The sequence below is a fragment of the Cervus canadensis genome, chromosome 18 (assembly GCF_019320065.1).
Source record: "Cervus canadensis isolate Bull #8, Minnesota chromosome 18, ASM1932006v1, whole genome shotgun sequence".
Classification (NCBI taxonomy): domain Eukaryota; kingdom Metazoa; phylum Chordata; class Mammalia; order Artiodactyla; family Cervidae; genus Cervus; species Cervus canadensis.
The window spans coordinates 31986861-32058949 of NC_057403.1; the positions used below are offsets into that span (position 1 = coordinate 31986861).

General features: G+C 47.2%; 1 long non-coding RNA gene across 1 annotated transcript; it reads right to left on the reverse strand.

Moving 5' to 3' along the window:
- Positions 1-6822: 6822 nt before the first annotated feature.
- On the reverse strand, positions 6823-34796 carry LOC122420429. Its single transcript, XR_006263286.1, has 3 exons — positions 34615-34796; positions 24908-25017; positions 6823-7311 (listed from the first exon to the last, which is right to left on the reverse strand). It is a non-coding gene; the product is annotated as an uncharacterized LOC122420429 (long non-coding RNA).
- Positions 34797-72089: the final 37293 nt, after the last annotated feature.

Sequence of the window (72089 nt, forward strand, 5' to 3'; positions counted from 1 at the left end):
GGCTGAGAGAGGCTACATAAAGGTCAAGGCCTCCCACCGTAATCCCCTTAGCAGTGAGGGAGAGCACCAACAATTAATAAGAACTATACAAGCAAAAGCTGGTGTTTTCCCTCATCCTCAGGATGATAATATTAAGAGGTGGGGCCTCTAGAAGGTGATGAGGCGGTGAGGGTGGGGCCCTCATGATTGGGATTAGTGCTCTTATAAAAGAGGCCCCACGGAGCTCCCTGTCTCCTTCCATCACATCACATGTGGAAACCTTGAGAAGCTGGCAGTCTGCAGCCCAGAAGAGGGCTTTCACAGGAACCCTACAATGTGGGCCCCCTAATCTTGAATTTCCAACCTCCAGACTGCGAGATATAAATGTTTGTTGTTTCTCAGTAAAGCAAAACAAAACCCTGGTGTTTTCTGAGTGCTTCCTCTGTGGCATGCACTGCACAGTCCTTCCCACCGGTTACCTCATCTAACCCTCCTCTTACAAATGTGGGCACTGAGGCTGAGAGGAATGAAAAGGAAGCAGGATGGTGCCCACTGGGGCAGAGGCAGCCAAGGGAACTGGGAACCCATCACAGCCGAGCGGACACAGCCTGGAGAGCCAGCAGCTCCCCAGCGGCCTGTGTCTGGTCTCCGCTCCGGGAGGACATCTCCGAGGAAGGTGTGCTAACCACACCCCCACAGCCGCCTAAGACCAGGAGGGGCCTGCTCCACCTCAGCTCCCGACCCTTCCCTCTGCCTTTCCCCCGCGTGGTCAGGTGAGTTGACTGCTGCCCGTAGACAGATCTGGGTTCATGGGAGGCCTTGGCCGCCAGCAACCAGAAGACAGGTCTCCCCATTCCTGCCCTGGCCAACCCCAGTACTCAGAGACTGGAGAGTACCAGCACACAATAGTCTCCGACTGCTAAGGAGGACCTACTGCAAAATGCAAGCCATAGTCATGGATTTTACAAATGACCAGAGCCCCCGAGTCAGGGGAGAGCTTTTCAGGGGCTGATGTGGAGGGGTGCCTACAGAACACATGTTAGGCTCTCCACCTGGTGTCCTGCGTGCAGAGGGGGCTCAGCCAGTGTTAGCTGTTGCTTCTGTCATTTCTTCTTTTTAATTTTATTTTTAATTGGAGGATAATTACAATTTTATAATTTTTGTAAAAATTTACAATTTTACAAATTTTTACAGTTTCTGCCATACATCAACATGAATCAGCCAAAGGTATACATAGGTCTTCTCTCTCTCAAACCTCCCTTCAACCTCCCTCCCCATCTCACCCTTCTAGGTTGTCATAGAGGCTTTGGGTCCCCTGTGTGACCCAGAAAATTCCCATTGGCTATCTACTTTACATATGGTGTCATCATTCCTATGATTATTCTTTTGGAAGTCTGAAAGGCCAGTAGAATAATCAGATCTGCAATAGTTCTGGTCCTAGGGGGAGGTCCTGACTGCAGAGGCACACTCAGGCAGTGCTTTCCTCTTCCAGGCCTTTTTCTGGGGGCTCCTGACTGAGCTCAACACCACCCCCTGACCTGACATGAGGCCCTAGGTGAGCAGACTCCTCTCAACTGCCTTGGTTATTTTCCTGAGATGGAGTCAAGGGAAAAATGCAGCCCCCGACCCAGAACCTAAACAGGACAGGGCATCCTTATTCCTTCCTGCCTGCAACTTGAACAATTGTCTGCTTAAACATTTTCCAATATTATTTTCCCACTAATAATGATTGTAATAAAAGCAACACCAGCATCCTGTTCACTGCATCACTGACCAGAGTGTTGGTGTTTGCTTTGGGCATTAGGTGCCATCCGATTCTATTTCAGCTTTGGTTCTTGTTGTCCAAATATGTAAACAAACAATTTATTTCAACTTTAAAGTTAAAAAAAAAAAAGAATGCATCAACCATTGTTGTCCTTTGCTAATCCTTGCAGTGAGTACCATGCATTTCTGTGTGAGGCTTCAATTCATTAGAACATTCTACTAGCACTGCCAACAGAAAGTGCAGTCTGAGTTTTTAAATGTTGTTTCCATGAAAATCAATCACTCCTTGCAATTAAGCCAATAGTCTCACCATTTTTGCTGTTATGAGCTAAAGCATCCTAAATATATTGACAGCTGTCTTCGATAGGATGACACAAGCAAGGGGGGAGCGGGTCTAAGACTAAATGTCACCAAGGGGAGCGGGTGAGCGCCTCTCGCCGAAATGTGCCTCATTTTCATATCCCAGAAGGCATTTAGTACACTTTTTTTTTTTTGCAATGGCAACATACAGTAATCAATGTTTTGCATATTACAATCAATAACACACTTAAATGTTTAAGTTTTGCATTCTTTTGCAATAAATATTGATATATTACAAACTCTGTAAAAACTGTTCATTGGACTTTTTGTTTGCACTGTGTACTGTATCATTCAGCAAATAAGTGAGCTAAATATTGTTTGTTACAAAACAGATGTCAAATAAAATTATGCCATATGTGCTATTAAACACTTTTCTTATTTTTTTTTTCAGCAAAACCCAAGACTTAGTTTTAGAAGTGAATGTATTTGGCTTTTCAAGGATTTGAAGCATGAAAGCAACATCTTTGAAATATTTTTAAACCTGCTGGCTTTGTGTGATCCAGTTTTGTGAGCTAATTCTGAATGTTATTGTAGATTTAAAATTTAAAATTCAGATAGATAAATAAAGACATGGATATGAACACAGCAATCTAGAAGCTCAGATTGACTTAGTGTTGCCAAAGAGAGGAAAAATAAAGGAAATTCTGTGCAAGAAAAATTAATTATAAATAAATATAAATGTACATATAGAGAGGAAATTAGAAGAGTTTTTTCCTACTTGGCTAGAGAATGTGAGAAGGTAGAAAAGAAAACTTCCAAAATTGGTCCTGCAGAGTAAAAGGGTGGGGTCTGTTTGGAGATGTGGGGGTGATTCAGGAGGTATGGGGTCCAGCCCAGCCCCCCAGGTGCTCCAAGGAGCTGGAATGAAGGCTGGAAGTGGGGGAGCATGCAGGGCAGCAGCTAGCTCCCAGAGGGACTTACAAGGCCAGGAAGGAACAGGGGAAAGGGGGTGGGGGGCCAAGGACATGTCAGTGAGGAGCTGTGCTGACCAGTGTCCCTCATGCCCTCCCCTCATTCGGCCCAGCAGGGGTCTCCGCCGCCCCAGGCCTGTCAGAAGCGTTTGCACTAGATGGATGGATCTCTCAGCCTGCGGAAGTGTGAAATGTGAAACAGAATGAGCAGAATGCAAGAAACATGTTGCTAAGAGCCACCAAGTGAAACAAAATCTGGAGGCCCCGCATCCTGGCTTTGGCACCAGCGGCCCCGATGCTTCCACCCACAGACAGAGGCGGGAAGCAGCAAGGTGCAAGAGCCGGCCAGGCTGTGGGGGCAAACCTAGGAGGTCATTGTGGCCCATGGCCACAGCTCTTCCTGTCCATCTTCAAAGAAAGCCTCAGATTTCTGGCATCAGCTTCCATGTTGGAGGGGTCTGAAACTCAGAACAGCTGAGACCCCTTTCTACCCAGGAGGGCCCATGGGGACTAAAAGTGCTGTGATACCTGCATCCTCTGGTATCAGCCCTCAGAGACAGCTGGCTTCTGCTTCTTGCCATGCCCTTGCATCCTCACATCCCTGCATCCATGCATGGGACCCCACTTGTGGGCCAGGTGCCATGTAACACCCTCCCCAGCCCACATGGCAAACCTCTCACTAACTGCTGAACCTGAGCGGGACAGGCATGGACAACCTGAGTATGTGGACATCACGCTGATTGATGGGGGTCAGTGTCGACAGGTAACTGTGTCCCCATTTTGTCTCCCCAGGTGGACAGTTGAGAGTTGCATGTCAGTCGACTCTTCAGAAGGTCCCTCAGGATCAAGCATCTGTGGCATACTCCATGTGGTATCCTTGTACTGGTTCCACCAACCTCCCCACCCCCACTCACTACATTATGTTCCCAGTAAGCTATCTGGGCACTTAGACCACAGCCTTGGGCTCTGCATTCCAAAGGAAACCAGGATGAGACCCTCCCCACATCTAAGCCCTCCCGATTCTGGGCCTTGGTTTATTTTGGGCCCCTGCCCTAAGGTTAACATTTGGCAAGGGTCCATGCCCCAGGCAAGCTCTTTTGAGAGTCCATCAGTTACCAGATTTTTTCTGGGACTGATAAATGTTTTAATGAGATGGCTTGTTTACTTAACTGATGGCTGCCGTCCTCTTTAGGTGTTCTTAGTCCATCAAAAGGTGCGTCCTTCAACTCATAAGTGATACCCTGCAATAGCAGCCCTGGGAGCTTTGGTTCCTGAGTCCAGACACTCCTTGGGGACTTAGAGGTGACCCTGGGGGTTCTTGGCAACCTTGCCTCACAGCACAGAGCCTCCTGCCTGGACTCTGGGCAGTGGTAAAATGGAACATGTCTGCTTACATCACTCCTTCCTTTGTTTTTCAATCACAAGATCCGTTTCGAGCCTTGCATGTGCCCAGCCACCGTCCAACCTTGGAACTTCCATCTGGAAGGTGACACGCAAGAATCCAGATCCCCAAAGTCACAAAGGACCCAGGTGAGTGACAGAGTTTCATCCTCAAGCCTCAGACTCTAGTGCTGGAGTTGCACGGAGGACCAGAAAAAACCGAGGAAGCCCTGCTTTCTCTGGGAAGTGACAGTAGCAGAACATCCCTGCATTCAAGGTCTGGTCTTGGGGACCACATCTGTGAGCCCTCATCACAGTCAGCATCTCCCACGGGAGGGAAGCAGAACTCACATCCTGGCCTGCTCTTCTCAGGCTTCTTTTGGTCTGTTCATCACTTCTGGGGCTGGAGTCTTGCTCACCTACACCTGGGTCCTGCCTTCTCTACTGGGCTGCAGAGCCAGGGTCCAGGAGGCAGGTGGTGTCTGAGTCTCCCCAGAGCCCCCCACCGCTGACCATGACAGAGCTCTGCAGGCACAGGGGCATGACCGAGACCCTTCCGCACTTCACAGGGGATGGAGGGAGCCTCAAGACATTTGGGCATAGGGAGGGGAGGCTCCTCCAAGGAGATGAAGAACTAGGCCATGGAGGGTGAGGAGGAGCAAGAAAAAAGGACCAGCAGGATCAAAGTGCCAGCACAAGGCTTGCCTGACTTTCACTGCCTGCCTGCCTCCCCTTTGCACCCACAGAAGTTTTATCCTGAGAATCACCCCTCCCTGTTCTTGAGCTACACAGAGGCATTTATCACCCTTGCTTCCAAATGCATCTGAACTCAACCACCAAGTTTATCCAAAGGCAGTAGGGTCATTAAATATTTTAAGCTGCGGAGGGGTGGCCGTGGGGCTCATCAGATTTGCAATTTAGAAACCTCGTTCATCAGCTGTGCAGACAATGCTTTCAAAGAAGTGGAGGGGCTGAGGCAGAAAGTCCAGTCGGAAGCTGTGGCCACCATTGGGAAGGGAGGAAGGGGCTGGCAGGGGAGCTGGAATCTGCAGGACCGAGGAATCAGAGCCACAGGCCGTGGTGAGAGGCTGCGTGGGGCTGAGGGAGCGCAGGCGGTGAGGATGAGTCCCGGGGTCTGGCTGGGCAGCTGGGTGGATGCGCGGAGCCGGCGCTGGGGTGGAAAGGATTGCGGGAGCCAGAGTGGGTCAGCCGTTGGTAACGTAACCAGTGAGCTTTCTCCTCAGAGTGGGCTCAGGGAGGCTCAGACTGGTGGTGTGGTGGAGGCGGAAAGCTGTTTCTGGATGGTTCTTTGGGTTGAGTTTCATCGTTTGGTAACGGACAGGTGAAACAAGAGAAAGAGAATTTGGGAGCCTGGCTGCTGCTTTGGGAGCCTGGGGGAGGGATGAAGTAAGGACAGAACCTCAGAGGAGGTGGAGGAGGGGGGTTGGCCCCCCAGAGGCAGCAGGAGCGCTGGGGAACACAGGGCCAGGCTGCTCAGGCTGGAGGTGGGAGCACAGAGCAAAACCAGTGCCCGGCGGCAAGTGAAGGCAACCTGGGCGTCACCTTGGTTTAACATCCCCACTAGTACACTCTTCTCCCACGTGTGAGCTGTCCTGGGGTGTGGGCCTTGGAAACCTTTACCTTATATGCTTAGAATACGGAGGACATCAAATTCCAACCATTAAACTGTTGTGGGGGGGCGGGGGTGGATCCCAGGTGCCTATGGGGGTCAAGCAGATGACACAGATGCGAAATGGGGCCAGAGATAAAAAGATCATGTGACCTCCAAGACGACTGCTGCTGCCCTCAGCCTCAGGGCCCGAGAGGCTGTTGGGAGTAGTGGGGACTATGGCAAAGTGGGCAGTAAATGCTCCATTTGCTGAGGTGCTTAAACTATGAATCCAGGGTTGTTACATCTTCTATTTTTTTTTTAATCTAGAAATTGAAACTTAAAAGCAAAACATAAAAATAAAACAATTTCTAACAGGTCAGAAAGAGAACTATAGAAGGCTGGATTGAGCCTATGAGTCATGGATTCTTTCAATTAAGATCCCATACATCCCAGCTCTCCAGCTGGCCCCATGCATTCAGACCCTTGGAAGCTGGAGCCCAGTGGATTCACAGTCTGTGATGATGGAGAAAAATGGAAATATAGAGGGGCTTCTCTGGGAGCTCACAAAGAAAGATTTCTGAGGCCAGATCTCAAAATGTTAATCAGATTCAGAGACATAAAACATGACAATTTAATGGTGTTTGGTGGAAACTGAAAATTCTTTAAAGTTCTAACTATCCTACATTGAATTCTAATACTTTTTTAATTATTAGATATAAAATGCTTATAATTTTAGGGGGAAATTAGACTTGGTAATTTATATTTCTTGTTTATACAGTACAATTTACTGATGAAAAAATGTGCTAAACTTATTGATTCATGACCATAATTGTTTAATTATTTATCATTGCAGAATGGTATTAGCATTGCTAATAATGCAGATGTGCACAAAGGCTGAGGAGTCAGATGCAGCTTTTGTTTGGGGTGCACAGGACTCAGGGAAGGTTGTTTCAGGCCGGAGGGCAGCCTGCCTGAGATGTGAGGTTCCTGAGGCACACCTGTCCCCATGAGGATGACCGCAGAAGAATTCTCCAGCACAAGAACAGTAGAACTAGAGGGCCACACACGGGCCTTGCCTCTCTGGACTCAGAGCTTGGGCCTGAGAATCAGTTCGCAGTCACTGTGAGGGTCCTTCACTCTGCCCACAGTCCAGCGGGTCCACATCCACTTGTCCTTCATGATCCAGCTGACTTCCAGGGTCCAAGAGAGCTCAATGAGAGCCACGATCACACAGACTGGAAGGGGTCAACAGAAGGTTCTAGCATCCCCTCAGGCTGGCTACATATCCATGTTCCTCTCCATCACCTAAATCCGGAGGAAAAGCAAATCCTTTAAAAAGTCAAAGGTAATGTGAGACCTCAAGCCCCAGACCTACTCTTAGAACTTGCAGATCATCTGAATGAACCTGTCCGTTTTACAGACAAGGAAACTGACTTTTAAAGAGAGGGTCTAGATGCTCTGAGTAATAATCATCTCTAGCCTTCTGGAGAGTCAAGCAGAGACATCCAGAGGGTGTGGAATGTGAGCCTAAATCTCAGAACAGAAGACTAGCCTGCAGACACATGTAGGAGTTGTCAGCACCAGTGTGCTGGGGTAGATTAAATTATTGGTCCCAGTTCCTCACTGTCCCATGATAGAATCATCCATCCACTTTCTTGCCACAGCTCACTATGAGTCAGGCACGCTTCCTGGCCCCCTGACCTTGGGGTCCCCCCAAAGCCCACCAGTCAGGCAGTAACAGATACAATGGAAGCAGAAACTTGAGGCATTTGTGTGCAGGTGGTCTTGCTGGCTTGTGCTTTGGGCTTTGCCATGAGAAGATCATGCCTGTGTTGTCCAGAATGAGGCAGAACTACTCCAGCCAACCACAGAGGCTTCACTGAGAAACACATGCTCACTTCTGTCTGACGCTGCGTTACTTTTGTTTGTGATACAGCACTAGTTAATTGACAAGGTAAGTTTTCAAGCTATGGGAGTAGGGAGGATCACCCAGGGAGAAAGAGGAGTGCAGAAGAAAGACAAGGAATAAACCTGAAAAACTCAGCATTTAGAGGAGAGGACTGGAGCCACCCAAGAGCCACTAGGCAGAAAGAAACGAAAAAACATTACTGTGGGTGGCAAGGGCCAAGAAAGGCACAAATTTCAAATACCTACATGCTGCATGTTGTCAACCAGCATCAGAGCAGGGAAGCCTATTGGACTTGTGCATATCGTTTGTGCATATCAAGATCGGCACAGGGTGGAATCCCAAGATGAAGGTTGGGCTGCAGGAGCCAAATAATGGACAGATGGTGACAAGACAGTCGGTTCAGGGAGCTCAAACCTCCAACAGCAGAAGGGGGACAGAAATGTTTGGAAATTCTAAGGTGTCCATGTCTGGGGGCCCAGCATCAGCAAGCAGGGCAGACAGGATAAGCTCCTTGTTGCAGACAAGTAACTGAAGGGCGAAGGGGACAGAGCCAAGCTTAGACATGACATGGGTGAGGAGCTTGCAGCTGTTCCGAGCAACATCTGGGTCAGCCTGAGGAGGCTCCTGGCCCTGGGGTCCTGCCCCCCTGCAGGCCAAGACTGCCCCCTGGGGGTGGTGCTCTGCTTCTGCAAGTCTCTGACGCCGCCCCTACGGTCAACTTACTTCCCATGTAGCTTAGCACAGGCCCCTGGAAGGCAGGGTGTGAATTAGACCCTCGGATGGAGGCATGCTGGCCACCCTGACTGCCATTTGGGCCTGGATTTAAAATTCCTAAGTACCCAGCTGTGACCCTGGAAGCCATTGCAGTGGAGAGGGTCCCAAGCCGCCCCCATCCCCCAACTTGAATGGTTCTGTTAGAAATACTAACAGAGGTCCCCTTGTCTGAGTTGGAAGAAGGAAAGGTGACTGTTTCTCCCCTCCAGAAGCCACTGAGCAAATCTGTGCCCAAACATGCCTTCCTCTAGGCTAGGGAGGGGGTATCTCCCCATTGTGGGGCCCCAAGAGAGGCAGACAGGCCAGCAGAGAGCAGGCGGGCCCAGCACCTCGCCCCGTTCTCAGTCCCTGCGGCTTCCTTCAACCTCCCTCTGAGGCTGGTTCCCATCCACTGGAGGCTGTGACCCCCCGCCCTTCACTGAGCTTTCTCTGAGCCCCAGCGTCCCTGGTGAAAGTGAAAGTCGCTCAGTCGTGTTAGACTCTTTGCAACCCCATGGAATTCTCTAGGCCAGAATACTGGAGTGGGTAGCCTTTCCCTTCTCCAGGGGATCTTCCCAACCCAGGGATTGAACCCAGGTCTCCCGCATTGCGGGCGGATTCTTTACCAGCTGAGCTACACCTGGAAGCAGTGTTAATTCATGACCTATACATCCCCAACAGCTTTGCTGCTTGGTTTGGGCCAAAATATTTGTTCCCCTCAACAAATGTCTTTGTCTCTGAAATGATGAGCTCCCTGTTTGCACAGAGCATGCCTCCTGGTGCTCACTAAAGGCCACATGTACTGGAGTTCAAAGCCTGCATTTGGGGCTCTGACCTCAGCGTTGCCACTCACTGGCACACGTGATTCTGGCCATTCATTTGCCCTTCCTGTGCCTCCGTTTTCTCATCTGTGAAATGGGACCTGTAATTCCTGTCTCATAGAGTGTCATGAGAATTTGACAGGATAAGATATGCAGGGTGTCCAGGGCAGAGAGTGTTCCACAAACTCCTGCCAAACAGCAGACACCTCTGGCCACCCTGGGAGGACAGCAGCAAGCGTGCGGGACTGGCCTGTGATGTGACCCTGGGTAACCCCGCTTATTGCAACCTCAGTTTTCCTCAGTGAATAAAACAGCAGTCAGATATGACAGTTTCCAGAGCCCTTTCAATTTGAAATAACAATAAAGAGCTTTTATTAAGCACAGTGTGTTGCCAGGGGTATTTCTTGGCCACCAACACCCTACCACCCATACCCCTTCACACTCTGCTCCGCGGTGTCCCCGGCTTCCTCCCACCAGTGCCGATACCCCTGAGTTGAGAACTTTCAGTGGCCAAGGATTGTGCTAGCAGCTGCATGGCATGAGACACAGTGAGGGGGTGGGGAACCCCACGGGGCAGCCTCAGCCCAAAAGGGAGCAGACTGCAGGAGGATGACCGCAGAGGACCCGACCTCAGACACCCTGACTGCAGCAACCCTGTCCTGCCTCACTGCCCACTTCCTCCCGCGCTTCCTCCCAAGTCAACCACGTGCACCCAGATCCTTTCCCAGAGTTTGCTTCTGCAGGAAGGATGGTGGCAAGCTGCATGGGGCACCGGGGAGCATCTCAGCAGGCCACTGTGCTGCCCACTGGGAGGGCCTGGCCCTGCCAGATGTCCAAAGGCTGTCCCCACAACCAGCCTAGGCTGGACGGGCCTCCCTCATGCCATCCGCCCCCTTCAACCAGACCTGAGTCTGGCAGTCCAGCAGGCCAGAACTAGTCGGTGAATTGAATCTGCTCACTCACTCACCTCGCTTCCAGACCCCCACCCCTCTACTCTGGAGCATGAAGAGGCCCCTGTTGGTCAGTCTGGTGTGGCCCACAGAGCCCATCCGGCTGTGGCAATGGAATGGAGGTAGCAGTCACAGCCGTCGGCGGCCCTCGGCGGTCACAGAGGACAGGACCATGGCGGGGACCACGATGGGCTCAGCCCAGGGCCGGAGTTGAGGAGCCAGGGGGAGTGAGCAGTGTGGGCCCCTGCTGACTGGCGGACACGAGGTGAGCAGGCAGCGAGGAAGGGACTGCGGGGTGGGAGGAGGGGCTGGGGCTGGGAGAGTAGAAGGGTCAGGAGGAGGTGACATCCAGTTAGGACCATTGCACGAGAGTCAACCAAGCTGAGAGAGAGAGAACGGCAGGTGTAAAGGCCTGAACGTAATTACAGGGGCCCGAGCGGTAACGAGGGGCGGTCTGGAGGGGGGCCCTGGCCGGGGCTGGAGAGGTTGGGAGGGCTGGACACGTACAGGCTGGACACTGAGCTGAGGACAGGGTGGTGTGGAGGGGGAGGCAGGAGGCTGACACGATGCAGGAGCAGAGATCGGGGAGAGGAAGATGAGGTCCCCTGCTGTGCACCCTGGGGAGCAACGGGGCCTGGGGGAGCACACACGGGTACACAGGCAACCCCTCTGCACACAGACCAGCACTCACGCATGTGCACACACTCACCCTCAGAGTGCACGCAGCTCGCACACACAGGTGCACACACTCACCCATCAGAGTGCATGCAGCTCGCACACACAGGTGCACACACTCACCCATCAGAGTGCACGCAGCTCACACACACAGGCGCACACACTCACCCATCAGAGTGCACGCAGCTCGCACACACAGGCGCACACACTCACCCATCAGAGTGCATGCAGCTCGCACACACAGGCGCACACACTCACCCATCAGAGTGCACGCAGCTCACACACACAGGCGCACACACTCACACATCAGAGTGCACGCAGCTCGCACACACAGGCGCACACACTCACACATCAGAGTGCACACGGCTCACACACACAGGTGCACACACTCACCCTCAGAGTGCACGCAGCTCACACACACAGGCGCACACACTCACCCATCAGAGTGCACGCAGCTCGCACACACAGGTGCACACACTCACCCATCAGAGTACACGCAGCTCGCACACACAGGTGCACACACTCACCCATCAGAGTGCACGCAGCTCGCACACACAAACCCACTCACACAGGCGTATGTGACACAACCTACGCACGCAGATACACACATCCTCGCTTACATACAGACACACACGCATGAAAAGACACTCCATAAGCTTTAACACGTGCTGCCAGGGCAAAGCACCCTCGCAAGCGCCCTCCACCTCTTCACTCCTTTCACAACGAACCCCCGTCGAGGTCGGAGCCTCATTACCCGCATTTCACATAAGAGTAAACTGAGCCTGGCCGTGAGGCTCCCGCCAGCTGCCCCGGGGGACCAGGGCTTAGCCGTGCTCCACGAGGCCCTTGCTCCCACGTGGGAGCAGCTGTTGGAGATGAGAGAACAGCAGGATTACACCTCAACAGAAGGTAACCTGCCCTTCTTATTAGAAATGCCCTACTTGGTCACTGCCCTGGGGGGAAGGCCAGCCTCCGAGGAACCTGGCATGGAACCTGACAACTCATGAGGCCCAGCCCATGTGGAGCAGCCTTCGGCAGGCACTTGCCTCTAACAGGGGTGAGGCTCTGACCAATGGCCAAGCCTGCAACCAAGACCCAGACATAATGCCCACCTGTTCATCAAGGGCCCATGCTGCCTCCCTTCCCATGCAGGAGGCTTAGAGAGAGGGCACGTGTGCTTAGGGAGCACGGAAGAGAGCCCCTGAAAGGCAAGGTCTGAACAGCCCCCCTCCCCTGTCCCGAGTCTTGGGGCTCCCCGTCCCCGCTGCTGACACAGGAGAGTCCCCGGTCTGGTCTGGCACCACTCACCCAGCCCTGTGCTGCCTGTCCCACGCAGCCTGCTATGCCCCGCTTCCCAGGAGACTACCAGCTCTGTCATTCACATGCTCCTAAAATGTCTGTTGAGTAGCCACTATGTGGTGGGCACAGGGCTCATGCTGGGCAGGAGCCTTTTGCACACTCCCTGGGGAGAGTCAGGTCGGGAGAGCGATGCCCCCATTCTCCAGATAAGGCACTGAGAGGCTCAGGAAGAGTCCTTGGGTCCCGAGGGCTAGGCAGCTCTCAGCCTCCCCCCAGGCCTAGGGCCCAGGCAGAGGTAGTGCTTTCTCAATGGAATGTATCTCCCACCATGGTCCAGAGAGAACACAGGGTCAGACCTGCAGCACACAGCAGAGCCAAACCACAGGGAGCTGGGTCCAGCCAGGCCACATCCTTGCCGCCATCCATGCTGGAATTCCATGGCGAATGGTGCTCAGCCCTTCCCAGGACTCCACTGAACACCCTCCCCCCTTCCAAGGTTAACAGGATAAAGGCTGGGTAAAGAAACTACTCATTTCCCCAGCTCGCAAAGAAGCAATTATGTGACTTTCCAATGTGGTTTCAAATATATTTTGCAAACTAGGACTCAGACAAATATTAATGGCAGCAAATTACAGTACTTAGCAGAATTATCACCTAGCAAAGAGGCGCTTTTAATCTATAAAAAATATCAACAAAAGATGTAAATATGAACCCCTCAATGGGTGGTGTATCTTGAAGAAAATATACATCTAATCTCACAGTGTGTTACCTCTAATACCTGGGGAGAAGGTTAACAATTCTGAGACGTTCCCCACAGCTAGAGAATATATTTTGATGTAGATTTGTGGATATCAGAGACTTTAAATCTATTGTATAATCACAGGGCGGGAGGGAGGAGCTGGCCACCTATTTCTCCGTGATAGGAAGGCGGCCCTTGAGGGCTGTTTAAATGGCTCCACTTCCCTTCCCGAAGCTCCTGGTTCCTGGGGCTCCACCAGGCACTGAAGGCCTCCTCCTGGGGAGACAGCGCCGGCCAAGTCCTGGGCCCTGCCAGAGGCGGGGCTGAGCCCCTCTTCAAGATGGGGAGATTGATGAGGGGCTGCTGATAATGGTAGGTAATGGAGCCTGTGAAAGGCAAACTACGTCAGCCTCATGATGTTGCTGGGGGGCGTCCAGAAAATGCCTGAGCCAAGCAGTGTGACCTCAACTGCAGTAGGACGTGTGTGTGTGTGTGTGTGTGTGTGTGTGTGTGTGTGTGGTGTGGTGTATGTAACAGAAAGATTCTCTACCACACCATCACAGGATACCTGGGGCTCCTATGGTCATCCAGTGACTTACAGAGGCCACACTGAGCAGCAGGGCGCTGACAGCCCTCCTGGAAGCTCTCTCTCCCTGTGCTGGCACAGGCCTGGGCAAATATCCCAAAAACCCCAACCGGCAGCCGCAGCCACGGGAGAAGAACGGTCCTTGGAGGGTGTGAGGGAATGATGCGCTAATCATGTTAACAGGCACCAGTCCCTCATGTCATCCCTCGGACTCTGGACCTCAAGCTGGGACTCCAGCTCTGGAGCGATCCCTTCCCTTTCAGTTCTCAGGACAGAGTCCTGGGGTCCCATGGGCGCCAACCTGGGGCTCAGCTATGGTCTTCAGACACCAGTGAGGAGAGACCTGTCATTCCGATTTCACCATCTCCTAAACTTGCCACCTGATGCAAGGAGCTGACTTCACTGGGAAAGACCCTGATGCTGGGAAAGAGTGAGGGCAGAAGAAGGGGGCAACACAGGATGAGATGGTTGGTTGGCATCACCAGCTCAATGGAGATGAGTCTGAGCAAACTCCAGGAGACACTGAAGGACAGGGAAGCCAGGAGTGCTGCAGTAGAGTCCGACACGACTGAGCAACCGAACAACAAAACTGTCCCCATTGGACTTTCTCATCCTCTCTTCTGCATGTCCCCGTAAGGAAAGTTAAGCTGGACTTGAGTTTCAGGGACTGCTATTGAAGCCTAATCACCAATGTGAGACTGGGGTTCCCAGTGCTTACCTCTGCAGGGGGTTGGGACATTTGTAATTCATCCGAGGCCAGCTCATAAAACGACACTATAAGATAGCTAGTCAAATGATTATGCCTCTGCTGACTGTATTTTTAAGGAGGTTATCCTTCATAGCTAATTTGCTCTGCAACCCGTAAGATTTTACCCGGCTTGGTTACCTCTCGATCACCATGCCTTGTTATCTACAAGAACTTTTATTCAGTCACTTCACTGCCTTCAGAAAGCCTCCCTGCAGGAGGCTGGGCCAGGTGGAAAGAGGTTCAACAGCGACATGGGGGACGGGGAGGGGGAGATTACCTCTGGCTTCGGGGGATCCGGGGAGGGAGGACTGTGACTAGGGGACTTGATGGGAAATTTCTGTCACTTGTATGAAAACTGGGCCTTTTTACCTGTCGTTTGGGGCTGCACCTGCAGAGTAAATGCTTTTTGTGCGGACGCCAATCCACTGCACGCTGAACGGTATTCAGTTCCTGACACCGTGGGACCTTACGCAAGTCACTTAACCTCTTAGGGCTGCAGCTCCCCAGTCCTAAACTGCGCATGACAGGCCCAGCCCCACCTCTCTCGCCGCCTGTTTCCAGAATTAATTGGACAACGCTCACAGATTGCCCTGAGCTTCCCAGAAAGAGGGGCACTTCCAACACGGGACAATTATTCTAATTATAACTGCCTCGGACCTGTGTACACAATTTTGCCTTTTAATGTTATCACTGAACATAATGGTAGAAGAGTGAAGGCCACTTTCCCCAAAGGGGATGGTTTTATGAAGCTCCATTTTCAAAAAAGAACAGAGCTTATAAAACGGAAGCACAGTCACTCCTGCTGGCACTTGTAAAAAGTCCCTCTAGCTGGTCCCTGCGGAGAGCCTCGGAGGTCTTCAACCAGGATTGGTGGAAGCAGCCAGACAGGGAAATGTGGCTCCTTCCTCGGGGACTCAGGCCACGGGGAGGGCATCGCGATGAAGGTGGCCACTGCCCACTTCGGTCTCTGAAATGGGCGGCTGTGGAGCCCTCTAGGCACACAGCGGGGTGGGCAGCTCCTCAGAGAACCAGTTCTGTGTGCCAGCTTGGTCAAGCCAGCGTGGCCCCCTAGCCTAATCCATGGCAGGTCTGAGCAGCCATGGCGGCCCTGCTCCTTCCGAATGCAGCTGGTTCAGGGCCGGATGCAGGGCCAGTTAGAACCAAGCCCGCTAACCATGTTGGTGCACACAGACGAGGCGGAGGAGGTGCAGAGAGCGGGGAGAGCTGAAGCAGGCGGCCCCAGGGGAGGGCTAGAGAGAAGCAACAGAGCAAGATCCTGTTCCCCTGGGGCTGGTGGTACCCATGCCCCTTATTCCTCCCATCCTCCAGACCCCGTCAATAAGACCCTGTGACTGAAACTGACGGAGCAGGCTTCTAAACTCGGCAGCACAACATCCTTTCCAAAGGTGCTCCCTGGGTTGAGTCACGGCCAGATGCTGTAGAGACAGGACTGCACCATGTATGGAGCTGCTGGGAAACCAGACCTCCCCCCACATCTCAGGGCCAGCAACAACATCGAGGGCTCACCATTCACTGGTGACAGCCTCTGTCCTGGACACGGACATGCATTGGTTCATCTAAACTCATAGGGGCCAGATGAGGGGATGCTAGGCAGGAAATCAAAACCCCCAGTTGAAAAACTTGCTCACAGGGGATGCCAGGATTTGAACTCATTCTCTCTGACTCCTGACCTCAAGATGCTGTCACTCTCTCTACTGCATCCCAAATCCTGTGCCCCTCCCTCATACCTGCACCCGGAGGGCACACCGCAAGGGTGGCCTCTGAGGCAGCAGGTGGCCCAGCCCCCATCTGATGACCTCCATCCCCAGGACCAGCGAGGTCCTTGCCAAGCCCCGGCTCTTCTGTGAACCAGCTGCTAGTTCTCGGCCAAGGTATCTACCTTGTCCGGGCTTCCTCAGCTGTAAAATGAGAGTAAAACTTCTCAGCAGAACTTTTGTGAAAATTAGATAAAAGGACATAAAGCGCTTTGCCAACTCAGAACTGCAGTGTAAACATGAGCTCTTTGTCTTCATGCCTCCTGACTCCACTGTTTCCCTGTGGGAAGCCAGCAGATGGATGTCAGCAGGGTGGCCCTCAGATCCGGAATTCCCTGGATCTGAGGTGGGAATCATGGCGGGGCCTTGCCCTGCGTGGTGGCTCCCTGTCTGTGCTCATCTCATTATCATGAGATCAGGCCGTGGATCTTCAGGGAGTCTGGCCCAGGAATGGCAGGAGAGGGGTCTCAGGACAGGCATCTACAGCACGGCTGGCCTTATTGAAATGGAGACGATGGTGTGATCCATGAAACCAGGTGAGGCACCTGGGACTCCTCCTGGGAAGTCCCCAGGTCGATATGTCCCTTTGGGGAGACCAGCTCTAGCAGTCACACGCAGACGAGAGCCCCCAAGGGTACTTCTGCATGTCATGTCGCTGATTAACTGTGGCTGAGACCCATCCCATCCACAGGTCTAGAAGAATCACATTTAGTTCAAGCTAGAGAGTTAGTTTGATGAACCAAGAAAGCATCTGTCAAGCTACCTGCCAACCTTTGCTGATTGACCAAGCCATATGCCCAGTGCTGGGAGGACCAAGGTGGGAGACAGAGAGAGGGAATGTGAGGGTCCCAGCTTGGGAAGCCCTGAGTCTGCAGGGGAGGCTAAGAGAAATCTTCCTCTCAGTTGGGCCAGCAGGGGCTGAGACTGCTGGGCAGGGAGGAGTGGGCAGGAGAAGGATAAGCTGGAAGAAGGAGGACTGGTTAGAAGCAGAGAAGCCACCTCCACCTACCAGGCCAGCTCCTGCAAGCCCAGGAGCACAGGCAGCAGGCGTCAGGTGTGTGCTGTCTGGCTGGATGGACGGGCCAGTTTGGCTGTCCCAGGATCTTGGGCAAGGCATGAACTGCAATGCACCGTCTTGCTAATCAATAAAACAGCACCAGAGGACTGTCATTATATTGGTTTTTATGACTGGCAACTAATACTTAATGAATGCTAACTGCACAGAGCTGAGTGCTTTATGTGAATTATCTAAATTTACCAGCCCTCCTCCAATCTAATGAGACAGATGCCATTCCCATTTTAGAGAAGGGGAGATTGACTCGTAGCAAGATGGTGTGATGACCAAGACAAGCTGGTGCTGGGTCTGGGTTTGAACAACAAGCCTTTGTGCTTCATTGGTCTCCTAGCCCAGAGCCGGCTCATGGTTGGGAGACCGTGTAGACCAGCACCACCTGTGGAAACAGAACATAAGCCACGCAGGTGATCTTCAGTTCTCTGGGGGGGTTGGTGGTGGCTCAGTCACCAAGTTGTGTCCGACTGTTGGACTATGGCCTGCCAGGCTCCTCTGTCCACGGGATTTCTCAGGCAAGAATACAGAGGTGGGCTGCCATTTCCTTCTCCAGGATCATTCCCAACCCAGAGACTGAACCCAGGTCTCTTTACTGCAGGTGGTCTCCTCATTGTAGGCAGACTCTTTACCAACTAAGCCACCAGGGAAGCCTAATGTGCTCAGTGCTCAGTCGTGTCCAGCTCTTTGCAACCCCATGGACTGTAGCCTGCCAGGCTCCTCTGTCCATGGGATTTTTCAGGCAAGAATACTGGAGTGGGCTGCCATTTCCTCCTCCAGGGGATCTTCTAGAAGCCACATAAAAGAATCAAGTGAAATTAATTTTAATAGTGTATTTTATTTAATCCAACATATCCAAAAGAGTATTTAAAATATTGAGTGACTTCCCTGGTGGTCCAGTGGTTAAGACATTGCCTTCCAATGCAGGAGGCATGGATTCAATCTTTGGGAGCTAAGAACCCACGTGCTTCTCAGCCAAAAAACCAAAACATTAAAAAAAAAAAAACCTGAAACAATATTGTAACAAATTCAATAAAGATTTTAAAAATGGTCCACATCAAAAAAAAATCTTAAAAAAATAAAATTTAAAAACACTGAGCTATTTGACACTCTTTTTCACCTACTAAATCTTCAAGATCTGGTGTGAATTTACACCTCCAGCCACTTGTTTTTAAAAAAGTATTTATTTTTAATTGGAGGATAATTGCTTTACAATATTGTGCTGTTTTCTGCCATACATCAACATGAATCAGTCATGGGTATACATATGTCCCCTCCCTTTTGAATGTCCCTCCTGCCTCCCTCCTCATCCCTCCCCTCTAAGTTGTCACAGAGCACTGGGTTTGAGCTTCCTGTATCATATAGCAAATTCCCACTGGCTGTCTATTTTACACATGGTTATATATATGTTTCAGTGCTAGTCTCTCAATTCCTACCACCCCCTCCTTCCTTCACTGTCTGTTCTCTATGTCTATGTCTCCATTGAAAGTGAAAGTTGCTCAGCCGTGTCTGACTCTTTGTGACCCCATGGACTGTATAGTCCATGAAATTCTCCAGGCCAGAATACTGGAGTGGGTAGCCTTCCCTTCTCCAGGGGATCTTCCCGACCCAGGAATCGAACTGGGGTCTCCTGCATTGCAGGTGGATTCTTTACCAGCTAAGCTACTAGTGTCTCCATTGCTGCCTGCAAATGGGTTCATTAGTATCATCTCTCTAGATTCCCTTTATTTGTGTTAAGCACTCAAAAGCCACGTGTAACTCCTGATGGATAATGCAGGTAGAAGTTATCCTTCAAAGCACTCACTTAGAGGTGAAAGGAGTCATTAATAATTAGGAGGAGACAGGAGGCATAAACCAGGACACCCAGGCAAACCAGTCCCCAGGAATACTATGGAAAGGCAGGTCCCCACTCCCACAACCTGGGGCCTCCTGGGGCCCTCAACCCTCCTACCTGTACCATCTGTTGTCTCTTCCTCTCTTAGCCATCTTTTCAATGAGCCTGTCTATGCCTTGGTTGGCCTACTCTATCTTATAAAGTGTATGCCCTCGTCTCTACTACTTTCTTTCTTGTTTCTTTGGGTTTGCTCTTTTTCCAGTCTCTACTGTTGCATAATCTAGCTCTTCTGCTGTCAACCTTTCTCATTTCCTGATAAATACATTTAAAAGGCATTGGTTTCCCTCTATGTACTGCTTTCTCTGTCTCTTATACATGACAAGTAGCATCCTCAACATCATCCCATTCTAGGGTTTTCCTGATTTATTATTTGCTTTAAACATGTTATTTAGCTTCCAAACACATAAGAATTTTTAGCCATTCTTTTGCTTTTAATTCCTAATATTATTCCATTGTGACTGAAGCACATCACATGTACCTTACTGATCCCTTGGAATATATGGCGACTTCTTTCATAGCCTATGACATAGCTTGTTTTTGTAAGTGTTGCTGTTGGGTCATTTCCTTCTCCTAAGAAGCCATTCACCCAGGTACAGGTCTTTGAAAGCACCAGTTCATTCATGGCATCCCTTGTCTGAACCCATCCTTAGCTACCAGCCAAGCCTGACAATCCGCCAAGTCTGAGCTTGGCCTCAAGATCTCCCCATGACCCAGCCCCTCCAGCTGCAGGCAGCCCTTCCACACTCCCTGCCCTCTACCTTTCTGCTCTAAGTTCCAGCCACAGTGGTGAGTCTCCTGGCTCTGCATCAAAGAAACCCCAGGTCAAGAAGGACCCATAGGAGTCCCACTGGGCAGACAGCTGGGACAGGGAGGGTCATTTCCTGTGCCTCGGGGCGCCATTAGTGGAAGAAAACAACAACGGTAATAGTACCAGCTCCCTCCTACTGAGCACTTAATGTAAGACCAGGAGCTGAGAGCGTCCTGCGAAGGCACCACCTCATTTAATCCTAACAACCTCAACAGCGTCCATAACCAACATTACAGCTGAGAAAACAAGGGCCACAAAGGAGGGGTCACTTGCCCAAGGCTCTGTCTGGCTGCAAAGTTGGACCTCTGGGCCACCCCGCTGAGACCATGAGAACAAGAAAGGAAAATCAGGGTGGGAAGGCAAACGGGATTTTCCCAGGCCCCAAAGGTAGTCAGTGGGGATTTGGGACCAACCAGTCAGCCAGGGTCTACTCCTCACCTCCAAGAAAACAACAGGCAGAACTCAGAAAGCCCCGCAGCCAAAAGAGCCAGAGCCACCTACCCAGGAACAAGGAGCCTGCGAAGCGGCATCCCTGGGAAGCAGTCAGGTCCATGTATATGCAGTCCAGATAAAGCTTTGTCACCTCAGAACACCTTGGGGGGACGGGGGGAGGGGCACTCATGGTGAGGGGCACTTGCGCTTCGCGCCTGGATGGGTTTCCTATGTTGGGTGCCTAAGGGAGCCCAGAGCATGTGGAAAATTCACCGACGGGCGGGCAGACCCTGACTCCAGCTTCACAAATACACCCAGATAAAGCCAAACACCAGCTCCGCCATGGTCCAGACACCTCATTCTTGTTTCTTCTCCCCACCAGCGCCAGGCTCGCCAAAGGTCATGTACAAGATAGAATTTGACACAATAAGACTCCACTCCCATGTTAATGCCCCTCAGATCGGGCCTGCAAAAGTGAAATAATAAATTTAGGAAAACAAGCAGAATGACCCATCTGGTTGGTTGGTTTTTCTAGATACCATCTACATATTTTAGAAACGTACAACCTTCTAATAGAAATGAATAAACTACTCAACCATAAAGTTGCTATAGAAGATATGCTTGTTCTGATTCGAAAGGGCATCTGCTATCTGCAATATTGATAATACTTTTCAAATTTCATCTGCTTTTGTTTGCATTCTGTGTCGTCTGTTTAAACACACTGGGAATAATAATGAATCCCTGCATTATCTCTACTTTTTCAAGGCCGAACATATAACTTTATCACAAAAATAATTAAAATTCTTTGGCACTCTTGTATCTTTTCCATTAAACGTTATCAACCAGTGACAATAAACTAACATGAGCCCAAGGCTGGCCATGGGCCGCCTTTACAAAGAATGCATTTGTCCCCGGGCGAGAGACATGAATTTTCAGTTTACAGGGTCAGACGATCCTGAAGTTTTTTACAGTAGGAGACCACAAATCTATACCTCCTGTCCCCTAACAGGGGCTGGCGGCGGGCACGGGGCACCCCATAAATTCTCAGGCAAGAATACACTTTAATAGGCAAAAAACCTTGGCAGCTTAATAATTCTGAGTTGCAAATTTAAATATTTTACATATCATTAGACATTAAAAACAAAGATTTATGCGGCTCGTCTCCGCGGAGTGAGGACCCCGTTGACTTCACACACAGCCATGAATCTGCTTGAGGTTCATTAGCTGAGCGTCTTCGGCTAAGGAAGCCCTTCGAGTGGAGGCTGCCTCTAAATCATGGCTTTTATTTTCCCGCCATCAGGAGGCACTTGAGGAGACCCCTCCCCTGAGCAAGGCCCCCGCAGGCACCCTGACCTGCAACGGCAGTGCCCGCGGGCAACACCCAGCCTCCCCACCTGGCCAGGCCCAGCAGGCAGGAGGGAGCCCCTGATCTACAGCCCCGGGCCCAGGGGCTCCCTGCCAGGACTCGGGCAGGCTGGGCTGGGGGCCCACTGGGTACTTCTCAGAGGCCAGTTAACACACATCCCTGGGCCCTGGTTAACAGCCTCAGATGAGGAGGAGGGGAGGAAGAGAAGGAGAGACAGATAGAAAGGGAAGAACTTCTCCTGGCCACAGGCCTGGATCGTCGATGGCCTAGCCCACAGCATCCCACTGTGTAGCTGGGACTGACCGTCCCCGATGCCCCGGAGTGCCTGTCACACCCTCACTTGCCTCAAAATTCTATTTACCCTTCAAGCTGTTCACAGGCCTCCCCAGAAAGCCCCTCATCTCCCAGGGGATTCCAGCCCATCCCCTTGGGAGCCCTCACTCGGATTTCCTGGGCCGCCTCCTCTCCCCACCCAGCCCAGAGGTTCCTGGGCCCTGGTTTTCCTCCCCGCTCAGCCCATGAGGGCCTCCCCAATGTGCCCAGGTCAGTGCTCTCTCAGTGTCAGGGTCCCTCACTGGCCTCATGGTGCTGGTGGTTTAGTACGCCAAGTCGTGTCCAACTCTTGCGACCCCATGGACTGAGCCTGCCAGGCTCCTCTGTCCCTGGGAGTCTCCAGGCAAGAGTACTGGAGTGGGTTGCCATAGCTGTGTCTTCTACTTCCTATGCGTCCAATGCTTCGACATTGGGATCTTGCTGACCTTGGAGGGGCTGCTCCTTCCTGGACCACATCTACCATCCCTAGATGAGAAAACAACTATGCAAATAACCAACCCAGAGCCCACACCCCAACCTCCTCCTCCATCTGGCACTAACTCTCTGAGCCACCGTGCCCCTGCCCTCATCGCCCAGCGCCAGGGCCCAGGAAACTAGGGACAGCCTCTACATCCCAGAGCCCACTGAAATGATTCAACCTACTAGCCAATCCTAAGCCTGCTTACCCTGCCTCACCCATTCCTTCCCGTGGAAACCACAGTAAAGGCTCCTGCCCATACTTTTCGTCTCATGCCCTCTGCCTCCTGGCTGGCCCTGGGGCTTCTCCCTGTGGCCCTGGGGGTGTGATGTGCCCTTTTCTCTTGAGAACTGTGATCAACTATCATTTCACTGACAATCTTATCCCGATCTGTTGGCCTTATTGTACCTCAAATTTTCTATTAATATACTGTATCTTAAAACAGCATACAGCTGGTGAACGTGGGTATTTATACTAAAAGCTTTTAATATATTTGTCTTTGGATGGAGCATGAGCTGTCTGGGTGTCACAGCTCCCACCACTCCCTCTTTTATCACATGCACACTTCTTCCAGACTCACGAGACTCATGAGTTGGTATCCCAGCCAGTGAACTCACGCTCTTGGTGGCTGAAGTGTGAGGTGGAAGGAAAGACCCACCCTTTGAAGGGGTGGGAGACGTGTGCTCCCGGGGACGGGGCCCTGGTGGACTCAGGACAGGGAGGAAGAATGGTTCTCCAGGCCAGCTTCACTCTGTGGAGGCTGTGAAGGTGTCTTCAGACCTCAGCAGAACCCAGAAGTACCAACAGAGCCCGTAAGGGCCTGAGACCTCACCTCTGTCAACACCTCAGTCTGCAGTGTGAGAGAGAGAGGCCAGGAGAGGAACTTGGGAAAGATGGAGGCAACGCAGGAGCGGGAGAGATAACTACAGAGTTCTGGAATGTTTCTGCCTCGCATATCTGAAACTCTATGTCCCCCGACCAGCATCTCCCCAATTCTCCTCCTGGCCCCTCAGCCCCTGGCAACCACCATTCTGCCCTCTGCTTCTATGAGTCTGACAACTTTTGATGCCTCATATAAGTGGAGGTACAAAGGAAATAGGAACCAGAAATAGGAACCAGAAATAGGAACCAGAGGTGGAGAAAAGGACATTCACTTAAAAAGGAAAGAAGGCAGGGAGGGAGGAAGGAAGGAAGAGAGTTTTTAAAAATTAGAACTGTGAAGGCAAATTTTTAAAACACCAGTAGAGTGGCTCGAAGATAGGAAATCCCTCAGAACTGGAACAGAAAGGGAAAAGATGAAAATAGGAGAGATAAGATCAGAGGATGTGGTGGAATGGAAGCCTGACAAGAGTTCAGAAAGGTGTGATGAAGAAAACCCATGGTAGAACACTTTGAAAGAAGTGGAAGCGACTGGAGAAATATCTGGAACTGAAAGACATGCATTTCCATGCAGGCAAAGGCCATCCATGTGCGGATGGATAAAGAGAGGATCTGAAAGCTTTCAGAGAACAGAACAGGCCACAGCTGAAAGGCTCGGACTAGGGAAGGCCTCAGACTTCTCAAGAGCCATGCTGCTATTAAGACGACCATGAGGCAATGCTTTCAACATTGGGAGGGAAGATGCCTTTCACCTAGAATTCTAGATTCAGCCAAATGGCCAATCAAGCGGGAGGATGGACAGACAACATTTCAAACAGCTAAGTCTCAAAAAATACTATTTTCCAGGGACCCTTTCTCAGAAAGTTACTGGAGGGTGTGTGCCACCAACATGAAGGATTAACCCAAGAGAAAGGAAGACAACATACAAGGAACAGGAGAGGCACAGTCGATTCCCAGGCTGCTATGGAAGGGAGACCCCAGCAGAGCAGCTGAGCCCCATTCTAGAGGGCAACCCGCAGAGCCAAATGCTACAGGCAAAGGGAGTCTTCAAGGGGAAAAAAATGGAAACGTTAAACAGCCTAGTATGTTGACAGTTGCCATAGGAGTTTGCAGTTCTGGCGGGAAATTTGGACATAAATTATTAATGCTACTTAAAAAAAAAAAAGGAGAAACAGCAACAAACAAAAACACTTACAGTTAGAACATCTGAAAGAGTGGAAAGTGGCTGCCGCAGGGGAGCCTGAATGAGGGTGTGGAGGGGCAGGCCAGAGATCGCTCGTTTTCACTCTAAGTAAAAGTGTTTCTCACTATGAGCCATCTCATGTTTTAAATTATGCACGTATGTGAGCTACACACAAATTGAATGTATAAAAAGGAAGTTGGATTTAAATAGGACTGTGTGTTAAAATACCTCAAGGATAAATTCTCTTCAGCACTGGCAGGGGCAGGGTCCCACGCCGGCATCTTCTCAGAGCCTAGTATGGAGTGAACCAGGTCCAGACGGGGCTGAGAAGTAGCGTCCTGGGAGAGAAGTGAAGCGTCAGCAGGGGGCTTCACAGCGTGGACTCAGGTCCTCAAGGGATGGACACTCGGCTGGCCGAGGAGGTGAGGGCTTCCGAGACCTGGCGGGAAGCACAGCCCCAGGAGCCTGGGGCCTGCACGCTCTTTTGTACCCTCTCTGAGATAGGCTCACTGGGCCCAGGCACTGAGGTGAGGATTCAGTCCAGACCCTGCACCCCAGGGTCTCAGGGGCCATGGGAAGATAGGGTGCTGAATGCCGCCCGGGGCCCTCACATGCTGCCCTTCCCTCCTGGGGAGAGGGGCCTCTGGCTCGGCTCGAGCCAGAAATCCATACTTCTAATATGATGAGATTGTCCTCCCGCAGACATAGAATTTTTTTTTCCCCCGATAGCCCAGTCAGAAAGCAAGTCTGATTTCCTGTGTCAGCACATTTCCCTCTCCTCACGAGCCACGTGCATGCTGGCGCGGCCCCCACAGGGAGCCAGGACCCCCGGCCGGTCCTGAGGGCTTCATCCTTCCTTCTCTCTCCCCTCAAGCAGTGGACTCCACCACTCCCACCAGGCACTAGAAGGAAGGCCACTTTGAGGATGAATGTTGGGGGCCAGAGAACCCCAGGCCCCCTCTCTCCACACACTGCAGGTGCCCCTCCTGGTGCAGTGACCCCGGCTTCCTCATGTGTGGGCCTTGAGTCCCCAACTCCTCCAGGCAGCGCGGCCGGGGCCTCAGACTGGGGGGACTCAGAGGCCTAGGCCATCAGGGTGGCCTGGAGCGCCTGGACGGAGTCAGCCAAGACCGACACCAGGAGCTCCCGCCACCCTGACCCCCTACACTGGGGTCTGACCCCACGCCTCCTCACCTCCCCTCCCTGTCCTAGGCAGACCTTCAACCTTCTGGTTCCTTGGCTGGGTACTTCCCTGCTAGTATGACTGTTCCTCGTCTGGGTTCCTACCTGCTAGTATGACTGTTTTTTGTAACCATTGGGATTGAAACAAAAAAGGATTTTTCTAATGACATTGCCCTCTGGCCCCAGGCAGCGGAGGGGCTGAGGGACTGCAGTCCTGGAACAAGGTTAGGAGCAGGGACCAGGCCAGGCCAGTCAGGGCTTGCAGGCACATACATGCCCTGAGTCTGGTGCCATAGATCCCATTCAGAGGCTGGAGGAAGCCCCCTTTCCATCCCTCCCAGCCCCAGAGGCCTGTGGGCATTTCCCACATGCAAGGTACCATCCTTCTTGTGTCCAGCTGTGTGTGGGCCTCTGTCTGGCACAGCGGAGGCTGTCCAAGGAGGCCTGGCCCAGGCTCAGAGGAGCCCACATGCTGGTGGGAGGGGACAGGGAGCACGGAGGGCACAGGCCAAGGTGGGCTCAGGTGAGCAGGCTGGTCTTTCAGGGTCTCCAGATGGTGTCAGAGAATGTGAGCGCTGTATGTATATGTGGGCATATGGGTGAGTGTGACCATAATTGTGAGCATGTGTATTGTGAGTGTGCATAAGTAGCTCGAGTGGAGCATGTGTGAGTACGTCAGAATATAAATGTATGTGTGTACCCATGCCACTGATGGTGTGGTGTGGCTCAGCCCCAACACCTGCAGGCTCCCCTATACTCTTCTACATAAATGGCATCACTATTGTGGTTGAGTAGACAACCCGTGCAACAGTATGTTACAGCCCCACTTGGAGCCCCAGTATCACCACCACCCACTGCATACATAAGGGGAGGTCACGCCCAGGCAGCCCTCCTCAACAAAGCTACAATCACATACCAAGACTAGCCCTTGGTTCCCTTCTAAAGAGACCTCAGTCTTGTACTTGAGGTCCCTCCCACCCTGTTTCATCATCCCAGCAGCTGTCAGGACAGTGACTGCTTCCTCATTCTGCAGGTATGGCAGCCACAGTGGATACGAGTGGGGTATGGATTTGTGGGATACAGAAAAGAGATTTCAGATCAGGGAATAGGAACAGAGGCCAGGGGCCAGTGTAGACAGTTTGGATAGAGACTCACTGCAATGTTGCCACCTCTGAGCCTCAATTGAGGGACTGGACTCCAGCGGTCTGTCCTGAAGGTCCCCCTCCATACAGCTCTCCTGAAGGATCAGCACCCCTTAGTTTCCACTGAGCTGAATGGGAGCTGAGGATACCTGAGTTGGGAGTCCTGACCTCTTCCTGAGGCTTTTCGTCATTGAATTCACACTGTTGACTGAGTACATCGCCTCTAATAATGTTGTAAGGGCACTGGTGGGGGCGTGCATGCCCCTGGCTACACTTCTGGGTGAGAAGGGCCTCAGTGGCTTACTGGGCTGCAAGGCAGGAGCTCCACTCCGAGATCCCCTAACTCCAGAGCCTCTGTCTCATGTATGGGCCAGCCAAGACTCAAACACTCATGTTCCTCATTTCCTAGGACCCCAACCAGCCCCACAGCCTGGGTGGGGGCAAGGTATGTGGGTTGCAGAGGAGAGAGAAGCCAGAACAGGGCAACAGGGGAGCACCTGGGCCAGGAGCTGCTCGAAAGCCCGCCAGCCTCACTCTCCCCACCCTGCTCCCAGATCACAGAAAGGCCTGCTTCCCCTTCGCTTCCTATTCAACCATGTCTCTCCATTGTCAATAAAAGCCATTTTTAAGGTCAACTATCTTCTTCCATCAACCGCCAACCCCACACAGCTCCGACCGTACCAGCCCCAGCATCACATCATGAAATAAAAATTAAATTGTAGTTGGGCTTTTAAATCAACTCAATTAAAATAAAGAGATTCTTGGCTTGATATAGGGAAATATTTGTATTTCCAATTCTATTTGTTAATACATTGACATATGTGCTATTTTTTAAATGTAGCACTAAGTGCACTTTCTGTCAATGCCATAGATTTTTTAATAGACTGAGAAAATGCATTTCATTTCTTCTTATTTTCCTTCAATACATCATTTGGTTCTGCTTTTTTGCCTGCATGAAATTCATTTTCTAATGGAAATATTTGTTTTGTAAATCAAATATGTATTATGCACAAAATGCAAAGCACAAATTAAATTATGTTAATGAAATGAAAGAGATATGAAATGCATATTTCATGGACAAAACATAACCTCAGCAAACAACCATTTCTTGATAAAATCTTTAAACACAATCTCATTCTGTGACAGACATATTGTTAAAGTAGATAGCACCTCATTTAAATGGTTTCCTTTAATATTAGTGCTTAGTATATAATTGTAAATAACTTTTGGGATGAAAAACCAATAATGAAATACTGTCTTTAATAGTTTGCTATTGATGTCAGCATAAAATTTGTCGTAGTTGAATATTGGAAATTGGGAGTGCACAGAAATATTCTCAAAAGCTGTAAATGATTGCATATTTAAATAGAGCTGACTAAGGCAAAGATGTTATAGATATTAGTAATAGGCAGAAAATTATGCTGACCTAACATTATTTGACAAAACCCACTGTTTTAAATTATATATTGGTTACACTTAATGAATAATAGATTTTGTAGGTGTTGTTTCTCTGATCATAATGCTGATGATACGATATGTCGGGGATTTCTTAGTCATCTTTCTGACAATAAACACAGCCTTGGCTCACGAAGGTCGGGGGAGAGGCCACCGGATGGCCGGTCAGTGCTCTCTGCTGGCGAAGGGCAGATCGGGCCATAGCGACTCGTCGCCATAGCGACTCCCCACAGGCAAACTGGCTGGCTTGGGTGGACCCAGCCCGAGATGGGCCAGGCTGTCTTGGGTGGGACCTGTGGGAACCTCTGGCCAGGAGTCCAGCCTTGCCAGGAATGCCAACACCGGGGAATGGCGGCGACACGGCTCCAAGTGTGGAGAAGTCACCAAAGGACATCCGTCCTCCCCCAACTCACCTCTACCACCAACCACACAGAAGACGGGAAGGGATGGCTAATGCGCATGGAGGCCAGGCACGGACACGGCCGGGACAGACCAGACAACACAGGAGACCACGGCGGCTTGGACGTCCGTGCCCCCTGCTGTGCGCAGGCACACCCACACATGCACTCCCAAGTGCACGGTCACACCCTCACACTCACCTAGACCATCCGGCTTGCCTAGGGATTCTCAGACAGCCCTTTGTGAACCGCAACCACGAGGAGCAGTCAGGATCCCGTCGCCCTGTGCTATCGGAGCCACTCAGCCGGGGCTTGCCAGAGACCCCGGCCCTTTGTCCTCGGGGTCTGCTCAGAACACAGGGGTGTCGCGAGTGTGTGCGCATGTGCGTCCTGTGTGTGGTACATGCTTTGTGGGTACACTGCCGTGTGCGCTCACATGTCTGCATGTGTGGGGCGCAGGGCGAGCAGGTGTGGCCGGAGGAGGACAGTGTCGGGCAGAGGGGGAGTGAGGAGCAGCTAGCTCCCTGGGTTCTCTCAGATGCTTCTGAAAAGAAAGCACTTAAGACTCAGGATTTCACAGAGGGGGATGAAGGACAAAAAGAGAAAAACACTCGAACTTTTCTGCTGTTCTCCTGACACCGCTCTTTCCCAGCCCCTTCTTCCTGAAGCGTGAGTGTCTAAACCCTGGAGTAAGGGTTGGGCCCTCCTCCTGTTCTGACCCTGCCCGGCTGTGTGGCTCTGGATAGGTTGCTCTGCCTCTCTGTTTCCTCACTTGCCGATCTTGCAGAGGGGAGGCTCAGTGATAACTGAGGTCCTTCCCAGATCCGCAGCTGGAGATCTGAAGGCCCACGTCTGCCCCAGACTTAAGTTCCACCCGGAATAGTGTATAAGGTACCAGAACCCGGGATCAGCTGCAACAGATGACAGAGATGACGGCGGTGCTTCAGGAACAAAGGAAGAGCCCTCCGTGACCCGCTGCAGTGCAACTGAGGACAGCTGCTCACGCGACAGCCAGTGTGTGTGAAGGGGTGGCTGGCCCTTCGCAGTGACCAGGGTGCCAGTTGCCGTCCCAAAGGTCCACAGCGGATGGATGGAGGAGGAGCCCACTGCTACGGCCTGCACATCCCAGCAGGGACCTGCACCTTCCAGCTGTCCCCGGGCCTTCCACGGCCTCCCCCTCTGCCCAAGCTGAGGGCCGCGCTCAGGCTCCACCTTGACCCCCGACATAGCTCCCACCTCCCCAGACTCCCAGCACCCACAAGGCCTGCGGAAATTAAAAGAACATGCCATTGGGTCAGCTTGAGGTAGTTGTTACGGTATATCCCGTGTACCCACACAACTCTGGCACTATCTGGGGCAAATTGGAATAATCCAATGAAAGCTGATGGCTATATTTCCGGCAGAGACGACATGAACGTAGTCATCTAGCCAACAGTTACTCTTCGGGCACCTACAACGTGCTGGGCAACATGCCCAGTGCAGAGAATCCATCAGGGTGCTCAGCGGGGGACAGAATCATCTCTCCCCACTGTGGAGCTCGCTGGAGAGTCACACCTCCCTGTAAAATGGTGTGTGGTGACAAAGCCACAAAGGAGACGTACGTGTGTTTAGTTTGCCATCTGCCATAAGAAAGCTCCACATAAGAAAGCTCATACACATGTTCTCCCCAGCTCTGAGAGCCACGAGTCCCAGGGTCAAGGTGACAGTGGGCTGGTTCCTCCTGAGGGCCCTGTAGAGGCTCTGTGCCAGCCTCTCCCCTAGCTCCTGGAGGTTTACTGGTTATCTCTGGTGTCCCTTAGCTCATGGAGACACCAGCTGAATGTCTGTCCTCATGTCACTGGCATTCTCCCCAAGTCCTTTTTATAAGGACACCAGTCATACTGGGTCAGTGGCTCACCTGCTCCAGTGTGACCTTATAGTAACTAAATGCTCTGCAATGACCTTATTTCCAAATGAGGTCATATTCTGGGGTAGTAGGGGTTAGGACTCCGACATAGGAATCAGAAAGGGGGGAATTCAACTCTTAACAGCATGAAAGTGAAAGTCACTCAGTTGTGTCCTACTCTTTGCAACCCCACGGTCTATACAGTCCATGGGATTCTCCAGGCCAGAATACTGGAGTGGTAACCATTCCCTTCTCCAGGGGATCTTTCCAACCCAGGGATCGAACCCAGGTCTCCTGCACTGCAGGTGGATTCTTTACCAGCTAAGACACCAGGGAAGCCCAAGAATACTGGAGTGGGTAGCCTATCCATTCTCCAGCGGATCTTCCCAACCCAGGAATCAAACCAGGCTCTCCAGCATTGCAGGTGGATTCTTTACCAGCTGGGCTACCAGGGAAGACCCCCTTAACAGTACAGGAGCCTACCAAAGGGGGCCTGACTGTGCGAGGTGTCAGGCGTGCCGCCCTCAGGGCGGGCTCCAGGCTGAGATCTGCAGGAGGAGGTCGAGGAGCAGGCTTGGGGGTACAGAGCAGGCAGGGCCACGGAAAGCACAGGAAAGATGTGAGCTGAGCCCGGCCCCAAACGGAGGGGACGCTGGGGGTGCAGTGAGGGCACAGCAGAGCGGGCAGGCCTGAGGGCAAAGGGTGCATTAGGGGTGGGGGGGTACGGGGCTGGGAGCCGGGGCTCCCCAGGTTAGAGAGCACTCTGGCTTCTCCTCTGTTCCAGTCCCCACCTCTCGAGTCTGCCAGGGGTGTAAGAACGAACCCCTGGTCAGGCAACAGCCACAGGGACGTTGGGACCTTCAGAGGGTGAGGCAGCAGAGGCTTGTCCAGATGCTGCCCCTTCAGGGCAGGGGCCATAGAGGCTGCGGCTCCAGACTGGCTTCTCTCTGACACCTGGGAGGCCAGGGCCCACCCCCGGCCGGCGATGCTCCAGATCCCGGGCTCCCGGGCCTGTGGGCAGGCGGGTCACTTCCCAGGCCTCTGCTCTGTCCACTGGGAATCCCGCCGGGGCCTCCCATGCCGCTTACCTCGCAGCGGGCAAACGTTTTTATCCATTCCCTGAAATTAAACTTGCCCATTTTTCATTATCAAATTCCGAGCTGGTGTCATCTCCCCCATGCCGGCGTGCGGCTCTCGTTTACAGCGCCCGAGATTAATATTAGGTGTTTGTAAAAGGCGAATATTAGCTTCTCCCTTATATCTGTCAGAATTAATAACTTCCCCATCACAGATAACTCCGGGTCAATATTAGATTCGCAGATGAGGCTGGAAATAAAATGTATGGAAATATAACGTCTCATTTGTACGTATTCAAAAGAGGTCCTTTCATTATTGAAATTCGGCGGCAACTGTTCAAAGGTCAGAGGACTTTGTGGCCTGGAAATACCCACCATCTGGCCTGAGCAGTCGCAGGCGAGGACAAACTGGTGCCCCTCCACAGGGCGCCTGGGAGGACCGGGGGCAGCTCTGCCAGGGACTATATAGGGCAGAGAGGGCTAGAGAGCTTACCCGCCGCCGGCCGGAGCTCACGCTGGGACCGAAGCCAGAGCCTGGCGTGGGCACCTTGCCAGTGGCCGCCGTCCATATGCCCTCCCCACCTCGGTGCCAAAGTGGGGCCACGGGTCCCCTCCCTTCCCTCTAGCAGCTGGGCGCTGGACATGTGAGCACCAAGGGGTTAACAGCCAGTGCGGTCGCAGGACCCACCTTCTCCCAGAAGCACCAAGCCACCCCCAGCCTGGCCCACCAAGTTGGGTGGGGGGAGGCAGAAACAGGCCTCGAGACAGGCAGGCCAGCTCCCTGTTTGGCAATTGCTCATAAATCATAATTGACAAGCAGAATTTTTCCCTTGAGCAGCAAGGGTGTTTTATTTAGTTGTTTCTATTTTATCTGCTCGCAGGAGATGAGGGACCCCCCCCCACCACTACCACCACTGCTCCTCACTACTTTGGCTGTTTCCCATAGTAATAAAACTCTCCAAGAGGCCAGGGCGGCTCCATGAACGCCTTCTGCCCTGGTGAAAGGGTATCCTGGGACTCCGGCTGCATGGGGGGTTTGGAGGAGCCACTGGGAGGCACAAAGTAGGTGCAACGTACTCACTGGCAAGGAGGCGGCCCCCGCTCTGACCTCTCCTCCCTCCGCGAGGGGTCTTAGCCCTCTGGGATCCCGTGTGGCAGGTGGACAGAGGGGGCCCACCTTTGGCCTCAGGGAAAGAGGACAGAGTGCCCCAAGCAGCAGGCCCCCAGCCACGGAACACCTGCCCGTGCTCAGAGCACAGACCCAGAGGGGTGGCCCGACTCTGACCCCTTCTCCACGGAGGGCTGCCGATCAAGCCCACGATGACTGGTATCCCAGTGGTAGCTGAGTGAAGGGGAGCGGGTCCTGGGTGCGCCCCCGGCCCTGAAACCCGCACTGCCTCAGGCGCCAGAGGGCAGAAGGACCACACGCCCCTGGAGCAGCTGAGGAAGGCCGCCCAGGAAATGGCTCTGCCCAGCCCGTGCCATTGCTGGGCTCGGGAAGGCCTTTCTTTTTGATACTAAGAAACCCCTTTCTGGTTCCCATAAATGACTTAAGCTCTTCCCTATTAAGGCGCTCCCTCCAGCTGGGCTGGCATTGAGGCCCCCGGCCCTGGGGCCTGAGTCTTTGTGAGCAAGGGGCCCCGCTCTGGGGAAGATGAAGGGGGAAAGCCCTTCCCTTTCTTTCCTCCTAAGCCCCTCAAACTCACTGTGACCCACAGATAAATCCCTTTTAACAAGGCTCACTTCCTTGTCCAACCAGTTAAAACTCCAAAAATAAACACAGACCAGAGCAGGCTTTTCCTGCAGCTTTGGAGGCCGTTAGGGATGGGGAGTGGGGGCTGGCGCTTGCCTGATGGGGAGCAGTACATTGCCTTCCAAAGTGGGGTGCTCGACCTGTCCCCACCACCTGGAGTCCCTCCTGAGAGCAGCCCCTCTAGGCCAAGAAGCAGCAGCTCCAGGCAGGAGCCCGGGGGCCACCTGGGCCCCCTCCCAAATGGGCCATCATCCCTCCACACTTGTCACACAAGCTCCCCTGTGTGACACTCACACTGCTGAACCAAGGCCCGCGCCAACCTCAGTCCTCCCTGCCTGAGCCAGGTTGGGAGGCAGGAGTGGGGGTCAAGCCCGGGGTCTCAGGCTGATGTGCGAGAGTATGAGTGAGGGGCTGGATGAAGGGTGCTCCTTAGCAGGCCAGACACAGGGAACCCAACACTCCCTTTCCTCAGAGCTGGACACATCCCCCAAGCCCCTCTGTACACGAGCTGTGGCCACAGCCACGTGGGGTCTCCCAGGAGCTCACTCAGAGAAGTGAGCCCCAGAGCCTCTCAGGGCACGCAGAAGGCATGAGTGGGAGGGGGTGCCCTGCTTTCTCTGAAACCTTAGGGGATGTGCCTCCTTTGCCTCTTCCCAGAGCCGGCTGCCCCTCAGAGGAGCCAAAGGACCTCAAATGGAGCAGGGTTCTCACGCAGGTCCCAGGGCTGCTGGCCAGCCCTGCAGGCCTCTGCCCGGGCCCCTGGGGACTCCGGGGCTCAGGGCTCGGGGTTGGGAGGGCCCACGCCTCTGCTCCTTCTCCCCCTGCATTCTTTCCCTGCACTGGGCCTCGAGAAAAGCAGCTTGCTGATCCCAAATCCCAGCTGGTCTCTCTGTTCCACACAGGATAAATGCCCATCCATCTTCTGTCTGTCCATCTATCCATCCTTCCTCAAGTATTTATTAAGCATTTGTTATAGGCACGATGCCATCTGAATACCAAGGTATGGCAGCAGACAGGACAAGTGAAATGCTTGACCCAACACACCTGCAATGGAACGAAGCCACCAGAGAAAACCAGAGGACAAGGCTGGTTTACTTGGGCAGGCAAGGGTGGCTTCTAGGAGATGGTGAGGTTGAGGTCCAGCTGGTGATTCAATAGGCTCAGGAAAGAACGTCAGGCCAGGGAGAGCAGGCAAAATGTCCAGAGTTGCAAAGTGCTTGGTGTGTTCTAGAAGATAATAGGACAGCGTAACTGACATTTATTAAGGGAGAAGCCAATGTCACTTCCCATGGTTGCCACTCAGCCCTGTCTACTTCCCACCAGAGATGCCCTAGGTGGACCAGAGTGGGCTCTGGCCTGCCCCTGCATAGGCCTCAGAAGGGCTCCTCGGCCACCAGAGCCCAGAGAAGAGGAGCAGCCAGAGGGCCTTGCAGACCATCGAGAGGAGAAGGGAGACCCATGTTTGAGCCCTCCCTGACCTGGGGTGCAGCCAGTATCTGGACAACCCCACTCCCACCCACCAGCACCTGGCTATGGGCACCTCTGAGGGCTCCAGGTGCAGACCCCAGATGGGACATCACTGACAAAGCTAGACAGCTTCCTGAGGTGCCCTCACAAAGCATTCTAGGCTTCAAGGCTTAGATGGAAGACATGTTACTGTCTCACAGTTCTGGAGGCTCAGAAGTCAGAAGGCAAGGTGGATTCTTCTGAGGACTGTGAGGGAAGGATCTGTTCCGGGCCCCTCCCCTTGACTGGTAGGTGCTGTCTTCTCTCTGTGTCTCTTCACTCCGTCTTCCCTGCATGAGTGTCTATGTCCAGAGTTCCCTTTTTTGTAAGGACATCAGCAATATTAGATTAGGGCCCAAAGGAGCATGACAAGTCTGTATATTGTCACTCTGCTATTTAACTTATATGCAGAGTACATCATGCAAAATGCCAGGCTGGATGAATCATAAGCTGGAATCAAGATTGCCAGAAGAAGTATCAACAACCTCAGATATGCAGATGATACCACTCTAATGGCAGAAAGTGAAGAGGAACTAAAGAGCCTCTTGATGAAGGTGAAAGAGGAAAGTGAAAAATCTGGCTTGAAACTCAACATTCAAAAAACTAAGATCATGGCATCCATTCCCATCACTTCATGGCAAACAGAAGGGGGAAAAGTGGAAGCAGAGCCAGATTTTATTTTCTTGGGCTTCCAAATCACTGCGGATGGTGACTGCAACCATGAAATTAAACGACTCTTGCTCCTTGGAAAGAAAGCTATGACTAACTTAGACAGTGTATTCAAAAGCAGAGACACCACTTTGCCAACAAAAGTGCATATAGTCAAAGCTATCGTTTTTCCAGTAGTCATGTAGGGATGTGAGAGTTTATCCGGTAGTCTTGGGGGATGTGAAACAAGGCTGAGCACTGAAGAATTGATGCTTTTGAACTGTGGGGCTGGAGAAGACTCTTCAGAGTCCCTTGGATGGCAAAGAGATCATACCAGCCAATCCTAATGGAAATCAACCCCGAATATTTATTGGAAGGACTGATGCTGAAGCTGAAGCTCCAATACTTTGGCCACTTGATGCAAACAGCTTACTCATTGGAAAAGACCCCGATGCTGGGAAAAACTGAAGGCAAAAGGAAAAGGCGGCAACTGAGAATGAGATGGTAAGATAGCATTGCTGACTCAATGGACATGAATTTGAACAAACCCTGGGAGACAGTGGTGGTCAAAGGAAACTGGCATGCCACAGTCCACAGGGTCACAAAGAGTTGGACATGACTTAGCGACTGAACCACAACAACTCTAGTATGACCTCATCTTAACTAATGAAATCTCCCACGACCCTATTTCTAAACAAGGAAGTGGTTCTACCTGTTACACATGGAGGCCAGGAGAGGCTGCTTATCCCCCTTATCCTCTGGGGGTGGGGGGCTAGCATCCCTTGTTCTTTCACTCATTCCGTCCCTGGGGGTTTGCCAACGAGCCAGGCACAGTGCAGGGCAGAACCAGACCTGTTTATCACCGCCGCTTTCAGGGGGCAGGACTGGGCCTTACTTGCCCACCACTGTATTTTCAGCATCTGGCACAGAGGAGATGCCTAATAAACATCTGCCCTCTGTCCACAGTCTCAGGGACACACCCGCCTGAGCCCTCAGGAGAATGTGCTGAGTGAGGACTCACTGGGCACCTCGGCTCCCTGCTTTGCCCATCCAGCCCGTTCGGATTTGGGGTTCTTGTTTTTCCTATGGCCCCAGCTCATCGGTCAGTTGAGGTGTGAGAACCACTCTCTCCTGGCAGCTGATGAGATGAATGGGGTGCCTGCCACAGAGCGCAACCCTCAGACCACACATGTCCATTCTCCTGGCTGAAGAGGAGTAACAAAAGTGAAAAACAGTCTTGCCTGTCCTTCAGCCCCTGGTTCCCATTCATCAAGACCCTCAGAAAGTCACATCCTTGTGTGTGAACTCTCAGGGTGGAGGGAGGGAGAGAGGGATGAATGGATGGAGAAATGGAAGGATGGGTGGGTGGATAGAGAGCTGAACGGAGGGATGGATGGATGAATGAATGGAGGGAGGGAGTCAGTGAACTCAGCCAGACTCCTCTGCAGGAGACTTGCTCTCTTTCACTTCTTCCGTGAACTACACAATGAAGTCCACAGCTCTGCCCAGCATTCCAGCCTCCTGCTACCTGTATACTTCCACGCAGGAGTCTGGTTTGTCCCCCAGCTCACAGCACAGCTTCAGAGCTGAGATGTGGCCACAGCATCTAACTCTAGAGTGTGGGCCTTCCCTCTCTTCCCAAGGCTTGCCCCAGCCTTCTCAGGATGGAGGTATTTCCATATCACACATTCTGTGGTCTCTGTGACCTTTTGGGCACATTTACTCCTGGCACGCTGGCCAAATGACAGGACCTTCCTCGGAGACACCCAGGTCAATGCCCCGTATCGACAGCACCGGCCTGCCTCCTCTGTCTGCCCCGGCTGCCCGGTCACCTGTCGCCAGGCCTCCGCACAGGCAAGGCTCTCCCGCCCTGGCGCGGAGGAGGAAGGCTCCCTGCGGGCTTGCGGGGCTGCAGCAGTGACCTCCCTCACTGGCCTTGCAGGCACCTCCCTGCACTCAGAACCCCTAATGGACTATGAGCTTAGAGGAGCCATCGTGTCCCCGGAGAGCACGAACCCAAGGCCCACTGTCCCCAGCTGTGCAGTCAGGCAGCCCCTCTGGAACAGCCCGATCGTGCCCCCTGCCAGCGCCCTGCACAGCTGGCTGCCCGCCTCCTGGGGTGCATTTCAGCACAATGGGCTTGGCGGCCCACAGCTTCCCAGGCGGATGTGATGGCAAATAGCAGGCACTTGGCATATCTTCGGGATTTCTGAGCATAACAGAAATGTCAGGCGGATTTTAATGAAAGGCTGTGTGCTTCTGGGGATTGACAGGCCGACACAGAATCCTAATTTTCAGATGGCTTGTTCTCAGGGCTTTCAGCACCCAGAGTCAGGGCCGAGGGGAGCCCCCAAAGCCCCTAGGGGTCCTAGACCATCAACCGTGTGTAGGATCACCCACCCTTCAGCTGAGAGGCTCCCTTCCAGAGTCTGGCCCTGGTGCTGAGTCCTGATTTAGAAACCAAATTATTTCTCTTCCTCACCCGCAGCAATTGGACACCTGCCTTTTGCCTACTCTTTGGAGCCGCATGCAGTGGAGGAAGCAGCATCCCCTCAGCTGACGTCAGGAGGGCAGCAGGGGCACAGCCGGCTGCCCTGGGCAAGTGCTGCGTGGGCAGGTGCCACCGGGGGGGGGCGGTGCTGGGCAGGGCAGCCCATGGGGGCTGAGGAAATCACCTTTAAAATGAAACGCTGTTTTCCTGGTCAGCTCCAGGAGGCCAGGGGACCCTGATGAAGGTACTGGGGACCAGGGAAGGGCCAGCCACTCCCTGAATGTGGGGTGACCAACTGATCTGCACTGAAAGAAGTGCTTGCCCTTTGGTGAGCACAGCTGGGGTGCTTGAGGAGCTCGTCCGGGGCCAGCGTAGCCCCAGGTGCTGCGGAGACAGCTCGCCTAAGGCCAGCGTGGTCCCGGCTGCTGCTGGGGCAGGCTGGAGCCACCTGCAGTCTCCAACAGCGCCTCTCTCCGTTAAGGGCACAGGACTCTCTCACTTTGTCAAGCAAAGGCCACCACTTCAAGTCACCTCCCTCAGATGCCATTGCAGGTTGCCCCTCACCTTCCCACAGGGAAGCCCCCTGTCCCCACTTTCAGGAGCCCAGAGCAGGCTTGGAGGGACACGGCCCTCAAACAAGTAAACCACTGAGTTGGACAGTGATCACCACCAGAAGGAAAGAAGAGGAACCCGCGGGAGGCAGGGCGGGGATGGGAGCAGGTGATTTACACCAGGGCTCAAAGGGCTTCTAGGGGGGGTGGTGAGAGGTGCCCTCCCCCGGCCCCGAGGGTGAGAAGCCTGAGCTCTGCCGTCTCCTGGCACTTGGCGAGGACCCCAGGGGTGGGGGACTCTTCCCTGCCTCGGGCCGGCCCCTGGCTCAAACCTCCAGGCCTGGGGGGAGGCTCCATTTCCCTCACTACACTGGGGACACGAATGGACAGACACCTTCCGTTTGGCAAGCCCAGTCTCTAGAAGAGGCTGAGGGGAAGAGGAGGAGGAAGCAGATCGGACGGCCCCAGGCAGGCAGGGCCTCAGACCCGCTGCCTCCAGGCCCTCTCCCGGTACCTGGCCCTGAAGGCACTCGAATCTGTGACTGCTCAGTCCAATTCCCTGCCCCCCAGGGGGCTGAGCCAAAGTTTGAAGCCGACAGCCAGGAATCCTGAATGTCACTGAGCGAGGAGCCCCTTCTCCCGAGCCAGGGGACAAGCTCCTGGGGACACGGACAGGGAGGCTGGGGGGTGCTGTGCGGCAGCACAACCCCAGGAGGCTTGCTGGGGGCATCGGTGCTGCAGGGCCTCCACAGAGGGTGGGATTTGGAGGGGGCAGTTGGCAAGGTGGCAACCCCAGCGCAGGGGTGGCAAGACGGTGTGGAAGGCGGGCATGGGAAGTCCCCCTGCCTGCTGGGCACGTGTGGGCAGACCTGGGGGCTGATCACAGGTGCCGCCAAGGTGCAGGACAGGGCCTCTGACTTAGGAGAAGCACGTGCCTTCAGGAGTGTGGAGCCAGTCCTGCTGGGTCGCCCACCAAGGGAGCCAAGGGCTGGGACCAGGTCGGGGTGGTGGAGGGACGGAGCCTGTAGGGATTCTGGAGGCAACACACCCATGGTGACCGCAGAGGACAGCTGAGTGGGGGTGGCAGAGGGCGGGAACACCGTTTCATGATGACTGAGTGAGCTCCAAGCCTCCCTGGTAGCCGGAGGACCCTGCCGCCCCGCACTGACTCTCTCCCAGGCCTCTGCTCTGGGGGGACTCCGGGGTCACCCTCTGCATCCTCTCACCCCAGCCACTCGCCCTTCCTCTCAGTTCCTCGAATGCACTGGGCTCCTTCCCAGGCTGCTCCGCCTGCCAGGACGGCTCTGGGATCCTGTCCTGGCCACTCCCCTGCCCTTCTCTCGGCTCAGACTTGGCTCCTGCAGGAAGCCTCCTGGTAGGGGTCCCTCACTTGTGTAACATCTGCCCTCTACTCCCTCCAGAGGCACCCAGCCAGGGGCTGTGATGGGCCAGTGAGGGAGCACCTCCCGCCGGGCTGCCCACCGCAGGGAGGGGACCTCTGTCGGCGGATCCGCCCCTCCCGCAGATGGAAGGCCTCGCCAGCGTCTGGCCTGGGCCGCCGTGTCCCAGTACACAGCGCCCGAATGAATGAAGCTGGAAGGCATGAGTGAGTGAGCGAGCCCCCTGCAGCCTCTGGCTCCTCCTCCTTTGCCCCCAGTCTGCTGCGGTTCCCCACAAAGGGAGGGGTTCGCAAGGGGCTTGGTTGGGGCGCTCTGGGGTGGGGTCCCCTGAGCGGATAGTTCTGAAACCTGAGCGCTGAACTCCACACACAGCGCCAAAGAGGAGCCGAGATCGATGCGCTGCCCTATTGACAAAACCCCAGCCGTAATGCAGATATTTCTCACATTTTTATTGTGTTCATGTATGTTGATTCACAGCGGTTTTGTCAATAAAAAAAGAAAAAAAAACACCGCACAAAGTCTCACAGTAAAACTGTCACCAAAAATTATTTATTGCTGTGATAACAGCAAATTATATGTTAGAGGAGATTTGTGGAGGTGGCTCGGACAGAGGCTGGTGGCATCTGGGGCCCAGGCGAGGGTCGCTCTAAAACCTGCGCTAGACGGCAGTGCCCCCGCCCACCGCGGCTGGCCACGCCCTCCTCAGCTGGGGCTCAGGTCGCCCCTACAGGACCAGGGTCCGCGAGCTGAAGGCCTGGGCAGGGTCCACACCCACCAACCCGAGGCAGACGGTGGGGTGCGGGAGCCCAGAAGCGGGCAAGGGAGATTCTGACGAGGTGAGCCAGGAAGGTGTCCCCTCCAAGGAGGTGAGAGGTGGGCCACCTCGAACATCAGGCGGGTTTCAAATGTGCACTTCCCTGAGAAGGAAGCAGCAGGAGCAAAAGCTTGAAGGCAAATGCCCGCGTGTTCAGGATGTAGGGCAGGATTCGCTTGGCTCATGTGAACCGAGGGGCACCTGGGCCCGCAGAACCTACTAAGCTCCGGCTCCTCTTCCCAGGCCGCTTGTCTAGTCAATCTAGGGAAGCGTTTTTTTATGTTTCTTCCTTGGAAAATTTACTCCCGGGTCTGGTATTTCATGGGCAAAGTATAAATTGTGGAGGTGGCCCAAACTATAAAAGCCAGCTTTTCTTTTAAAATATAAATGCGCCGAGAGGTGCAAAGTGCGGAGGGTGGGGGAGAACTTAGATCATTAGTGGCTCCTGCCCGTCTCCCCGACAATAATTGGTGGGCGGAGCGGCGCGGGCTGGGCGGGAGCGGTGGGCGGCGGTGCCGCGGAGGGTAAACGGCACCAGAGGCAGGGAAATTGGCGGGGAGGGGAAGGGAGGGGGGGGGCGACCTCTCTAGAGCGGCGTTTGCTATTTTGGGCAGATAACAAGGGGGCAGGGATAATTTTTTTCCCCCCTGGAATGTCTGCTTGTGGGTCAGAAATTTATATTTACACCAATTGGTTGAGCAAATGGGAAAGAACGCATTTTTAAAAAGAATTAGTGGAAGATTTCTGCTCCATACTGGCAGCCCTTTGCCTGCACATCTTTCTCTTTATGCGGTTTTGTCTCAGTGATTTGAGCATGTTCTAATTTTGTCATTCAAGCCATCTGACTTTCACTGCTCTATACAAACAAAACCTAATTTAGTCTGAGATGTTTTAAGTCATAACAATGACGGATGGCCAGGGTTCAGGTGTGGTGGAATATTTAAATACCTAGTCTATATTTTTCTGATATAAAGACAGGCAGCTTTTTGTACTCTGATTAATTATGATTTTGCATTTCAGAAAAAAAATAGCTTTTCCTATTCTACATTATTAATTGGTTATTTAATTAGGAATTCTCCAAGCTTCAGATGTTGGGAAGCTAAATCTGTGAGTGGGTTTAAAAAAAGCCGAGCTCCATCCTGTTGCCTTTTTGTATCTTATGAAGGTCACAATAAGACGTGATTGTTTGGCATAGCGGCAGTGAATTATGCCACCCAGACAAGCTTTTAACCTATGTGCCTTCACTCTGAGTGAGACACACGGGCATGTGCTCTCTTTAAACCGTTCTCTATTGAAGAGGATTCAATCACCATAATGAATCTGAGGCCAGGCAGCAATCTTCCGCACTGAAAGAATTTCTAAAAGATTGTAGAATTTGTAAAACGAACAGCTCGCAGACTAAATGGCTGTGTGGGTGAATCAATTATTGCAAGGCCCCGAGTAGTCATAATATTTAGTACATATCATAGAGTGTTTCAGGTACAATAAGATATGCTCGTTTTTCCCTGTTCCTGCTGGAAGTGGTCCCGGATGCCTGCAAACAACCCCAGCTGAACCCTCTGGCATCCCATGAGAGCGAGGTCAAGCCTACCGCGTCCACACACGCTGGTTCCTGGTACACCCAGGTGCCAGCACCGGTGCGTGGGTGGCAAGGAGGAGGCTGGCTTCTGGAGAGGCAAGGGGGTGGCTAAGGTGGCCCCCATCCCATCAAGCCTGCCTTACTACCCACGAGATGCTAAGTTGCCAGTTCTCTTTTTTAAAGCCTGGTTTTGAACGTTTCCTTATTTTAGTATATGTGCTGCCGAAGCGAGCACGAACGTTTCCTTACTAATACAATAATTATTTTTCCCTGACAGCACCATTTATAACCATCTACTCTGTGTCCAACTAGCCCTGTTTTCATTAATCAATGGACATGGAGACTACTGTCATCACCTCTCTGGATTATGACTTATCAGCCTCCTGCAGCCTCCTTTTGAGTGGACACAAATCAGGTGAAGATGGAGCCTTTTTTGGCTCCTTGTGGGGAAGCTTCTTGCACATAGGCAGGCCTAGGTATTGTCTACAGACCTTCAGAGAAGGACATCCAGGTAATCCCCAACGCACTCAGGAAAGACTGTCCCACCTTGCTTTAAACACTGTGATACAGGCGGTGGCCCCCTAGAACACAGCGGGGAAATCTGCATGGGATCCAAGGGGAACTTGAAAACCTCATGGTGTCATCAGGCCAAGAGTCCCAATGGCTGGAATATCACAGCCAGCCTACAACAAGGCTATAGGCGGGTTAAAGGTGGACGTTGCAGGGATTCAGGCTGGGGCAGGGCCCCATGTGAGCCACCCTAGAATGAAGCTGGGGTATCCTCCAGGCCCCTAGGCTTCCACCAACAACACAATCCTCTCCTCTGTTGGCACGCTACCATAGAACGGATCCACAGCACATGCGCCACAGTTTCTCAAAGCCCCGGAAGTGGCACTGTTCCATATCCCCATAACTTAGGCTCTTTGGATAAATCTTGTCACTTTGAGGCCCAATGCTGCCTCTAGGGGATGGGAACACGTGTTCTGTGATGATTTTTAGTCCAGCTTTGCCTCTGTGGCTGCACGTTTGTCCCAAACACTCTTGACAACATAAGTGGCTCACCATTCTCAGCTGGTTCAAAGAAAGATTCAAAGAAAATTCCTCATATAGTTTTAACTCCATGCAGATCTTTCCTCCAGTGAACTTCACTCTTGGGCACCTTTGCTGATGTAGAACAAAGAGTTAATCTAACTTAAAAGGAAGGATGCCAGTAGCTACAGAGCCAAGACTCAAGCCTGGATGTTGGGAGCTCTTCCTTTCCTCTTCCCCACAGGGCCTCTCCCAGCTGAGTGCTTCTCCCTTAACCAGTTCCTCCCTGGATCACCCCCTACACCCATGAGTCTTCTCTAATAAAGAGCATAAGCTATCCTCCCAAATAAGTCCAAAACAAAGCTTCCTCACTAGCTTGTTCAAGCAGCAGAAAGTGGACCAGACCCTCCATTCCTAAAACATCCTCCCAGTTCAGTTCTCAGCTGCCTCACTCTCACAGTCTGCCGAGGGAAACAGGAAATAAACAGAAGCAGCTTGGAGAGCTACATGGCAAAAAGATCCACAGATAGAGAATATCAAGTAGCTCATAAGAAATCTAACAAAAGGTTTATAACTTACACAGGAAAACTGGGTTAACAGCTGTTAAAGAGGTCTTAACTAAATAGAGGGATATACCATATTCATGGATAGGAAAGTTTAACAGTGTATACACGTCACCCTTCCTCAGATGGACCTATTGATTTGATTTTATTCCATTCAAAGTTGCAACAGGGATTTTTAAAATACTTATTAAATGATACGGAAGAATAAGCCAAGAATAACCAGGGTACTTCTGAAGATGAAAAGTAGACAGGAAGGACTTGATCCACCTTATGTCAGCATTTAGTGTGAAGCTATGGTAATTAAGGCAGTGTGGTATAGGTGAAAGGAAAAATAAATCCACCTGAGGAATATCCCAGAAACAGAACCTCACACTAAAGTATATGACAGAAGTTATGTCAGAACGCCAAAGAGAAAAGGACCTGTTGAATAGGTCCTTTTGTTGAAGTTGAAATAGGTTGAAGTTGAAAAAACTGATTAATCATCTGGAAAAAGAAGAAATTGTTCCTTCCCCTCACACCATGTTGGGAAACCAAGTCCAGAGGGATTAAAGATTTAAATGTTAAAAACAAAACTTTAAACTTCTTAGTAGAAAATATGTCTAAATATCATTTAGACCTTGGGGTAAGTATAGATTTTTCTTAAACATCAATGACTATAAAGAATAAGATTAATACATTTGACTATATTAAAATTAAGAATTTTATATTTATCAAAAGACATCTCCGTGCAACACACAAAATATAGCCAATATTCTATAATAACTATAAATGAAGTATAGCCTTTAAAAATTGTGAATCATCATATTGTACACCTGTAACTTATATACTATTGTTTATTAATTATGCTTCAATATAAGATGTCTACACATAAATGACAAAAAATTAATATCACAAATGTACTGAACTCAATAAGAGGAGTAGAAGCAACCCAATGGAAAAATAGGCAAAGGGTATAAATAGGAATTTCACAGAAGAATAAAGTTAATATTCAACATTAGGAGACAATTCCAAGATGTTTTTCTGAAGTGAATTGTCTCCTAAAGTTGAATATTAACTTCGGCTCTGAGGTTTATATACTCGAGAAAATCCTGCATGTATATAAAAGGAGACCAATGACAGAATGTTTGCAGCAACACTGCTCACAGTACCACGACCCCAGAAACAACCCAAACACTCATCACAGGAGAGTGGGATCACTAGCTGGTATTTTCACCCAATGGAACACCCTACAGGAACATGACACATGAGTAAATAATATTATGGTGCAACAATATGCAGCAGTAATTACAAAAACTAAGTCACAAAACATTATATACAGGATGGTACCTTTTGAAAGCTGGAAACAACTAAATAAAAATACATGTCTTTAGGAGTACAATACAGAACAATAAAATATATAGAAAACAAAGGAATAAACAGAATTGTGAGAACTGTAGAGGGAGGTGGGAATATGGAAGGAATCATAGATCATTGTCAAATTCTTAGTTTGTGTTTTGGATAGTGGGCTCATGTTACTAAAAATATCATTTAAATAATTATACTACACATGGGCCATGCATTGTCCAAGGATGAGCATGTATGAACCAAGGATTATGATAAATCCATTCTAGGTACTCAGATCAAATTTTGTAAAAATACATATGCTTTGACCCAGAAATTTCTCTTCTAGGAATTCATTTTAAGGAACATAATCAGATACATGTGCAAAGAGCAGTGTACAAAGCTGTTAGGGCCAAATTGTTTCTAATAGCAGAAAACTAGAAAAGACACTAATGTCCAACAATAGAGGATTAGATGAATCATTATCATGCAACAGAACACTAAAGAAATTTTGAAAAGTTAAGGTGAAATGTGCATACATATGTACACCATGGGGAAAAAAATGAAAATGAAATGCAGCAGAAAAACTACAAAAACTACAACTTTGATAGCATGGTAAGATTATAGATGACTTTTTAAACTGAAGTGTAGTTATCTTCATGTTAGTCTATAATTTTAGGTGGTAAATTTAAGAGATAATATCAGTACCACTGCTGGGCATGGAGCTGGAACAAACAAACCTCTTTTTCAGATACTGAAAGAATTATTTCCTGATATGGGCAAGGACAACACTTTTATTATTTTAATTGTTTATACTTTATGTATTAAAATTTAAAAGCTGTGTTTATTATTGAAACTTGTGGAAGGGAGAGGGAAGTATAAATAAATGCCCTAGAATCCCTTTAACACTGACATTCTTCCTTCTACTCTTCCTCATCATTACCATGATGGTTAAATTTATGCGTCAGCTTGCAAGGTTGTGGTCAGTTATTGGTCAAACACCAGTCTACATGCTGTTTTGAAGGTATTTTTTGACATGATTAACTTTTAAATCAAAATCCAATTAAGCTCCATTATGTGGATGGGTCTCATCCAATCAGTTGAAGGTCTTAGAAGACAGAGGAAGAAGAAATTCTGCCTCCAGACACACCTCAGACTCAAGCTGCAACATCAGTTCTTCCCTGGGCCTCTAGCCTGCTGGCCTGCCCTGCAGACTTTGCCCAGCACCCACAATTGCCTGACCCAGTTCCTTAAAACAAATCTCTTTCACTCTTGCTCTCAATTTACACACATATGCGTGCATGCACATGTGTGTATACATACATCCTATGGGTTCTGTTTCTCTGGAGACCCCTAATACAATTACCTATATTTACATGTAGATCTTTTTCACAAAATATAGTATTCATATCCTGTTTTCATACAACACTGAATACATTATGAGCATTAACCAATGTTATTCTCTAAGTCTTAAAAACCATTTTAATAGTCATATTTTTACTTTATTCTTAGCCAGTTCCTTATTGTTAAGACACTTGGATTTTCCTAGTATTTCACTATTGTATGAAATGTTGCAACTGGCAGGTTGGAGATATTATCTTTACATCTCTGATTCAACTATTTTTTAAAAATGTGGTTGAAGAGATGCTGGACTAGAAGGGAGGGGGCCAGGATTTTAGAACTGATTTAACTGCTGAGAGGGTGACTTATGTTACTTCCACAGCCTTTCCAGCCACTAATACCACAACTCCGTAGTTTCAGCCCATTTGTCCCACCCACGTGGAGTGGCTGCCTTGGCCCTGGCTGCCCCACCTTCACCATAACCCTCTTTCCGGCGCTTCCACACCTTCCTCCCTCCCCCATGTCTTCTGTCCCATCATGTGCCCCATCACCTCTCGTTCCCATCTGCTCCCGTGGACACACACTGCCGCCCAGACACAGTGAAGGACCACAGCTTCCATTTCTCAGCCCTGTGACTTCTGCGTCGCCAGGCCAGCACATGAACAATGCACGCTGACACTTCTTGTGCAGACTCCGCAGAGTCCAGGAAGAGGATCTGAGCAGACAAGGGGGATCCAAAATAGCAGGGTCAGAGGCAGGGCTGGGCTTGAGTCCTGAAGCAGGAGCAAGAGCTCTGGGTTCTGGACACCTCGGGCATGTTTCCTGAGTGTCACACGAGGTCTCTTCTCTTTCTGGTCTCCAAGGTCACTGCCACCTGCACCCCTTCCCAGGCTCCTGCACCTCCTTCACTTCGTGGCCCCATCCGCACCCAGCCAACCAAGCTGGACAGTGAGGGTGGAGGCTCTCCTGTTCTCTTCTTCCCCACACTGGTCCACCAGCAAGTCCTCCCATCCTGACTACAAAAATGTCTATTAAATTTGTCCCTTTCTCTCCATCTCTGTTGTTGCTGCCAGCATCTCGAGTGACTTTCCTGGTGTCTTTGTTTCCATGCTTGGCCTCTCAAAATCAATCCTGAAGGGAGTGGACCCAGTGAATTTTCTTTAAATATAAGTCAGGTCCAGTCAGTGTCCTGCTCAGAACCCTGAGGGGCTTCACACCGCCCTGAGAACAATACCTGTAACAGCCAGCATGGCCCTGGTAACTCTCCTAACTCCTGGGGCCTCTGTCAGCCCTGGGTCCCAAACCCCAACCCCACAGAACAGCCCCAGGCATTCCTACCCATGGCTCACTCCTGTTCATCCTTTAGATCTGGTAGCTGCTGCCCCCTCCAGAGAGGCCTTTCCTAACCCCCAGCTCCACCCAATAATCCTCCAGGCCCATTCTGTGTTTATGTTCTTTGCCTTTCTCACTAGACTCTAAGTTTCATGAAGGCAGTGACCAGAGATGTCTTGTTTTATTATTCTGTCTGCAACAGCCACCACGTAATAGAGGCTCAGTAGCTCAGTGGCTCAGCGAAGACTAAACAAACGAATCTGGGAATCCCAGACTGGAGAAGCAGCAACCTGCGCCGCCCCCGCCCCCCCACCTCCGCCCCACAGCGGGCAGGAAAGCCACATATGAAGGCTCCTGCCTCTTACCTGCTCCCCCTCCTCTAGATGTCTGGGCTTCTTTCTGCCTACAGGAGCCTTCACAAAGGAGGGGAAGAACATCAGGGCATTCATGGCACTGCCCAGCAACTGGAAGATGGCCAGAGCAAATGCATGTTCTGTTTAGAAGAAGTGAATGGCATTAACCCTTTCCAAAAAAGCCTTGGTTTTCCCTAAGTCTGCCCTTTCCTCTCTCCCACAGGACCTAATGAGGTGCATGCAACAGGTGCCATGCCTTCATCCATCATATGGGGCAGGGAGGGAAGGTGAGCTGTACACCCCGGTTTGGGGACCTCTGGGCCCTGGTGGCCAGCCTCGGGCAATGAGGTGGGGGAGGGGTGAAAGGGAGGCAGGGTGATCACCATGCACTCATCTAGATTTCTGAAGTTTGATGAACTTCAATGAACTAGGAGAAAAGGAGGCATGTGTGCAACCTATCCATCCATGGAATCTATGCACGCTAACCAGGCAACCCGTACATACATTCCCTTCCTGGGTTATGTCAAATGCAAATATGACGGAGTTAAGGCTGAAACACTGGGACCTTAGAAAAGACCTTTTCTCATCTGAGCCTCCACTGACTTGGGGGTCCTCTGGGTCTACAGCCCACCAGTCGGCAAAGAGGATGTGATGGAAGAAAAAAAGGCAAGACCACTCAGCCAAGGATATAGAACCAAAGCAAACCTTCAAAGGACAAAGGAAGCTTGTGCTCACTCCACACAGAAAAATGATATGGATTACCTCCCACCAGGCACTTCCACATTTAATACGCCATCTCGACCCCATAGCCTTCTGCATGGTGTTGTCTGGATTTTTGCAGACATACATGGCTCAGAGAAATAGAATGACATGCCCGAGGATGAATCAACCAGGAAGGGGTGGAGCTTGAGCGTGACACCCAACCCTCTTGCCTCCACATCACAGGAACTATTGATGACCACCAGGATCAGGGTTCTGTAAAAAGGAGTTTATGTCCACTGAAGGAGCTGGTCGCTGGTCCATGCTTCCAAAACGTGAAGCTCCCCTTAACTGTTCTCCAGCCTTCTCTCTGACAACATCCCCCGAGGGCATGGAAATGCGATTCCCCCCAAAGAACCTATGTCAGACAATCTTTTCTAAGGTAGCTGTCGGTCACCACCGCAGCCTTTCCGTGAAAGGGAAGCTCTTCTTGGGGGATTCTTGCTATGCCTGCACTGCGGGCCTGTGGCGTTGGTCCCCCCACACTGAGACCATGGGCCCTCACTCCCACACACACACATTACATACGTTTGTTTCTGTGGAGCTTTGGCGCGCTCTTGATTGCGCAGCAGTGCAGCCTGCTGATGAGGTTTGCTGTTGACATTTGAACATTCGCTGGCTTTTGTCAATTCTGGCAGCCTAAGAAATTCTATCTTAAGGGCTGCTCTTTATTAAATTTGCAAGATACAAAACTGTGACTGACAAATAGTCTCCCTTCCCTTTGCAAATGCATGAATAATGGTCAGCAACTCTAAAGTAATTAAAACATGTTCTAAATTTAAACAAAAGTGAAATTGCCAAAGAGTTTACAGGGATTGGGGTAGGCTACATTTGGCCTCAGAAAAACAGTTTCCCGATATCTTCCAACAGTTATCAGCAGATCTTTGGTGGGTGAGAATGAGGGAGAAGGCGCCGCAGGGGAAAAGCAGAGGAAAGAACATTTACATGAGCCTCCTTGTTCTGTTTTGCCAAACTTTGTCTCAGAATCTTCTCTGCAACTCTTTTATGTGCTATTGGTGACATAATTCCTGTTTTTTTTTCACCAGCCATTACATATGATAAATAAAACAATGCTCTGAAAACACTGAGATCTCTCATCAATGTCATTGTGAAAAGGGCCCAGATAAATGAGTCCTGGAATCAAAGGCAGATGACATGGCTGACCATGTATCATCTTCTATGTATTGAACGTAGTCTTTGTAAAGATAGAGCGGTAATAAAAAGTGGTATTGTGTGCTCTGAAAGGCTGTGTGGGTCTGTGCATGACTAATCTGTCTTTCTGCATTATTTTATTCAATCTTCTCTGACTTTATGCCTTTGACATTTTTGCTACACTCAGTAAATTTGAGTGAATAGGCAATTTTAAAGAATTTTTATAGGGCTTCAGAGAAGTCATATGCAGACAGTATCTTTGTTCAAATTTAACAGTTTAAATATTTCCTTTGTCTAGGGTGCAGAATAATCTTTAGACAAAAAATATGAAAGAATGTTTTAGCCTTAAGATTTTAATACTGTTTCCTAAAACATTTCAATTATTAAAAAAAAACAAAAACAGAAAACAAGCTTATAATAGTGGCTCAACTTTTCTTATTTTATCATTATAAACAGGAGACACCTCTTTCTGCAGATTAAGTTGCTCCTTCTTTCTCCAAAATCCATAGATACAGAAGATGCAATTAAAAGGGATTATTTTGAATCCAGAGTTCAAAATAGACTCGTTTGAGATCACCCACTATTTCTGACTTCGTATTGCAAGGGTACTTGTCTCTAAGGAAATAATGACTTCATAGCATGTCTTTAATTTACTATGTACCTTGTTATCAATTCATTATCTAATCTATAACATTAGTTTAGCTAAGCACTTTAGATAATTTGCAGCACAGAGAGGTATGCAATATGAAATATAAAATTATTTCCTTTGCTTAATTGGGCAGAAGTCCTCATTTGAAGTATACCACACCAAACATTTCAGGAAAATCACTCCCTTCTATTTAGGCTGTTCAGAGGAAAACTGGGATTACTTGATAAAACTGTTTGGGCTAGCAGGTGCCAGCCTCATAGTTTTGGCTCATGAATACTTTTTAAAAGATTATTAAACTATTTAAAGTAAACCTAAACTTCAGATGACCCCATCCTGGTGGATTCGTATAGCCAACTATATTTTACAGTATCTGTAATATCAAAAACATACTCCACACATTTCATTTTTATGAATCACTTCATAAGCCCACATCCAACAGGGTGACTGAAGACTTAGGCTTAGTACCTTTGAGGTGCTTTCAAGAAACTGGACTTCAGGATTCCTTTATGTGGGAAGTGGGATACTTTCAGGCAACTGGTGACCGACATGCTCTCATGGCCCATTGCAGCTGAGTCCTAAGCCCACATTCTGGAGCAGAAGTTGGGTCAATGGCAGAAGGCGATTTTCCCCAAACACACAGGAAAAACTAAAGGCATAGAGCTGGTAGCTCTGGCCTCTTGAGGGACCAGGTCAGCACACACCCCTGCTCAAAGCTTCCATACCTGACCCAAGGATCACCAGCACCCCACACATAGGCTTAGGGAGGCAGGCGCTATTTATAGCCCTCTAAGGGAAGCAGGGGGTCAGTAAACAGTCCCCTCAGGTTCTCCTCAGAAAGCAGGAGAGTAAGAAGGCCCGGAACCCAGGAGCCTGGCCATGGCTCACATACAACAAATGAAACCATCAGTCACAAGCGGCTCTGAATCGGCCTCAACCCTCCATGCACACAGAGTGGCAGACAGCTTTCATCTCACTGAAAACACAAGGTAATAAATACACAAGTGAGGTCCCCAGCGCTTTTGTAATCATCTAGCAGAGAATGAGATCTGGATGCATCATGTCTGGGTTTGTGACTTCTGCCTTGTAAATGGATAAACATTTCACATCTCCATGAAAGACTGAAACACGAATCCCCTATCTTTTTTCATAGCAGACACAAACAAATACTACTTTTTATCACTGCAAAGCACTTGATGTAAGTTCATTAAAATGAAAGATTTTAGAGAGCCCCCAAATGTAGGATATGATTCATGTAGAGATCCCAGATAACAGATGTGGTTTCTATTATTTTCCTACCACAAAAAGGACTAATCCTGCTTCTGCAGGAAGAATGTGTTACCTTCCTCTTTATGAACCATTTTCATAAAACTGAATAAACAACAAACACATCCATGATTAGCTATGACAGATCCCCATTGATTTGACTCAAATCCTAAGGAAAGGTCTCATTTCAGGTCTGTTTCTGTACATTTTTATTAAGTAATAAAACTTAAAAATGAAATTACCCACTATCTCCAAAATAAATAGAAAATAAAATGTTCTACAACTTACAGAGATCTTACCAATGTTATCAAGCAGCTTGTGGAATTTGCATTTTTAGAGCAAGCTCTGTTACTTAAAAGTGAAACAGTGGAGGAGAGGCCCTCTTGCCGGTCTGCTTTTTCAGCCCAGCCTGAGTTCTCTATGCTTGAGAGCATCTTATGATGCTGTAACTAACCTCAAACCTGGAGCAGCAGGGGGGCAACAAACCTCAGAATACAGCAATGTCATGCTTTACAGACACTCTCTCAGCAACAGCATGAATGAGGGGGGAAATTGGTTGCCTAGGAAACCCTCTAGTCCTGGTAATTATTACTGTAACTGACTGCACACCCCACCTATAACAGAAATGAATAATAATTTATAACCACTGACTGGCAGCTTTCTGTCGGTGCCTCTGCTCACCACTGCTACCTACTGGCGTGCAAAATTAGTTACATGGAAACAGTGGGGTTTGCCAGAGAGAAAAACCACCAGCAAAAAGGACATTTAGAGAAATCCCCCATCTTCTTCCACCAGGTTCTGAATATAGTTCAAGCAAATTGCTGCTCGATCAATAGAGCAAAAATGAAAAGTGCTTTGTGTTCGTGTATACAATGGGGGTTGAACAATCTAATGGAAACTGGTCATCTCAATTAAAAGCAATTTCATATTGTGACATGAACTAGACCAAAAAAAGGTACTTAATAAGGTTAACAGAGGCTAAATAATAGCATATATCTTAATAACCTCAAATATATGACTTACAAGCTATTTAATAGTATAGAATTTGATACTAAGCAAAATTGCTATAAATAAAACCCTATCTGGTAGTTTTGATCAATTAAACTACATAATTAACAAAGATGGTTCATTTATCTTAGGTTGTCTAATTTGCAGTACAGTGTTAAAGTACCTCTACTGGAAGACTAGTTTGTTTAGAAATTAGAACATTCACAGTGATTTACTGGATCTGATTTAAAAGACACAGCAGGAGTTGGCAAAATTCACATATCATGGGGTTAATGTGGGTTAGAATGTAGCTATTTGTAATACAAAAATATTGCATACCAAATACACACATCTGATTTCTTTTAATCCTAGTTCATCTTTTTGCACAAGTCGTTACTTTGCTAAAATGAACAACAAAAACAGCTGCATTCACCACTATTAGGATACAGAAATCTGCCATTTTCAATTTCCAAAGCAAGAGAATGCTGCATGGGTAACGAGTCAAGTACTAGTTCCTGAGATGATGTAACTGACTGACAGCCTCTCCAACCCCAGTCCAATCCAGGAGGATGGGTATTCCCACTGCAGGCAGCCAGTTCCAGCCTGTGGCTACCATATGTTCAGGCTCCACAAGTCACAAACTCTGTCTGGTCAGCAGAAAGGACAAATAGCCCCAAAGGTTGCTAAGACTAGGTTAAATATCACAAAGATGTAGGGCATGAAGAATAATAATAGTGAAACACTCAGCCTTTCAGTGGTATCATCCAGGCTCAACCCCCAGAACTCTCAAATCCTTCAGTATTCCTGGGATTCACTGTCATGAGGGAATGTTACCTAATGCATCTAATATTAAACACCATGGAATTTTCCACCCCAGACCCTAATTAGCTGATTACACTGTAACATAAAAAGTAATTTTTCAGAAGTATTTTACAGTTTTAAAATCAATAGATTTGCTTTTTGAGTTTTCTTCCCTTTAATCAATTCTAGGTAGAATTACTGACTACTTATCTCTTTGCTTTTCAGAAATCAACAAATTTCAAAAAATTTATTTCTAATTTTTCAGATTCTTGCATAGTTGTAACACTGAACCAGTCACTGAGAGTTAGTCTCTTATTAAAAGACTCACTAGAGATCACATTTGGAATATGCAACAACTACATACAAGTCTTAATTATGAAGAAGACACCAGACCCACATCCCAAAACACATTTAAGTTCTGATAAGCATCTGCAAACTTCACTTTTCTGAAGAGGGTCTGAGTGTTGTTCCTTGGCTACACCTCAATTATCTCCTAACAAGTGCTCCTTGAAAGACTTCCAGTAACCGCAGAAAATTAAACTCACTCTTTTAGTCTTTGTGACCACAGGTGGATCTAGCCTAAACACTGCTTTTTATATCTTAGAATATCAAAGTCTGCTCTAATGCACAAAAATTTTGATTTCATCATAATTTTCACCAAATTATACCATTCCCCTCTTGTAAACAGGATCATCACCAAATCATCACTGATATCCCACTCTTAGCTTCAATTCAGCTTCCAAGACCCCAAATGTGCACTGGCAAAAAAATCTTGGATCCCCCCAAAATAGTCTTCAAAAATAATGTTTACTCATTAATAGACTCATATAACTTGAATACAGTATAAATAAAACCCGATCTTGGTTCCAATTTTACTAGCTTTATCCCCAATAAGAATACCAGGATTCTTTCCATCCTGTAGAGCTATTGATTTCTATCCTACCTAAAGTACTTCCTCTAACATGAAGAGATCAAGCCAGTCAATCCTAAAGGAAATCAACCCTGAATATTCACTGGAAGGGCTGATGCTGAAGCTTCAATATTTTTGCCACCTGATGCAAAGAGCTAATTGGAAAAGACCCTGATGCTGGGAAAGACTGAGGGCAGGAGAAGGGGTCAACAGAGAATGAGTCGGTTGGATGGCATCACCGAGTCAAAGGACATGAGTTTGAGTAAACTCCAGGAGATAGTGACAGACAGGGAAGTCTGTTGTGCTACAGTCCATGGGGTCGCAAAGAGTTGGTCACGACTTAGCAAATGAACAACAATAACAACCTTAAGTAGCTGTCAATTCTCTTACCCTAAAGAGGACAGATGACTCTGAGTTTGAATCCTCACTGCACATCTCTGAGGCACTTCTGGTGTTCTTTGATGCACACAACTTGACCTGCTTTCCAAAACAAAATAAACCACTTGAAGGCAATATATGGCCTTCTTTACAGCATCGAATACTTTGCACAGAGAAAATACTAAAAAACACTATAGACAATATACTATCAGCCTTCCTCCTATAAAATGTCTAGAAATGCTAGATAAAATGGTAAATATCTTCTCAAATATAGACCCTACCTAGTATGCAAGAAAGTAAACAGAAAGCTAAAACCATTAGCATCAGGTTGGCACTGTCCTGGGCAGAGGTTTATATTTTGAAAGCTCAGGAAATAGGAAGCAAGTCTTTGGGGTCAATGAAAGAAAAGAAAGAAAATGAAGTCACTCAGTCATGTCTGACTCTTTGCGACCCCATGGACTATAGCCCACCAGGCTCCTCCATCCATGGAATTTTCCAGGCAAGGGTACTGGAGTGGACTGCCATTTCCCTTCTCCAGGGGATCTTCCTGAACCAGGGATTGAACCTGGATCTCCTGCATTGCAGGCAGATGCTTTACCATCTGAGCCACCAGGGAAAGGAGCGTTAAACTGCAAATGGCCATGAAGAGTTGCAGCCAGAGTGAAAGGCGAAAGGACAGGCCAAGATACATTTCCCCACTATCAAAATAAAACAATAAGAAAACTTGTTTTTATCTGCTCAAATTCTAAGTGGAGTGAATTGGCATGGAGTGTCCCCTGAGAATGTATAAACCATAAGCTAGCCCTTGCAAGGGTGGTGATCTGTGAAAATGCAAGCAGTGAGATTAACTGAGGCATTCCAGTCAATGAACTTAAGATAAAAAGGTCCCGCCAATGACTTAAGACCAGTACGTAACTTGCCCTTCTACCATAAACAGCTGAAAAACTGCACAAAATACATGACACAAGTGTTTTTAGGCAGTAGGAATAAAGAGAAACAAACAAGGTGGGTCCAAGCATCAGCATAGCTCGATCTCTTTGACTTACAACAGGAGTCCAAGCAGAACAAGACTGGTCTTATTGTGGAGAAGCCAACTAAGAACAACTTAGTGAAGAGCTCAAAATGAAGTTATCTGAAGAGAAAGGCACCTCACCTTTCTGATATTCTTTCTCAAACTTATAATCCCATGCTAATCATAAGAACACACTGGACAAACCCAAATGTGGGACAGCCTATAAAATCAGCTGGCCAATACTTTTCAAAAGCATCATGGTCATGAAAATCAAGAAACTGAGAAACTGTCACAAACAGGATGAGACTAAAAGACATGACCACTAAATGCGATTACAAAGTCAAAAGTCAAAGTGTTAGTCACTCAGTCGTGTCTGACTCTTTTTGATCCCATGGACTGTAGTCCGCCAGGCTTCTCTGTCCATGGGATTTCCCAGGGAAGAATACTGGAGTGGGTTGCCATCCCCTTCTCCAGAAGATCTTCCTGACCTAGGGATCAAACCCAGGTCTCCTGCATTGCAGGTAGTATCCTAGGGAGGATGCTGGCGGGGGCTGGGGGGGCAGTGCATGGCAGCGGCGGGGGGGGGGGGGGCGGAAATGACACTGGTGGAAGAACAGATGAAATACAAATAAAGTCTGTAGTTAATAGTATTGTGTTGTACTTATTTCTCAGTTTTGACAAATATACCTCCTGCCAATGCAAGGGACACAGTTTCAATCCCTGGTCTGAGAAGACTCCATGTGCTACGGAGCAACTAGGCCCAAGTGCCATACTACTGAGCCGATGATCTGGAGCACATGAGCTGCAGCTATTAATACCAAAGCTCGCACACTCTAGGGCCTGTGCTCCACAACAAAAAGGAGCCACTACAATGATAAGCCCACTCACCACAAAGAAGAGTAGACCCCACTTGCTGCAACTAGAGAAAGCCAGCGTGCAGCAATGAAGACCCAGTGTAGCCAAAAATAAGTTGTTGTTTTTAAAACATTGACAGAAATTGGTCTATCACACCAGTTCTAAAATAATTGTTAATAGGAAGTTCTACAGACTGGAGGAAAATAAAATCAGACAGAAACTTGAACATACTGAAGGTAATGAAGAGCAATAGAAATTGTAAATTCATGAGTAGACATTAAAGAGTTTTACATGTTTTTAAAAAATTCTTTAACAGATAACTAAATAACTGATAAGAATAGCAAAGTGAATAACTTTGCTAACACATTCCCCAAAACATGGTCAAAAACAACTATTTCAGTACTCTGAAAATTGACCAAGGGCATAAAACAAATGAGAAGTTTGTATTTAAGAAAACTATTGCACCTTGGGGTAAGAATGAGAGCAGTGTAACACCCTACCCACCTTCCTTCACCCCAGACCCTCTGGAGCAATAGTTCTAACAAGGTGGGACAATCTACGAAAACCAGAGGTGTTTATGCAGAGCAGAGTTGACTATATTTGTAGCAATGTGAAAAACTCCAATGCTCAGGAGCTTTGTCGAAAAAATAAAAGGAAAAAGACCACATCACAGTTGACCTGACATTTCAAGCCAGCTGGGTCAACCAAGAGACCAGAAAACTGGCTCAAAATTCCACAGGAGGATCTGGGGAGACAACTGTAAGCCTTGAATACACTCACGTTTTTAAAAACTGTGGGCATGTTAGGCTGTCTATGGACATGATGATGAGACACCTGAGAGAAGGTTCCAGCTATCCTCACTCTGAGGCCATGCACACACACACATGCATACATACATAAGCACACAGAGGAAAGCCTGAATGAAGTAAAAATGTAAACTGCATGAATCTCTGAGTGTGTTCTCTAAACCACATACAGATGTACTGACAAATGATAGAGGCCTTATGGTCCTAGGATGTTTCAGTATAATCTCTGACCAATCACTGGCTGGCCACTAAAATATTATGACCCAAGAGCAGTCCATAAGAAAACAGGCTTAAAAAGAAAAACTCACCTAAACAGATTCCATATAATTACTCCATGCAAATGACAGAAACAAACAAAACCTAACAACCATCCCAAGCAGGAGAGGGTCAGAATCTAGAGTTATTAAAATGTATGATTTGAAATGTCCAATTTTAAATAGGAAGGTGTAGGCCCAAACACTGTGGGGGAAAAAGCAGTTAAATAGGAACTATTTTGTGGGGGTCCAAAAAACAAAGACTTCAAAGCAGCCATTATAAATATGTTCAAAGAACTAAAGGAAACCATGTTTAAACAAAGCATGAAAACAATGATTGATCAAATGAAGAACACCAATAAAGACACTGAAATTACAAAATAACCAAATGGAAATTCTAGAGTTGAAAAGTACAATAAGTAAAATGAAAAATTCACTCGAATTCAACAGCAGATTTAAAAACTGGCTAAAAGAACAATCAATGAATTCAAATACATATAAGTTGGAATTATACAATCTGAAGAACAGAAAGAAAAAGGGGAAAAATGAATTAAGTAAGGGATACAGCCAATCATATCAACAAATGCATAACAGGAGTCCCATAAGGAAACTGTTCTTCAGATTGTATAATTTCTACTGGATCATGTTTGAGTTCACCGGTTCTTCACTTAGGTTACTGTAATACATTTCAACTCCAGATTCAAATTCAATAGACTGTGATGTTAAAATATATACTATAACCACTGGAGCAATCACTAAGAAATAGTTTTAAAATAATCAAAAGAATTAAAAGGTTATACTAAAAAATATTTGATACCAAAGCAATCCAAGAAAAAACAGAAGAACAAAACAGACACAAGATACATTAAAAACAGTAAAATGGCAAATGTAAATGAACCATATCTATAATTACATGACTTAATACACCAATCAGTATGTAAACTGTCAGAATGGATTTTTTAAAAGCAAGGTTCAACTACATCTATAATATACAATTGCTAAATTTAAAGATACAAGTAAGGTTGAAACTAAAAGGAACACTATGTAAATGCAATCATAAAAGCTAGACTAGTCATAATAAAATCAGAAAAAAAACAGCCATAGACTTTAAGATAAAAATGTTACTAAAGAAAAAGAGGGGCATTTTGTAATAAGAGTATCAATTAATCAGGAAATATAATAATGACAAACATATATGCACCTAACAATAAAGCTTGAAAAAAAAAAATACATGGAGCAAAAACTACCAAAAATGAACGATGTGACAGCTCAAAAATTACAGCTCGAGACCTCAATACCCCACTCTCAATGACTAAAAGAAGTAGGGAAAAGATCAGCAAGGATACAAAAGACAGCTGTATCAATGAAGCTGCATGTAGGGAATACTCCATTCAACAAGAAGAGAATACAGACTTTTCAACAACACACAGGAGAACACATGCTACCTATAAAAACAGTCTTAATGATTTCAGAAGACATACTAGGTATTACCCCAACTCAAGAAAATTAAAATGGAATCAATAGCAGAAAGAAACCTGGAAAATAGTCAAGTGTTAGAAAAATAAACAATATATATTTAAGTAAATCATGGATCAAACAGGCATCTTAAGAAATATCTCAATGTTTTGAAATAAAGGAAAATGAAAATATCACAGGTCAAAAGTAACTGGATATATCTAAAACAGTGCTTAGAAGTTAAATTATATCTTTAAATGCCAAATGAACTTAATACCTTAAACACCTTAAAAAACCGTAAAAGGAAGACCAAACTAAGCCCAAAGCAAGAAGGAAGGAAAGAATAAAGATTGGAATAGAAATCAATAAAACAGTGAACAAGAAGAGTAGAGAAAAAAAAAAAATCAATGAAATTTAAAAAAAAATGTTTCTTTGGAAAGAGAAACAAAACTGACAGATCTTTTAGCTAGACTGACCAAAACAATAAGAAAGAAGACACAAATAAGTAAAGTCAAAAATAAAACAGGAGACATCATTACCAACCCTACATAAATGAAATGGATTATAAAGGCTATGAACAACTTTATGCCAAAAAAATGAAACAACTTACATGAAATGGACAAATTTTTAGGACGTCAAAGTTACCAAAATGGGCTCAAGAAGAAACAGAAACTCTAAACAGACTGATAACAAGAAACTCAGTAGTAATTACAAATCTTCCCACAAAAAAAAAGCCCAGGCTGGATGGTTTCACTGGCAAATTCTATCAAACATTTAAAGAAGAAATAATACCAATCCTTCACAAATTTATTCAGAGGAAGAAACACTTCCCATCCCATTCTATGAGAACAGTATTATCCAGATATAAAAGCCAGACAAAGACATTATACAAGAATAAAGGACTACAGACCAATATCCCTCATGAATATCTGTCATATCAGCAAACCAAATTCAATTACACATAAAAAGGATTATATGTAACATAGGATTATACAATATACAACAAAAGGATTATATAAAGTGGGATTTAGCCCAGGAATGTAGGATTGGCTTAACAACAGAAAATCAATTAATGAAACACACTGCATTAACAAAGAATAAAACCACACATTATCTCAATAGATGCATAAATAAACATTTGACAAAATACATCCTATTCATGACAGAAAACTTCAGCAAGCCAAGAATACAAGAAAATTTCCTCAACCCAATAAAACGAATCTATGCAAAATCTGTCACTTAACGGTGAAGAATTGAGTATCTTCTCACAAGGCAGAAACAACACAATGATGTCTATTCTTACCACTTCTATTCAATATTGCACTAGAGATTCAACCTAGTGCAATCAGTTAAGAAAAAAAATCCAGACTGGAAAAAATAAAACTCTTATTCACATATAACATGATTGTGTATAGGCAAGTCCTAAGAAACACACAAAACAAAAACTAGTAACTGAGTTCAGGAAGGTTTCAGGGTACAAAGACAATATACAAAAGTCAATTATATTTCTATATACTAGCAGTGAACAACTTGAACAATGTAATGTCATATTAAGGAAACAGGCCTATTCATAATAGCATCAAAAAACAATAAAACGCTTAGGAGTACATTTAACAAAAGAAGTTTTAGACTTGTGATCTGAAATCTACAAAATATTCCTGAGAGAATTAATGATAATCCAAGTAAATGAAGAAACATTCCATATTACTCGATCAAAAGACAATATTAACATGACATTCTCCCACAAACTCATGTATGGATTCAACACATCCCTATAAAAATCAAAATAGCATTTTTGCAGTAGTTTTTAAGATGAGCCTAAAATTAACATGGAAATGCAAAGAGCCAAAATAGTCAAAACATTTTTTAAAAGAGAACAAAAGTTGGGAGAGGCTAGTTTACTACAAAGTCACAGTAAATCAAGACAATTTGGTACTGATATAAAGATAAAACAAAATGAAGAGTATACAAAGAAATAACTTTATAATCAACTGATTTTCAAAAAGGATGTCAAAATAATACATTGGAAAGATTGGTTCAAGATGGTAGAGTAGAAGGATGTGCATTCATCTTCTCCCACCGGAGTAGCAAAATTGCAACGAGTCATTCAACCATCGACGGGAAAACACTGGAACCCACCAAAAAAAAAAAAGATACCCCTCATCCAAGGACAAAGGAGCAGCTGCAATGAAATGGTAGGAAGGGCACAATCATGATAAAACCAAATCCTAAACATGCCAGGTAGGTAACCCACAAACTGGAGAACAATACCACCAAAGAAGTTTCTGCAATGTTGTGAAGGTTCTAAAACCCATATGAACATCCCCTACCCGGGGATCTGGCCCAGGGACTAGGAAGCCCCAGGAAATCTAACTTTGAAGGCCAGCGGGATTTGATTACAGGATCTCCAAAGAACTGGGGACTTCACTTTTGGAGGGCACCAACAAAACCTTGTGTGTACCAGGTCCAAGGGGAAAAGAACGGTGATCCCACTGGAAACTGAGCCAGATCTAACGGGCCTTTGAAGGCCTCCTGCAGAGGCCTGTGATGGCAGCGGCCTGCCACTGCAACAGGGGCACTGGCAGTAACCGTCCTGGGAGATGGGTTTCAGTGAGCCTTCATGGAGGTGGACAACAGCCCTACCATAGAGTCTGTAGACCCCCAGACTGGGTCACCTCAGGTCATACAACTAACAGGGAGGGAGTGTAACCCCACCCAACAGTAGACAATTGGATTAAAGTTTTACTGAGCCCTGCCTGCCATCAGTTCACTTCAGTCAGTCATGTCCGACTCTTTGCGACCCCATGAATCGCAGCACGCCAGGCCTCCCTGTCCATCACCAACTCCTGGAGTTTACTCAAACTCATGTCCATCGAGTCGGTGATGCCATCCAGCAATCTCATCCTCTGTGGTCCCCTTCTCCTCCTGTCCCCCATCCCTCCCAGCATCAGGGTCTTCTCCAATGAGTCAACTCTTTGCATGAGGTGGCCAAAGTACTGGAGTTTCAGCTTTAGCATCAGTCCTTCCAATGAACACCCAGGACTGATCTCCTTTAGGATGGACTGGTTGGAGTCTCCCTGCAGTCCAAGGGACTCTCAAGAGTCTTCTCCAACACCACAGTTCAAAAACATCATTCTTCGGCACTCAGCTCTTCACAGTCCAACTCTCACATCCATACATGACCACTGGAAAAACCATAGCCTTGACTAGACAGAACTTTGTTGGCAAAGTAATGTCTCTGCTTTTAAATATGCTATCTAGGTTGGTCATAACTTTCCTTCCAAGGAGTAAGCGTCGTTTTAATTTCATGCCTGCAATCACCATCTGCAGTGATTTTGGAGCCCAGAAAAATAAAGTCAGCCACTGTTTCCCCTGTTTCCCCATCTATTTGCCATGAAGTGATGGGATCAGATGCCATGATCTTAGTTTTCTGAATATTGAGCTTTAAGCCAACTTTTTCATTCTCCTCTTTCACTTTCATCAAGAGGCTTTTTAGTTCCTCTTCACTTTCTGCCATAAGGGTGGTGTCACCTGCATATCTGAGGTTATTGATATTTCTCCCGGCAGTCTTGATTCCAGCTTGTGCTTCTTCCAGCCCAGCATTTCTCATGATGTACTCTGCATATAAGTTAAATAAGCAGGGTGACAATATATAGCCTTGACATACTCCTTTTCCTACTTGGAACCAGTCTGTTCCATGTCCAGTTCTAACTGTTGCTTCCTGACCTGCATATAGGTTTCTCAAGAGGCAGATCAGGTGGTCTGATATTCCCATCTCTTTCAGAATTTTCCACTGTTTACTGTGATCCACATAGACAAAGGCTTTGGCATAGTCAATAAAGCAGAAATAGATGTTTTCCTGGAACTCTCTTCCTTTTTCGATGATCCAGCAGATGTTGGCAATTTGATCTCTGGATCCTCTGCCTTTTCTAAAACCAACTTGAACATCTGGAAGTTCACAGTACATGTATTGCTGAAGCCTGGCTTGGAGAATTTTGAGCATTACTTTACTAGCGTGTGAGATGAGTACAATTGTGTGGTAGTCTGAGCATTCTGTGGCATTGCCTTTCTTTGGGATTGGGATGAAAACTGACCTTTTCCAGTCCTGTGGCCACTGCTGAGTTTTCCAAATTTGCTGGTATATTGAGTATAGCACTTTCACAGCATCATCTTTCAGGATTTGAAATAGCTCAACTGGAATTCCATCACCTCCACTAGCTTCATTTGTAGTGATGCTTTCTAAGGCCCACTTGACTTCACATTCCAGAATGTCTGGCTCCAGGTGAGTGATCACACCATCGTGATTATCTGGGTCGTGAAGATCTTTTTTGTACAGTTCTTCTGTGTATTCTTGCCACCTCTTCTTAATATCTTCTGCTTCTGTTAAGTCCATACCATTTCTGTCCTTTATCGAACCCATCTTTGCATGAAATGTTCCCTTGGTATCTCTAATTTTCTTGAAGAGATCTCTAGTCTTTCCCATTCTCTTGTTTTCCTCTATTTCTTTGCATTGATCCCTGAGGAAGGCTTTCTTATCTCTCCTTACTATTCTTTGGAACTCTGCATTCAAATGGGAATATCTTTCCTTTTCTCCTTTGCTTTTCACTTCTCTTCTTTTCACAGCTATTTGTAAGGCCTCCTGCCTGCCACACAGCAAGACCCAATTTTCCCCATAGCCAGTCCCTCCCATCAGGAAGCTTGCCCAAGTCTCTTATCCTCAACCACCAGAGGGCAGACAAAAGAAACAAGAACTCATCCTAGGAGCCTCCAGAATTAATACCACAATCACAGAAAGCTAACCAAAAGGAAAAGAAATAAGATTATGTCCCAGATGAAGGAACAAGATAAATCCCCAGAAAAACAACTAAATGAAGTGGAGATAGGCAACTTCCCAGAAAAAGAATTCAGAATAATGATAGCAAAAAATGATTCAGGATCTTGGAAAAAGAATGGAGAAGATGCAAGAAATGTGTTACCAAAGACCTAGAACTAAAGAACAGAGATGAACAATACACTAGATGGAATCAAAAGTAGAATAACTGAGGCAGAAGAACAGATAAATGGCCTGGAAGACAGAATGGTGGAAATCACTGGGGCAAAACAGAATATAGAAAAGGAATGAAAAGAGACTAAGAGACCTCTGGGACAACATTAAATGCACCAATATTTGCATTATAGAGGTCCCAGAAGGAGAAGAGAGGGAGAAAAGATATGAGAAAATATTTGAAGAGATAATAGCTGAAAACTTCCCCAATATGGGGAAGGAAATAGTTAAAATTAAGTCCAGGAAGTGCAGATAGTCCCAGGAAGGATAAACCGAAGGGGGAACACATCGAGACACAGTAATCAAACTGACAAAAACTAAAGACAAAGACAAATTATTAAAAGCAACATGGGAAAAAGACAATATACAAGGGAAATCCCATAAGGTTATCAGCCAATTTCTCAACAGAAACTCTACAAGTCTGAAGGGAATGGCATAATATATTCCAAGTGGTGAAAGGAAGAGCCTACAACCATGAATACTCTACTCAGCAAGACTCTTGTTCAGATTTGATAGAGAAAGCAAAAGCTTTCCAGACAAGCAAAAGTTAAGGGAATTCAGCACCACTATACCAATTTTACGATGAATGCTAAAGGAACTTCTCTAGGCAGGAAAAACAAGAGAAGGGAAAGATCTACAAAAAATAAACCCAAAACAATTAACAAAACGGTAATAGGATCATATATATCAATAATTACCTTAAATGCAAATGGATTAAATGCACCAACCAAAAGACAAATTGGCTGGGTGGATACAAAAACAAGACCCATGTATATGTTGTCTACAAGAGACCCACCTCGGACCTACAGACACTTACAGACTGAAAGTAAGGGGATGGGAGAAGGTATTTCACACAAATAGAATTCACAAGAAAGCTGGAGTAGCAATACTCTTATCAGACAAAATAAGACTATAAAACAAAGACTGTTGTAAGAGACAAAAGACACTATATAATGATCAATGGTTCAATCCAAGAAGAAGATATAACAATTATTAATACACATGCACCCAAAAAGAAGCACCTCAATATGTAAGGCAAATACTAACAAACATAAAGGAGAAATCAACAGTAACCCAGTAATAGTGGAGGACTTTAATACCCCACTTTCATCAATGGACAGATCATACAGAAAGAAAATTAATATGGAAATGTAGGCTTTAAATGAGACCTTAGACAAGTTGGACTTGATATTTACAGAGCATTCCACCCAAAAGCAGCAGACTACACATTCTTCTCAAGTGCACATGGAACATTCTCCAGGACTGACCACATACTGGGCCACAAGGACAGCCTTGGTAAATTTAAGAAAATCAAAATCTTATCAAGCATCTTTTCTGATCACAATGCTATGAGATTAGAAATAAATTACAAGAAAAAATCACCAACTCGATGGAAATGAGTTTGAGCAAGCTCTGGGAGCTGGTGATGGACAGGGAAGCCTGGCATGCTGCAGTCCGTGGGGTTGCGAAGAGTCAGACACGACTGAGCGACTGAACTGACTGACGAGAAAAAATAAGAAATACAAACGTGTAGCAGTTAAACAACATGCTACTAAACAACCACTGGAACACTGAAAAAATCAGAGAAATAAAAAAATACCTAGAGAAAAATGAAAATGAAAGCAGAACAGTCCAAAACTTATGGGATGCATCAAAAGCAGTTCTAAGAGGTAAGTTTACAGAAATACAACATTACCTCAAGAAACAAGAAAAATCTCAAATAAACAATCTAACCTTACACCCAAAACAACTACAGGAAGAACAAACAAAACCTAAAATTATAAGCAGCAAGGAAATCATAAAAATCAGAGCAGAAATAAATGATGCAGAGACAAAGAAAACAATTGCAAAGATCAATGAAACTAAAAGCTGGTTCTTTGAAAAGATAAACAAAATTAATAAACCTTTAGCCAGGCTCATCAAGAAAAAAAGGGAGAGAACTGAAATCAATATGAAAAAGGAGAAGCTACAACTGACTCCACAGAAATATCAAGGATTGTAAGAGACTACTATGAGACTACCAATAAAATGGACAATCTGGAAGAAATGGACAAATCTGTCTCCTTAGATTGAATGAGAAAGAAATAGAAAATATGAACAGACCAATAATCGCAAGCACTAAAATTGAAACGGTGATTTAAAAACCTCCCAACAAACAAAAGTCCAGGACCTGACGACTTCACAGGCAAATTTTACCAAACATTTAGAGAAGTGTTAACAGCTAGCCTTCTGAAACTGTTGCAAGAAGTTGCAGAGGAAGGAAAACTTCCCAAATTCATTTTATGAGGCCACCATCACCCTTATACCAAAACCAAAGATACCACACAAAAAATTATTACAGGCCAGTATCACTGACGAACATAGATACAAAAATCCTCAACAAAATACTAGCAATCGTGTCCAACAATACATTAAAAAGATCATACAGCGCAATCAAGTGGGATTCATCCCAGGGATGCAAGGATTTTTCAACATCTGCAAATCAATGTGGTATACCATTTTAACAAATTGAAGAATAAAAGCCATGTGATCATTTCAATAGATACAGAAAAGTTTTTGACAAAATTCAGCACCTATTTGTGATAAAAACTCTCCAGAAAGTGGGCAGAGAGGGCAATCCCTCAACATAAGGCCACACGTGACAAACCTAGAGATAGCATCATACTCAAATGGTGAAAAGCTGAAAGCATTCCCTCTCAGATCAGGAATAAGACAAGGATGTCTACTCTCATCACTTTTATTCAACATACTTTTTTGGAAGTCCTAGCTATAGCAATCAGAGAAGAAAAAGAAGGCAAGGGAATTCAATCTGGAAAAGAGTAAGTTAAACTGTCACTGTCTGCTGATGACATGATACTATACACAGAAGATCCTAAGAATGCTACCAAAAAGCCACTAGAATTCATCAATGAATTTGGTAAGGTTGCAGGTTACAAAATAAATACACTGAAATGTGTTGGATTTCGAACAATGAAAGATCAGAAAGAGAAATTCAAGAAGTAATTCCATTTACCATTGCATAAAAAGAATAAAATACCTAGGAAAAAACCTAGCTAAGGAGACAAAAGACCTGCATTCTGAAAACTATAAGATGTTGGTGAAAGAAATCGAAGACATAAACAGATGGAAAGAAACACCATGTTCGTGGACTGGAAGACTCAATATTGTCAAAATGACTATACTACCCAAGGCAATCTACAGATTCAATGCAATCCCTATCAAATTACCAATGGCATTTTTCAGAAAACTGGAACAAAAAATTTCAAAATCTGTATGGAGACACAAAAGACTCCATATAGCCAAAGTAATCTTGATAAAGAAAAACGGAGCTGGAGGACTCAGGCCCCCTACCAGACTGTACTACAAAGCCACAGTCATCAAAACAGTATGGTATCGGCACAAAAATAGAAATACAGATCAATGGAACAAGATAGAAAACCCAGAAATAAGCCCATGTACCTATTATGGTCAATTAATCTATGACAAAAGAGGCAAGACTACACAATGTTGAAAAGGTACAGTCTTCAACAAATGGCACTGGGAAAACTGGACAGACACATGTGAAAACGTGAAATTAGATCACTCCTCAACTCCATACACAAAAATAAGCTCAAAACGGTTGAAGACCAAAATTTGAGACCAGACACTATAAAACTCCTAGAAGAAACATAAGCAGAACACTCTCTGACATAAATCACAACAACATCTTTTTTGATCCATCTCCCAGAATAATGGAAATAAAAGCAAAAATAAACAACAAATGAGACCTACTTAAACTCAAAAGCTTTTTGCACAGCAATGGAAACAATAAACAAAATGAAAAGACAACCCACAGACTGAAAGAGAATATTTGCAAATGATGTGACTGTTAAGGGATTAATCTCCAAAATTTACAGTTTATGATGCTTAATAGCATCAAAGCAAACAATCCACTCAAAAAATGGGCAGATCTGAATAGATATTTCTCCAGAGAAGATATACAGATGACCAATACCACACAAAAAGATGTTCAACATCACTGCTGCTGCTACTGCTGCTGCTGCTAAGTCACTTCAGTCGTGTCCGACTCTGTGCGACCCCATCACTAGAGAAATGCAAATCAAAACTACAATGAGCTATCACTTCACACTGATCACAATGGTTATCATCAACAAATCCACAAACAACAAATGCTAGAGAAGGTGTGGAGAAAAGGGAACCCTCCTGCACTGTTGGTGGGAATATAAACTGGTAAACTGGTACAGCCACTATGGAGAACAGTACGGAGGTTCCTTAAAAGACTAGAGCTATACCATACAACACTGCAATCCCACGCGTGGGCATACATATAGAGAAAAACATGGCCTGAAAAGATACACACACACCAGTGTTCACCGCAGCACTGTTTACAATAGCCAAGACATGGAAGCAACCTGAATGTCCACTGATATAGAGGAATGGATAAAGATGTGGTGCCTATATAAAATGGAATATTATTCAGCCATTAAAAAGAATAAACAAGGCTATTTTCAGAAACATGGATAGACCTATTGAGTGTCATACTGAGTGAAGTCAGACAGAGAAGAAATATCATATGACATCTCTTATACATGGACTCTAAAAACAAGATACAAATAAGCTTACAAAAGAGACTCACAGACTTAGAAAACAAATCTGTGGTTGCTGGGGAGAAGAGATAATTAGAGACTCTGCAACTCTGCTCAATGTTAAGTGCCAGAACAGATGAGAGTGGGGTTTGGGGGAGAGTGGATACATGTCTACGTACGGCTGAATCCCTTTGCTGTCCACCTGAAACTATCACAACATTGTTAACTGATTATAGCCCAATACAAAATGCTTCTGGTGTTAAAAAATAATAAAAGTAATAATTCACTGGTTAAAAAAAGACAGTCTTTTCAACAAATGGTTCTGTGAGAATGGGTATCTAATTGAATTTAGACTTCTGGTCATATCACACACAAAAATTAACTCATAATGGATTATAGCCTTAATTCTAAAACTATAAAACTTGCAGAAAAAAACACAGGAGGAAAATTCTTGTGATTTTGGCTTAGACAAAGAAATCTTAGATGCTAAAAAGTACAATCCTCGAAGAAAAAACTTATCCAAAATAACTGGACTTCACCAAAACTCTACTTTTTTGCTTTAAGAGATACCATAAAAAAAAAAAAAAAAAATCAGAAAAATCAAAGACTTAAGAGAAAATATTTGTAAATCATATACCAAAAAAAGAATGTACATTTAGAAACTAACCAAAGAACTTGTACAACTCAATAATAAAAGCCTAATCAAAAACTCAGCAAAAGATCTGAAGAGACACTTCAAAAAACTATGCACAAATGTAAAGTACATGAATAAAATCTTCAACATCATTAGTCACTACAGAAATACACATTAAAAACACTGAGATAATACTTCATAGCCACTAGAATGACTATAATGGAGGAAATAATGGAAAAAGATACTAACATTACCAAGGATGTGGATAAACTAGAAAGTTCCTACATTGCTGGTGAGAATGTAAAATTCTACAGCCACTCTGGAAAACTGTAATCTCTCAAAGTTAAGCTTAAATTTACCATCTGATCCAGCAAGTCCACTCCAAGGTTATCTACTCAAAAAAGAAAAAAAAAAATTTTTTTAAAGAAACTAAAATATATGTCCACACAAAAACCTGCATATGAATGTTCATAGCAACATTATTCACAATAACCAGAGAACTGAATAATTGAAGTATTCATCAACTATGAATGAACAAATAATTGTCATATATCCATATGACAGAACACTATACAGCAATGAAAAGGAACAAAATGCTGAAGTATAATACAACATGGACATAGCTCAAAAATCTTAGGCTAATTGAAAGATAGATGCTAAAGACTACATACTGCATAATCTATTTAAATTAACTATCCAGAAAAGGTAAATCTGTAAAGAGGAAGCAAATTAGTGATTACCTGAGGCTTAGGGATATGAATGGGAACTAACTATAATTGAGAAAAAAGGGATATTTTTAGCATGATGGAAATGTTCTTTGATGAATTAGTGGTACAACTTGAAATCTACTAGAACCCATCAAACTGTATATTTAAAAAAAGAATGTTCCGCAGGCACATGAAAAGATGCTCAACATCACTAATCATCACGGAAATGCAAATCAAAACCACAATGAGATATCATATCACACCTGTCAGAATGGCTAGCATCAAAAAGAACACAAATAACAATGTGAGCGAGGATGCTGGGAATGTAAATTAGTGTAGTCACTGTTGAGAACAGTATAGGAGGTTCTCAAAAAACTAAAAACTGGACTACCGTATGACTCAGCAATTCCATTCCTAGAAATATATTTGAAAAACAGCACTAATTTGAAAAGATACATGAACCCTAATGTTCATAGAAGCATTAAGGACAACTGCCAAGATAAGGAAGCAACTTAAGTGTCCATCAACAGGTGAATGGGTAAAGAAGAGGTGTGTGTGTATATATACACATACAAACAATGAGGTACTACTCAGCCATAAAAAAAGAACAAAATTTTGCCATTTGCAACATGGATGGACTTCAAGAGTATTATGCTAAGTGAAATAAGTCATGCAGAGAAAGACAAGTATTGTAATGGTATCACTTATAGGCAGAATCTTAAAACTACAACAAAAGAATGAATATAACAAAAAAGCAGCAGACTCACAAACAGAACAAATTAGTCATTACTAGTGGGGGAGAAAACACAGGGGTAGGGGATTAAGAAGTATAAACTACTATGTATAAAATAAGTCAAGTATATACTGTACAACCAGGGAATACAATCAATGCTTTATAATAACTACAAGTGCAGCAAAACCCTTAAAAAGTGTGAATCACTATATTGTACACCTGTGAAAGCGAAAGTCACTCAGTCATGTCCGACTCTTTGCGACCCCATGGACTATACAGTCCACAGAATTCTTTTCTCCAGGGGATCTTCCCAACCCAGGGATCAAAGCCAGGTCTTCTGCACTGCCAATGGGTTCTTTACCACTAAGCCACCAGGGAAGCTACATCAGCTACACTTTAAAAAAAGTAAAAGAAAAAAGGGATGTTATGGCATACAAATTATTCCTCAATAAAACTGTTAAAAAAATGGAACCAAAGTACCACAAACACTAAAGTGATCACCACACTGTCTGGAAAATGCACATTTTTATAGAAAAGTATCAAAAATTAAAATATAGCCAAGTATATTATTTTCAAGTCAACAGAGAGAACAGAAAAACAAAGTTTT